We start from the raw sequence: 53,797 nt of genomic DNA, 5'->3' as shown, positions 1-53,797 counted from the left end.
GAGTGGGGTTGGAATGGAGATTTTGCAACATCCTTCCCTCAGGAATGGGGATTTTGCAGTATCCTTCCCCCAGGAGTGGGGTGGAAATGGAGATTTTGGAATAGCCTTCTCCCCAGGAGTGGGGAGGGAATATGGATTTTGCAGTATCCTTCCTCCAGGAGTGGGGTGGAAATGGAGATTTTACAATAGCCTTCTCCCCAGGAGTGGGGAGGGAATGACGATTTTGCAGTATCCTTCCCCTGCCACGCCCACCAAGCCACACACCACGCCCACAGAACCGGTAATAAAAAAAATTGGATTTCACCACTGCCCCCCACCCACCCATCCCCATCCCCATCGGCATCCAGCGCTTTGCCTTGATCCTCGACTTCCCACCGAGCCCGGCTTGCCATCGGGATATTTCAAGTCCCCGGACTTATTTTTTTGTCCTCCGCTGGAAAACCCTTGGGAAGAGAAGGGGAGGGGAGGGGAGGGGAGAGGGAGGAGAAGAACTTTCTCCCGGCAAGTTGGTGAGAAAAAGAGAAAGTGAGAAGCCGGAAGCTCCCCCCACTCCCCCACTCCCCCCTCCCTCTCCCATCCCGCCTCCTCGCAAGCCTGTTGGGCAAAGTAGCTCCAAAGAAGCCTGACTCCGGGGCGGGGAGGGAGGGGGGGACGGGACGCGGGCGGAGTGGCGGGGGAGGGAGGGAGGGAGGGAGGGGGAGGAGGAGAGGCGGTGTGTCTGTCGTGGTGGGTCGGGGGGAGAAAGCGGCAAGTACAGTCCCTGGGCAGGACTGGGCGCACGACCGCAAGAGGAGACCGGAGCGGAGCTGAGCCAGGCTGGGCGCAAAACGAGCCGACTGCGCGCCAGGGAAAGGACGGCGCAAGGCAAGGCGGGTTCCCGTCTGGCTCCCAGGCAGGGAATCATCAGGATCAGGATCAGGCGGGCTGCAACGCGGCGCGGTCCACCTTCCCTCCCCGTTTCCTTACCGCCTGTCTCCCAATTTGGGGAGGGGACGGGGGGCATCGCTGTTCCGACCATCTTGCTCTCCGCGGGGGCGGAGGGGGAAGCTCTCCGGCCGTTTGGCAAGCCGCGGTCGGCCCGGAAGGCGCCTCTGTGCCGGGTGGGAGGAGGAGAAGCAAGAGACCCCCCCCACTTTCCCCGACCGGCCCCCGGAGCGACGGTCGAGACTGTGGGGAGCCCGACAGCGGGGCGGAAGGTAACTGCGGAGTGAGGAGGGGGGTCGTTCGGGGGAGGGGGAAAAAAAGGGGGGGGAGGCTCGGTCCCCGTTTGGGGAAAGCGGGGCTTCGGTCCCCCCGCGCGCTCCCTTCCAACTTCCTTTGGCACCGCGTGGCGCGGTTTTGCGGACCGCTGGCTGGAGGGTTTTGCTCCGCTTTGCAGCCGATTTTCTTTCTCTCACTTCTGGGACGGGTGGGTGGGTGGATCGGGTGGTTTCCAGCCCTGCGTCCCCTCCCCCCCCCGGCCTCATATATATATTTGGATACCTGGATTGGGGCTGAAAGGCGAAAAGGGAAGCAGTGTGCTCCCCCCCCCCCGTATTTGGGTAGACCAGGTTGCTTCGATAGAAAACCCACTTTTTATATATGTAAATATATATTAGCAACCTGGTCTAGCCAAATATTTGGGAGGGAGCACACTGCTTCCCTTTTCTCCTTTCAGCCCCAATCCAGGAGCCCTCAGGCAGTCGCTTTCACCACAAACTATTTTGCCTTCAATTTACTGACAGTCTCCCGTTATTTCTTTGTCAGTAAATTGAACACAAAATTCCTCTATATATATCCATCTCCCCCCCCCACCGCCCGCTTTAAAATTGTCTTTGAGGAACAGATGCGCCACAAGTGTGGAGCACAAGCTCTGCTTTCCTTCCAGCCGTTTCCGCCCAGAGAGCCCTTTCAAAAGGATGGCCGGGCAAGGACCCCCACGGGCCAAAACAAACCTCACCAGCCCCCCCTGCCCCCACTTCCAGGGCTATCTGGGGCATGATGTGTGGGAGTAAGGAAGCCCCGAGGTGACCTTTTAATTTTGAAAGGTCTCTGGCCGAGATGGAGCAGGAGAGCCAACCATGTGCCTGGGGAACATCGGTGTGACTTTGACTTTGCATTGCACACCTCTTTGGAATTTGCTGTCCTGCAAGGAACCTTGTGATGTCGGCTCAAAAAAGTCTTCCCCCCCCCACTCCCCAATCTTTGCAAAGATTGGAATTGTGGTCCTAGCCAGTTGCAACCCGCCTTGTCTTGGTTTTTTTCAGATGACCCAAGAACAAGCTGGGAAGGTACAGTTTTACTTCTTCATCTTTTCTTCTGGGAGACGAAACCCAGGAGCCAAGAAAATGATGGGCAAGGAAGAACATCAAACAAGAAGGAATTAATGTGATGGATGAACTCCTTTGCTGATGGTAAGTTGTTTTTTTTTAAAGCATTTTCTCTCCCCCCCCCCAGAACATGCACTGAGGTGGGGGGAATAGGATTGTTGGCTTGGGTGCTGTTTGTGTGCTGACCAATTAACCTCTCAACAGTGGAGGTCTTTTAAGAAGAGTCTGGACAGCCACTTGTCTGGAACGGTATAAGGAGTCCTGCTTGAGCAGGGGGTTGGACTAGAAGACCTCCAAGATCCCTTCCAATGCCCCGTTTTTCTGTTCTTTTTAACTTCCCAGTGGCATCTGAGCAAAGCCTTTCACTTGTGATTGAGAAGATGGCCTGTCCTTTCTTAGATGTGACTGTGTTTCCCACAACCACCATAAATTGAGACACTTGAAAATACAGTAGTGGGAAGCAAGCCAATCTGGGAATGGGGGGGCTTAGTATAACCCTGGTGTGGGGTGCTGTGCCTTGATTTCAGCTGAGACTCGGAAAAAAAATGAAATGCACTTAATTTGGGGTAAACCTACAGGATAAATTGCAGAACAAAAAGATGAAAGAGAAAGGGAATTGGGATTTCCGTTGGCCCCGGCGTCTCCGTTGCTAAGTTGACAAATTAAAAGCACATCCTTTGCATTCTTGCATGCTTTTTTGGTCCGTTGACTCAAGACGGTGAAGAGAGCTGAAGACAAAACACGGAGCTGCCCTATCTTCCTTCTGCAAGATTTGTTGTCTTGCGCTGTTCTCTAGAGTTTTCAGGAAGAGGGAGTGAAACTCCTAAATCCATCAAAAACCTGCTGCTTTTCCTCTTTTGACGGAGAATTGGAAAAGCGGTAACGGTGGACTTCAAATTCATAAACCCAGATGTTTGGCTCCAGGACAGATTCTGTTGTTTTTAAAGGACTTTTATGAGTCTGGTGGGAGCTCAGAAGTGCTTCTAACAGTTGATGGTTTTAGAGGAGTAGGAGGAAGGGGAGGTTGTGTCTTGGGCAAGGATATTAAAGGAGAAAGCAACGTGAGTAGAAGGCGTTTGGCCAGCAGCCAGTCCTGGGTGATCAAAGGAACTTCAGTGTGGGGAGAGAGGCTTTACAATCTCTAAGAGAGAATAGATGTGCTGGGTGAAGGTTCAAGAGTGTCTTGAGTAGTAACTGAGTAAAATTAGCTGCACATGTGACCCTCCCTCCTCCCCTTCTGTATTTTTAGAACAGTTTTATGAATAAGAATAAAACAGAATAAGTCGGTGTCTGTTTTTGCCCAACTTGGAGACATAGCTCAAAATATACATGTTTCATATGAACTCAACCAATACGGCTTCTAAAATTAACACCCACCATCTGGGCTGATAGATTGCCTTGATTCAAAAGGTAGTCTACTCAACAAACCGTGGCCTTCTGTAAAGTAGTGGATCTAGTATTATCAATACCAGATAAAACGCAGATAGTTCTTGACGTACAACGGTTCGTTTAGTGGACAGTTCAATTTACAAAGGCACTGAAAAAAGTGATTTATGACCGTTTTTCACACTTATGTCCACTGCAGTATCCCTATGGTTACATGATCAAAATTCAGATGCCTGGCAAGTTTTTTTTTTATTTATTTATTTACATTTATATCCCGCCCTTCTCCGAAGACTCAGGGCGGCTTACAGTGTATAAGGCAATAGTCTCATTCTATTTGTATATTTACAAAGTCAACTTATTGCCCCCCCCAACAATCTGGGTCCTCATTTTACCTACCTTATAAAGGATGGAAGGCTGAGTCAACCTTGGGCCGGGCTTGAACCTGCAGTAATTGCAGGCTATTGTGTTCTAATAATAGGCTCCTTACAGCCTGAGCTATTCCGGCCCCTCATATTTATGAAAGTGACTCATATTTATGAAAGTTGCGGTGTCTTGGGGTCAGGTGATCCCCTTTTGAGACCTTCTGACAAGCAAAGTCAATGGGGAAGCTGGATTCACTTAACAAACATTTTGCAAACTTGTCAGCTGCAGTGATTCACTTAACAACTGTGACAAGAAAGATTGCAAAATGGGGATAGCTCACTTAACAATTGTCTCACTTAGCAAAAGAAATTTTGGACTCAATTGTGGTCGTAAATCGAGGAGTACATGTACTACAGTAGATGAACTTAGATGATATTTAAAACAGTTTATTTGTATCCAGGAAGAGCCAAGCTAGAGGAATGGCTTATCAGTGTTCCTCAGCCCCACATATGCAGGGGTGAGATTCTACCGGTTTGGACCGGTTCAGGCGAACCGGTAGCTCCAACGATCAGCTGGGAGCAAACTGGTTCACTACGACGATCAGGTGGGTCCGCCCCTGCGCTTTACTGACCTATATCTTCTCAGCTGATTCGCACGGCACAGCAGATTGCCGCGCCTCAGCTGTGTTACTCCCCAGCAGTAACACGGAAGTTAAGTTTTTGTAAAACTGCGTACGTGCGCGATCACCGGACCGGTTGTTAAACTGGCAGGATCCCTCCACTGTACACATGTATGGGTTGTTTGGTGGAATGTGTAGTCCAGCCCATCAGAATTGTGTAAAATTAGCGAATGTGTGAAGAGTTTTTTAAAGAACTGAACAGTGGATAAGGAGATAGTAAACTCAACCCCTTCCCCACCCGACCTTTGCACTGGCTGTTGTCTTCCATCCTAACCTTGCCTACAGCAAGGAGGTTGTCCTCATAGAAGGATGATCTTTCACTCCCCTTTGGGACTGTGGTGTTGATACTGTTATAAGCACCACCTCACCCCCTTGTCTATAGCATTGTGCTAAACTGCAGGACCGATCTCCATTATTTGGGTTTAATTGAAATTATTTTTTTTTTCAGTTGCCTAATTGCTTCTTAGAGTAAGCATCACTGAGCATATCCTTCATATTTCAATCTTAAATCATAGAGTAAGCATCACTGGGGAACATATCCTTCAGATTTCAATCAGCCCTGTTGATGTTTATTTATAAGCAAGAGTCAGTAATGTATAGAGCTGCTGCTTTGCTGAACCAGAGGGATGGAGCTCGGGTTTCATGGGCATAATATCGCCCAGGTTTCTTACCTGGCAGCCTTTAATTAACCCCTAACCTGATTAAGGCTGCCGGGTGTTAACAGAATTGCTTGGATTAAGATTTTCTCCAAAGGAAGTATCATGTCGGTGAGAACTAGCAAATTTATGGGGTTTACTCTCTCCCCCCAAAAGGAAAACAGACATTAATTTTGAGTTACACAAATACAATGCAAATGTTATACAAACTTGGCTCATTGGTAAATTCTTTTTTTTTCTTTTTGGTAAACATTTTATTTTATTTTATACACAAACAAACATACAATACATAATCAATCCCTCAGTGTATCATCTAGGTAAGTCTTTTGTGATGTCTTCTTCTTCTTACTTCTCCATTCTTCAACATTTCTTAATATTTTCCATTCATTTATTATAACATTCTCCCCACATTATTCATTTATTATAACATTTCTCTAACCAATAGTAGAATTGTCCCCATATCTTAAAATATTCCGATTCCTCTCTTTCTTTAATGATCAGTCATTTCTGCACAATCTAAATATTTTTTAATTACTTCCTCTTCTGAGGGGAGATCCTCGGTAAATTCTGAAGTTAATCAACTGGCTGAGAGTACCACTGTAGCAACCTGCTGTAAAATAAGACACCTCTTGACTTCACTAGAGCTTTTTCAGATTTGATTGCTTGATTGACAATGTGCCATCAACTCATGGTCAACTCTTAAGAGACAACATGGATAGATTTTTCTTCACGGCAATCTTTCCCTAACCTGGTCTTCCAGAGGTTCACTCATTGCTACTGAAACTTGTGTTGTGGTCTGTCAGCAGTCTACGGAGCTGGCAACGGAGTCAGACAGTGATGAGGCTGAGGTGAGGCCAGGGCCATTGGGAGTGAGGTGCAGACTCCAGAGCCTCCAGTGCCTGATAGTAATGAGGCAGAGGAACAGGAGGAGCCTGTTGCTAATGCATGCATGAGAAGAGCTGCCAGAAGGCAAGAGCAGCTCAAAACAGGGAGGACAACTAGGGAGTAGGGCCAAGAGATGATTGGCCCCACCCATAAGGCTTAAAACAGACCAGCACTGGTGTTTCAGCTTTGCCGGAAAACAATGTTGTAGCTTCGTCTTCTACTTCGTCTTCTGCTTCGTCTCTTTGTTTTTGTGGCTTCTGGACATTTGTCAGGAAGGGCCTTTGGCAGTTTGCCTAATTGGACTAAGGTTTGTTAGATAACTGAAGAATTTGTGTTGGGAGGCATTTGTTTTACTTTGAGTTGAACGACGCTGGGAATGAAATAATTCCCAGCTGTTTGAATAAAGTTTGTTTTTCCACGGACTAAGTTTATTACTACCTACTTGGGCCTGGGTCATAACAACTTGAGTCTTTTCCACCTGGCTTCCAGTCATCTTCTCCTTCTCTTTCCTTCCATCTTCCCCAGCATTAGAATCTTCTCCAGAGAGCTAGGTCTTCACATAATGTGTCCAAAGTAGGAAAATTTAAGCCTGGTCATTTGTGTCCTTGAGTGAGAATTCTCATATGTTTGATAATCCGTTGTTTCTTTTCTTTGGTGTCTAACGTATTCTCGTGAATCTTCTCCAACTCAAAAGATCAAACATGGCAACACTCTTTCTCTCTTGCTTCTTCAAAGTCCAACTTTCACTTCTATAGAGTGTCCTAGGGCTAGAGATCTCCAACCTTGGCAACTTGAAGCCTGGAGGACTTCAACTCCCAGAATTCCTCAGCCAGCAGGCTGGGAATTCTGGGAGTTGAAGTCCTCCAGGCTTCAAGTTGTCAAGGTTGGAGGCCCCTGATCTAGGGAATGCCATGACTTGCACGATTCTGATCTTTGCATGTATAAACCCATCCCAGCACTTGATACCTTTTCCAAAACCTTATGACTGTTCTATCAAGTCTTGTCTTAGGCACATTTCTTGATAGTTGATCCTTTACTATTGATTGTTGACTTTAAAAGGCGGAAGATATTTACCGCTTTAATATAATTATCAATTCCAGGGCTAGTTGTTGTACATATCACTAATCTAGTCTTCTTTCTATTTAAGTTTTATCCCATTTTTTCTGCCTCCTTGACTTTTATTACTAGAGCTATTATTATTATTATTACTATTATTATTATTATTATTGTCTTTGCAATTTTGGCTATTAGCTAAATATAAAATTGCTTATTTTAGTATAGCTTTTATTTTATTTTATTAATACGTTTATTTGTTTGTTTATGATCTTTTGAATGATGTTTTTAATAAGGAATCTATCCAGCAATTCTCAGTATGCTTATGCATTAATATTTTGATCCAGTAAGTGAACTATTTTTGTTTTTGTTTCTTTTCCCAGACTTGGAAGAATCTGTTAAACAAACCAAATATAGTTTCTCTCTTCCATTCTATTCCCAGACATATTAATGTAAAAATAACTGATGATGGATCAACCTTTCTTTTTCCATAAATTTATCCTGGCAGGTTCTTTGTGATCCAGTTGTTCTGTGTATAATTGAACATAGGAAGAATTTGCTTTTAAGCATCACTTCCCTCCAAGCCACAGAACTGTGTTTTGAGAGGCCTCTCATTTTGATGTTTGCATTGTAATAAAAGTGTGGAATAGGAGTGCAGAAAACTGTTACAAAATCACTTGAGAAACTATCTAGAAATGAGACCATGAGTCTAGCCCAGTCTTTCCCAGAAAGACTTCCCCAGTTGTTGTACAACTCCCAGAATTTCTAAGTGGATTAGCCAGAAGTCACATTAGGAGGACAGTAAGTTGGGGAAAATTATATATGTAGCTGGAAGATTTTGTGGAGTTGTTGTGTAGCTTCCCACCTGTGGGACTTTGGGAAGGGATTTATCTGCCAGATAACAATCACAAAATTAATATCATTAGGATATGAATAGAATAGAATAGAATAGAATAGAATAGAATAGAATAGAATAGAATAGAATAGAATAGAATAGAATAGAATAGGTAAGGGAGAGTAGAGTAGAGATGGGATGGGATGGGATGGGATGGAATGGAATGGAATGGAATGGAATGGAATGGAATGGAATAGAATAGAATAGAATAGAATAGAATAGAATAGAATAGAATAGAATAGAATAGAATAGAATAGAATAGAATAGAATAGAATAGAATAGAATTACAGAGTTGGAAGGGACTTGGAGGTGTTCTAGTCCAATCCCCTGCTTAGGCAGGAAACCCTACACCACTTCAGACAAAGGGTTATCCAACATCTTCTTAAAAACTTCCAGCGTTGGAGCATTCACAACTTCTGGAGGCAAGTTGTTCCACTGATTAATTGTTCTCACTGTCAGGAAATTTCTCCTTAGTTCTAAGTTGCTTCTCTCCCTGATCAATTTCCACCCATTGTTTCTTGTCCTGCCTTCAGGTGCTTTGGAGAATAGTTTGACTCCCTCTTCTTTGTGGCAACCCCTGAGATATTGGAACACTGCTATCATGTCTCCCCTAGTCCTTCTTTTCATTAAACTAGACATACCCAGTTCCTGCAACCGTTCTTCATATGTTTTAGCCTTCAGTCCCATAATCATCTTTGTTGCTCTTCTCTGCACTCTTTCTACAGTCTCCACATCTTTTTTACATTGTGACGACCAAAACTGAATGCAGTATTCCAAGTGTGGCCTTACCAAGGCATTATAAAGTGGTATTAATATATATCAGTAGGATGTTGGTCCCATTGTTGTCTCCCAGTAACAATTCCAACACGTTCTTCCAATATATTAGACCTTTCAAAATTGTCTGTCACAGATTTATCCTTTTAAGATGTTCCAAAGAACTGCTTAGTCATTTCATATGTAATTTACCCATTAGCCGGTCAAAGAAGTCATGAGTATTATGAAATTTCTCCTTTGGTCTGAAGATGCATTGTGAGAGGACCAGTCTTGTTTCTCCAGCCTTGTTAGAAACCGGATCCCTCTGAATTGAAAGTAAGGGGGTACAGTTGGTAGCCAATCTGTTTTATGACCACCTGCTTAGGGGAGATGGTAGCTTCATTATCCGGTGGAAGAGCAGAGTTTAATTAGCCATGTGTCAGTCTGGGGAAATGAAAGCAGCTCAGTAATTAGCAATCCGCACAAGTGTGCGGTGTCTGCCATGCCTTTCATGGAAAGGAGGTTGGGAGGATTTTGCTCCATGTTAATTGCATATGCTTTGATAAATTTTTACTGTGGCCTGAAGCCAGACAGACAAACAAACAAACATACAGAGAAGGGGGGGAAAAAAACACCACCAAGCCAAGTTTATAAGATTAGACCTTGATCTTTGGGAAGTATCTTCTGTCGCATTCTTGAAGCTAAGTAGCAAATGTTAGAGACGTTTATTTAATGACCTGCAAGTTTTTGTAGGCTAATAGGACAGCCACGTACGTAGCAATCATCTGACTGCCCTGGTATTGTTGCTAGAAAAAGGAAAAAAATTAAACGTGGATGTCAACCCAGATAAAAACTGCAGTGTAATAGCTTGCGAGCAATAATTTTATTTCTTCCAGGCAGCAAGTTGGAATAAACCTATATTAAAGTAACTTCTTCTTGTGATAACAGAGGGGGAGGGCTTTGAAATGGGTGCTTGTAAACATCCAGCAATATTTACAGTAAATCCAGCAGTATTCAAGGTAGGCAGATGTGTAAAGGTGAGATGACACCACTCCAGGAAAATTGGGGTCCTGCAAAAACGAAAAAAACAAAACAAAAACTGAGCAGAATTGAATTTCATTTCTGGATCCAGGAGATGTTATGTCATATGTAATGAGTAAGAAATTGATTACCGTAGCTTCTGTTTCTTTTCCAACTGAAGCAGTTTTAGCATTTTTTTTTAGAAACACTCATTTTTACAAGCAACTTTCTATTAGATATACATTTCTGTGTAGGTCTTTGGGGCACAGCAGATGGCAACCCATGCAGGATGTTGGGTCCTCACCAATATCATGGTGTACATACTTGCCTTAGATATGGGGATGCAAGTATGTAATGGCAGCATTAGCTTGAAAACATTGTTGTCATTGCGTTGTTTTGGAATCAATAACCAGTGCATCTTATATATAGGTAAAGTATGAATGGGAATTGCATAACCAGTGTTCAGAAAGGTGAAATCTGAAAGAAAAGTTTTTACGGTCTGCATTCAGGCTTGGGAAGAAATTATTTCAATTGTCTTAAAATGTGATGGATGGATGGGTGGATGGAAGGAAGGAAGGAGAGAGAAAGAGAGAAGGAAGGCAGAAAGAGGGGGAAGGAAGGAGAAAGAGAGGGAAAGGAAGGAGAAAGTGAGAAGGAAGGAAGGAGAAAGAGAAAGAGAGAAGGAAGGCAGAAAGAGGGGGAAAGGAAGGAGAAAGGGAGAAGGAAGGCAGAAAGGGTAAGTGTCGTGTCCCACTCCTCCGCTGACGGCCGGGTCAGGGAAATCCGAATCAGGCTTGCCTCTGCAGCTCTGCCCAAAGTCCTAGCCAAGTCCTCAGAGCAGGCAGGAGACCAGAAAGTGACTTCAGCAAGATAAGTTCGACTTTGCCTGACTCAGAGACTGCCAGAAAGCAGATCCTTTATATAGGCCATGGGGTGTGGCTCCATGACTCAGCACTCATTAAGGCCTGTCCCTCCCTTCCTTCTGTTGCCTCCGCCTATCCAGTCTTCTGATGCGAGGGTCACTCCAATCAGCAGCTGTTGGAAATAAACTTTCCTCAGGCTCACATGCTGTGGAGGAGGGGGAGGGGTCTAGCTGCTCCGTTTGCCTGGGCATGGAGCCAGGGCTGGGGCCGGGGGATGCTCCCTCCTCTGCAGCCTGCTTGGGCATGGAGCCAGGGCTGGGACCGGGAGGTGCCCCCTCCTCTTCAGCTTGTCTGGGCATGGAGCCAGGACTGGGGCCGGGAGGCATACATTCCTCCGTGTTCGGGAGCAGATAAGAAGGCCCCGGCTGCTGTGAGAGCGGACAAGACACAACAGGAAGGAAGAAGAAAGTGAGAAGGAAGGAAGGAAAGAGAAAGAGAGAAGGAAGGCAGAAAGGGGGAAAGGAAGGAGAAAGTGAGAAGGAAGGAAGAAAGGAGAAAGAGAAGAAAGGCAGAAAGAGGGGGAAGGAAGGAGAAAGAGAGGGAAAGGAAGGAAAGAGAAAGAGAGAAGGAAGGCAGAAAGAGGGGAAAGGAAGGAGAAAGTGAGAAGGAAGGAGAAAGTGAGAAGGAAGGAAGGAGAAAGAGAGAAGGAAGGCAGAAAGAGGGGAAGGAAGGAGAAAGGGAGAAGGAAGGCAGAAAGGGAAGTGTCGTGTCCCACTCCTCTGCTGACGGCCGGGTCAGGGAAATTCGAATCAGGCTTGCCTCTGCAGCTCTGCCCAAAGTCCTAGCAAAGTCCTCAGAGCAGGCAGGAGACCAGAAAGTGACTTCAGCAAGATAAGTTCGACTTTGCCTGACTCAGAGACTGCCAGAAAGCAGATCCTTTATATAGGCCATGGGGTGTGGCTCCATGACTCAGCACTCATTAAGGCCTGCCCTCCCTTCCTTCTGTTGCCTCCGCCTATCCAGTCTTCTGATGCGAGGGTCACTCCAATCAGCAGCTGTTGGAAATAAACTTTCCTCAGGCTCACATGCTGTGGAGGAGGGGGAGGGGTCTAGCTGCTCCGTTTGCCTGGGCATGGAGCCAGGGCTGGGGCCGGGGGATGCTCCCTCCTCTGCAGCCTGCTTGGGCATGGAGCCAGGGCTGGGACCGGGAGGTGCCCCCTCCTCTTCAGCTTGTCTGGGCATGGAGCCAAGACTGGGGCTGGGAGGCATACATTCCTCCGTGTTCGGGAGCAGATAAGAAGGCCCTGGCTGCTGTGAGAGCGGACAAGACACAACAGGAAGGAAGAAGAAAGTGAGAAGGAAGGAAGGAAGGAAGGAAAGAGAAAGAGAGAAGGAAGGCAGAAAGGGGGGGAAGGAAGGAGAAAGAGAGGGAAAGGAAGGAGAAAGTGAGAAGGAAGGAAGGAGAAAGAGAAAGAGAGAAGGAAGGCAGAAAGAGGGGGAAAGGAAGGAGAAAGGGAGAAGGAAGGCAGAAAGGGTAAGTGTCGTGTCCCACTCCTCCGCTGACGGCCGGGTCAGGGAAATCCGAATCAGGCTTGCCTCTGCAGCTCTGCCCAAAGTCCTAGCAAAGTCCTCAGAGCAGGCAGGAGACCAGAAAGTGACTTCAGCAAGATAAGTTCGACTTTGCCTGACTCAGAGACTGCCAGAAAGCAGATCCTTTATATAGGCCATGGGGTGTGGCTCCATGACTCAGCACTCATTAAGGCCTGTCCTCCTTCCTTCTGTTGCCTCCGCCTATCCAGTCTTCTGATGCGAGGGTCACTCCAATCAGCAGCTGTTGGAAATAAACTTTCCTCAGGCTCACATGCTGTGGAGGAGGGGGAGGGGTCTAGCTGCTCCGTTTGCCTGGGCATGGAGCCAGGGCTGGGGCCGGGGGATGCTCCCTCCTCTGCAGCCTGCTTGGGCATGGAGCCAGGGCTGGGACCGGGAGGTGCCCCCTCCTCTTCAGCTTGTCTGGGCATGGAGCCAGGACTGGGGCTGGGAGGCATACATTCCTCCGTGTTCGGGAGCAGATAAGAAGGCCCTGGCTGCTGTGAGAGCGGACAAGACACAACAGGAAGGAAGAAGAAAGTGAGAAGGAAGGAAGGAAAGAGAAAGAGAGAAGGAAGGCAGAAAGAGGGGGGAAGGAAGGAGAAAGTGAGAAGGAAGGAAGAAAGGAGAAAGAGAAGAAAGGCAGAAAGAGGGGGAAGGAAGGAAAGAGAAGGAAGGAAAGAGAGAAGGAAGGCAGAAAGGGGAAGGAAGAAGAAAGTGAGAAGGAAGAAAGGAAGGAAAGAGAAAGAGAGAAGGAAGGCAGAAAGGGGGAAAGGAAGGAGAAAGTGAGAAGGAAGGAAGGAAAGAGAAAGAGAGAAGGAAGGCAGAAAGGAGGGAAAGGAAGGAGAAAGTGAGAAGGAAGAAGAAAGGAGAAAGGGAAGAAAGGCAGAAAGGGGGAAAGGAAGGAGAAAGTGAGAAGGAAGGAAGGAAAGAGAAAGAGAGAAGGAAGGCAGAAAGGGGGGAAAGGAAGGAGAAAGTGAGAAGGAAGGAAAGAAGGAAGGAAATACACGAACCCCACTGAGATCAGAGGGCCTTTCTTTCTAAAGGTATATTTTAAGAAGCATCTCTCCCTCTGGCCTGCAATCCTCAAAACACAATGGTGGAACCAGAGGTGCCCCGTCTTCAGATTGGCTGCGAGATTTGTTGTCTTAGGAAGACAGGAACCCGACAATGTAATTCCCCCAGTCGTCAGCTTGGATTTGCAATGGGGTCCTTTCTGGTATTCAGAAGTCCAGCGACAGAATTAGACAGGAGGAGGAGTCATCTCGAGGGTTTGCTGAGGGGCCTCTAGAAGGAGTGGAGATCTCTTCAGTCGGAGGTCTTCTTGGTCTCCAACAGCCAAACTGGTGTGTAATCTATAGCAGCCCTGAAGCTGGCATAGAACGATTCCCCCCCGTACAGCTTCTAATGAAAGGGAATTCTATTTTTAAAAACCACATGCACACATATGTTCGGGGAGGCACACACAAAAGTCACACAGGAACATTTCCTTGGCTTCGGCTCTGCGAGCAGGAATCTGGCAAGGCTCCAGAAAATTTCAGCGTTATTCCATTTGCAGGCTCCAGAAGCTGAGCCCAGGAGATACTGTAGCTAGGTAGGTCTTCAGCGGGTGGACCTGGACTCAGAAAGAGGTCAAACTCTGAAATGAAGATGGGTCACAGCGGATCACATTTTCACCAAGAGGAAGAACAGACGGAGGTAAGGCTGGATGGAGGAAAACTAAGCATCGATTAAACTGGGTCCTTATGTAGATCAGCCTTCCTCAAGTTTGATTGCTTCCAGATGAGGCAGTTACAATATAGTAGGAAATGCGCTGGGTATTGTAAGGAATGGTAGTTGCAAAACATCTGGAGAGCCCTGCCTTGAGAAAGGCAGCCCTGGGAAAGCAGAAACTGAGATGCTGGTGGGGTGGGGGACTTGGCAGCTTTATACGAGCAGAAAGAAAGGTTAAGAATTGGGTTGGTGATGGGACTTGGGTTTTTCTGTTTGGTTTCTGACTCAAGCTGCGAGTTCTCCAGCTGCTTGCCTTTGGCATGACTGTGCAGCTCCATTGCCAGGATTGCCAAGCGTGTAACTGATGTTGTAAAGACCAGGGCATTCTACCAGCTATTTGAAATGCATTTCTGTACAGATAGTCCTCGGCTCTTACGACGTCTCACTTAGCAACTGTTGGAAGTCATCACAGACCCCACCCACCCACCCACCCCAAAAATAAAAGTACCTGCAACTTGGATAAAGTGGCTTAGTGGCTAAGATGCTGAGCTTGTTGATCGAAAGGTCGGCAGTTCAGCGGTTCGAATCCCTAGTGCCGCGTAACGGGATGAGCTCCCATTCCTTGTCCCAACTTCTGCCAACCTAGCAGTTCGAAAGCACGTAAAAAATGCAAGTAGAAAAAATAGGGACCACCTTTGGCGGGAAGGTAACAGTGTTCCGTGCGCCTTTGGCATTGAGTCATGCCGGCCACATGACCACGGAGACGTCTTCTGACAGTGCTGGCTCTTCGGCTTTGAAACGGAGATGAGCACTGCCCCCTATAGTCGGGAACGACTAGCACATATGTGTGAGGGGAACCTTTACCTTTACCTTACAACTTGGATAGTTGTGATAGTTGCCCTTCTGGTCACGTGATCACATTTTGGACATTCAAAAACCAGCTCACATTTATGGTTGTACATCCCATGATGATGGCACTGCAATTTCCATTTTTATTTTTTGCTAGAAACCAACATTTATTTCTGATTTCTAGCAAAAAAGATGCTCATTCCGGACAAGGCATTTACTTAACAACCGTGGAGATGATTTAATAACTGCCCGCAAAAAATTGCTGTAGAATCGGGTTGGTTACGTGATGACCCACTTAATGACTGGAATGACTTAACTATTATAAGCTTACTACTGGAATCATTAGTCATAAGTTGACGGCTAACTTTATGTACAAGTTTCCAGAATGGTGTTACTTAAAAACCTTGCAGAAGGTGTCAAAGATGGAAAGCAAAGGGATCAGAGCCCAGGTATTTCCAGAACCCTAAGGCAGTCTTTCTTTCGTCTCCCACCCGATTCTTCCAGTCCATCTCTGACTGAGAGCTGAGTGCAGTTGTGTGATGACTTGTGTCGTGTCCCACTCCTCCGCTGACGGCCGGGTCGGGGAAGTCCGTATCAGGCGTGCCTCTGCAGCTCTGCCAAAGTCCTAGCAAAGTTCTCAAGGCAGGCAGGAGACCAGGAAGTGACTTCAGCAATCCAAGGTAGACTTTGCCTGACTCAGAGAATGCCAGAAAGCAGATCCTTTATATAGGCCATGGGGTGTGGCTCCATGACTCAGCACTTATCCAGGCCTGCCCCTCCCTTCCTTTTGCTGACGCCGCCTATCAATTCTCCTGAAGCGAGGATCTCTCCAGGCTCCAGCTGTTGGTAATTCACATTCCTCAGGCTCACATGCTGTGGGGGAGGGGGAGGGGTCTAGTTGCTCCGTTTGCCTGGGCATGGAGCCAGGGCTGGGGGCTGGAGGCATGTCAGACCCTTCATCTTGCTCGGCCTGTCTGGACATGGTGCCAGGGCTGGGGCCTGGAGGCATGCCAGGACATTCCTCAGCATTCGGCAGGAGATAAGAGGGACCCGGCTGCGGGGAAAGCGAGCGAGACACAACAACTTGTGGCTGGAATCCAACTCCATAAAGAAAATAGTGTCACTGTTGTGGTCCATCAGCAGCCTACGGAGCTGGCAATGGAGTCGGACTGGCTGAGGTAAGGCCAGGGCCATCGGGAAGTGAGATGCGGACTTCAGAGCCTCAAGAGACTGATAGTAGTGAAGCAGAGGAACAGGAGGAACCTGTTCTTAATGCACGCATGAGAAGAGCTGCCAGAAGGCAAGAGCAGCTCAAACAGGGAGGACAACTCGGGAGTAGGGCCAAGAGATTATTGGCCCTTCCCATAAGGCTTAAAATAGACCAGCACCGGCGTTTGAGCTTTGCCAGAAAACAACATTATAGCTGCGTCTTCTGCTTCATATACATCTTTGTTTTTGTGGCTTCTGGACGTTCGTCAAGAAGGGCCTTTGGCAGTTTGCCTAATTGGACTAAGGTTTGTGAGATAACTGAGGAATTTGTGTTGGGAGGCATTTGTTTTACTTTGAGTTGAAGGATGCTAGGAATGAAGTAATTCCCAGCTGTTCGAATAAAGTTTGTTTTTCCACGGACTAAGTTTATTACTACCTACTTGGGCCTGGGTCACAACAATCAACAACAATGCTTCAGTACAGAAATGCCAGAGAGCAAGGGCTGGATCTGAACACGCTACCAGTGTTCCTATTCTACAGTTGTCACCGTTGGAGCAGATGCATTCTTGTTCATTATGCACTATTAAGCACATGCCATAGAGATGACCATCTTTGGTCCAGTGTGTTTCTGAACCTTGGCAACGTTAAGCTGTGTGAACGTCATCTCCCAGAATTCCCCAGCCAGCTTCCAAAAGTTGTTCTGCAGCGTCTGTGAAGGAGGAGGAGGAGGAGGAGGAGGAAGAAGAAGAAGACAAGACAAGACCAGAGACACTGGATCTATGAGATACAACTGCATGTTTTGTTTTATGATTGGTTCCTGGGCAGGGATTTCATTTTACGATTCTGGTAGGTTCGCTTTGCACAATAACAGAGCTATACAGGGTTTGGGATTTAAAACACAACATGTGAATTGGAGCACGTAGAGTCTGTTGGGGACACCTTCAACTGAATATTTCAGCAGCTGCTTTAGGAAAAGACCTAATTGCCTTAAAGCTCAAACAGTGGCATCTGTAAAAGGCCAAGGGGGATTAAAAAGGGTTCTATTGTGTGATGTCACCTCTCCTTCTCAATGTGTATGGTGACACCACAGACATGCCCAGAACAGATGGAGATTATATCAAGCTAGCATCTCCTCAAATCTGGGCAAAGATCTCTTAGAAGCAAACCATCCCATGGACATCCATGGAGAAAGGCATGGCAAATCGCAATAGCACTTAGACTTATATACCACTTTATAGTGCTTGACAGCCCTGTTAGTCTTATATACCACTTTATAGTGTTTGACAGCTCTCTTAGACTAATATGCCATTTTATAGTGCTTGACAGCCCTCTTAGACTTATATACTACTTTATAGTGCTTGACAGCCCTCTCTAAGTGGCTTACAGATTCAGCAGATTGCCCCCAACTGTCTAGGTCCTCATTTTACCGACCTTGAAAGGATGGAAGGCCAAGTCAACTTTGAACTGCTGGCAGTCAGCAGAATTAGCCTGCAATACTGCATTCCAACCACTGCGCCACCATGGCTCCCATCCATGAATCAGATGTCAGGACGCAAGTCGATAATGGCAACCTTTGTGTCATGGTGACAGACACGTGGTCTTCATTTTAGCATCACTCTTTGTCACTAACCTCATCCTCCATTGTTCTTTCAGGGTTGCATTTAAAAGTATAGAAGGCAGCAGTTAAGCTCTGTGTTCCAAGTCTAGGAGGTATTGGAAATATGTATATTTTTTCCTCCAGTAGTGCTCAAGTTTGTAATGTCACAGGCATTTACAGTGCAGTGCAAAAGATGTAACTTTTTCAGTATTGGCCCACTTTGATTCAATTTGTGGTCACGAGACCACAATTGAAATGAATTGGGCCCATACTGATCGCTTGCCCTGGAATTAAAATGCTTGTCACGCTACAATCTTATGATCAATATTGGCCCCGTCTTCCTGGAAGTCCCTTGTGCATTTTAAGATGATTCAGACTTTTTAATTTTAAATATGCTTTCAGTTAAGAGAGGATGGACTGGTTTTTAAACTGTTAAATGTTCTATAAACAGATTCTTGATGTGATTCATCAAGATTTTGGAACGGATTACAAATGGTTTGCAGTTTGGACTTTTGTTTATTTAAGGAGTGTAATGGATGATAGACAGTTGATATCAATCCATGGATGAAAAGCATATGTAAGTGGAATGGGGCAATTTTTATCCTCCCCGCCCCCTCACATCAGTGGGGTGGAGGCTTCAGATTTTTCTGGGAAAGTGCCAGGGACAGACAACTTGCCAAAAAAACAGCCCCTCCCTTCTCCTGGCAGAGGGAAAAGCAATATTATCCACTGGCTTCATTTAAAAAACAACAACCATGATATTGATTATAAGCTTTCTGGACAAAACTTGGACAGGACAACAGCCTTAACTCAAAATCCTTAAGATGTAAAGAGAAACTCTTTTCATAATTGGATTGCTGCTTTTAATTCTTGCTCAGGGATAGGAAAATCCAGCCTCAAAGCAGGTTAACCTTGCTTAAGTCCTCCCTTCTGCTTAAAGCAGCAGTGCTATTCAGCAGGTTCTGACAGGTTCTGGAGAACCGGTAGTGGAAATTTTGAGTAGTTCGGAAAACCAGCAAATACCAGCTCTGGCTGGCCCCAGGAGTGAGGATGGAATGGGGATTTTGCAGTATCCTTCCCCTGGAGTCGGGTGGGAATGGGGATTTTGGAGTATTCTTCCCCTGCCACGCCATACCACGCCCACCACACCACACCCACAGAACCGGTAGTAAAAAAAAAAATGAATTCCACCACTGTCCTAAAGGGCATGAGCGTGTCTCAAGCCAGGAGTGATTCTTAACATCTGAGTGTACCTTTGGATATTAATTTTATTTCTTTACCCTCCTGTAGGCTGCAGAATTTTGAAATGTGTCACTTGTAGGATGTACCTGTGTTCACAAAAAGATGTGCACCGTGCCAATTAAAAGCATGGGGTCTGCATTCACACAATAGTTGAAGTATGGTTAGTTTGACACATACTCAAGTGTTCTTTTATTTACCTATTGTGTGTGAAACCAACTGATGCAATAAAGTTATGGTTTGATGTACAGTATAGATCAGGGGTCTCCAACCTTGGTAACTTTAAGACTTGTGGACTTCAGCTCCCAGAAATCCTCAGCCAGCTTTGCTGGCTGAGGAATTCTGGGAGTTGAAGTCCACAAGTCTTAAAGTTGCCAAGGTTGGAGACTCCTGGTATAGATAATCCTCAATTTACAACCGTTCACTTACTGACTGTTCAAAGTTACAAGGGCACTGAACAAAGTGATCCATGGCCATTTTTCACACTTAACTACCATTGCAGCATCCCCATAGTCATGTGATCAAAATTCAGACAGCTTGGCAACTCATTCATATTTATGACAGTTGCAGTGTCCTGGGGTCACATGGTCCCAGGTTTTGCGACCTTCTGACAAGCAAAGTCAGTGGGAAAGCCCACCCAATTCACTTAACAACTGTGTTGCTAATTTAACAAGTGCAGCGATTCCCTTACCAATTGTGGCAAGAAAGGGGCAAAATTTACTTAACGACAGTCTCACTTAGCAACGCGGTGTGGCTCAGGCTGTAAGAAGCCTGTTATTAAAACACAGCTGCCTGCAATTACTGCAGGTTCTAGTCCCACCAGGTCCAAGGTTGACTCAGCCTTCCATCCTTTATAAGGTAGGTAAAATGAGGACCCAGATTGTTGGGGGGGGGCAATAAGCTGACTTGTAAATATACAAATAGAATGAGACTATTGCCTTATACACTGTAAGCCACCCTGAGTCTTCGGAGAAGGGCGGGATATAAATGTAAACAAAAAAAAAACCCAGAAATTTTGGGCTCGGTTGTGGTAGGGTAAGTCGAGGACTACCTGTATTGCAAACCGAAAATGGGCGAATTCAGCCATCTCATTAAAGGCATGGAGTGGTCACTACTTAACAGAAGGGCCACAATGGAGTTTTAAAGGAGGGGCGACGGATCCTGTTGAAAGCCACATCAGTGTGTAAATGTAGCAGTGAGATTTTCTCAGGATGGTAAAACGGGGCATTGACGAGAGTAAAAAAAGATGACTTCACTGGAGATACGCAGGGACTGTTCGCTAGGCAGGGCAAGAAGCAATGGATGGAAACTAATCAAAGAGAGAAGCAACTAAACGAGAAATTTCCTAAAATTAATTAGGAAAGAAATTTCCTAACAATTAATCAGCGGAACAACTAGCCTCCAGAAGTTGTGGGTGCTCCGAGTTGTGGAAGTTTTTAAGAAGAGATTGGACAAGTATTTGTCTAAAATGGTATAGGGTTTCCTGTCTGAGCAGGGGGTTGGACTAGAAGACCTCCAAGGTCCCTTCCAACTCTTGCTATTCTGTTAAAAGCAGGAGCAGCAAGCTCTCATTCAAAAGCACCTGAGAACGTTGCCTCCCTGATTTGCTGCAATATAATGAGAAAGTAAAGCACAATCAAACTGGCAAGATTCTGTCTACCGGCAGTCCTTCACTTCCGACTGGTCACTTAGCAACCGTTCAAAGTTACGACAGACCCTCCCAAAAGGCACTTACGGTCTGGTCCTGAAGTTCTGACGGCCACTTCTACACCACCCCCACTTTGCAATCATACATTTTGGGTGCTCAACAGCTGACGACATTTACAGCTGTTGGCACTGTCCCTTGGCCATGGTTTATGACATTTTTGCTGAAAGCTGGCGTTTACTTTCGGTTTTCAGCAAAAAACACCTCAGAGTGAACAGTGGATTTGCTTATCGACCAGATTCGCTTAACAAACATGGTGATTCACGCCACAAAAACAAAGATCATACATTTGGATCAGTCCCGTAACGGCAACTTTATGACCGTCACAATTTACATTCGTGATGTGCAGACTCCATAGGACCGTGATGGCGAACCTATGGCACGCGTGCCACAGGCGGCATGCATAGCCATATCAGTGGGCATGCGAGCTCAGCTCCGGACGCACATGTGCACGCCAGCCAGCTAATTTTCGGGCCTTCTGGGCCCACCAGAAGTAGATAAACAGGCTGTTTCCTGCCTCCGGAGGCCATCGGGAGGTCGGGGTGGGGAAGCCCGTTTTTCTCTCACACCTGGCTCCAGAGCCATTCTAAGAGTCTGGGTGAAAATGGCCTTCCCCCCACCCCGGAGGTCCTCCAGAGGCTGAAAAATGGCCTGTTTCTGGCCTCCTGAGGCCCTTTGGGGGTGGGGAAGCCATTTTGGCACACACACACAGAGAGACTCCTAGAAAGGAGCCAAGTGCGAGAGAGAAATGGGCCTACCGGGCCATCGCGTGCCAGGAGTGTGGGGGGTGTCGCGCATGCATGCGCGGGGGTGGGATGCATAGAATTATGGGTGTGGGCACAGGTGTGCTTGACCCCCCCCTCCCCCTCATGGCATGTGATGGCAAAAAGGTTAGCCATCACCGCCCTAGGACTACTACTGTAGTTGCCAATCTGAATAAAAGTAGATTTAGTCTTCCATAAAGTTCTTTTCCTATCTGGTCTATCTTGTGGGGCTGACCGGTGTGTTAGATGGGATTGGGGGCAGGCTGGAGGAGGTGTCCTGCAACTCATGAATTTCTCCTCAACGTGTTCCAAAAAAGGGCAATTTAGGAGAGCAGAAGTGATGCATTTTTTTTAAAAATTGTTAAGTGTGTCTCCTGTCTTGTATTTAGACTAGTTTTCTCATTTTCTTTCTGTGTATGATCTACTGCTTCGGCAAATGTCTTTTTAATGGGGCTTATAAATATCAAGTTCAACTTGGGAAACATCCAAAATTGCACCAGAGCATTTCTCTGCAAAACTTGAAATTAATACATGAAATTGACAGCTTCATCCTGGGTGTACTTTGGAGCGAATTGAATAGGATTTAGCTCCTCGTGTTCTTAGGATTATTGCTTAAAGTAGATAAGATATACGGGTTAAGAATCATCTTAATAGCAGGAGCAACACTGAATTTCAAGAGAAGGAGGAAGGTTTACCAAACTTAGCTTGGAAGCAGCCAAGTTTGCTGCTGCATTTTGTTGGGGGGAAAATGTGCGATGTGGGTCCCTGCATTGCTGAATGTTTGGAATGGAATATTGCCATGAAAATGAAACTATATTATATAAAGGCAAAAAAAAAATGCAATTCGCCTGGTATGACCTTTAAAAACCTACATGGCTTAGCTTCAACACTATCTTCTCCCACCAGTTTTGTCTTAACTTGACATGAAAGTCCCTGGAGAAACTTTTAATAGTCTGCTACCCACCCACCCCTTAACTGCAATAAAGGGGATGGAGAAATGGTGCTGCTGCTTTTTAGTTACAGTGCAAATTTCTAGAACATCATCCTTCAAGTTATGATCAACTCCCACTTATTAATACGTTCTGAAAACAGAAGAGAGCTGGAATTTTGATGATTGCCATTGATTTCCTTTATTGCTTGGGATTAATGTTTAGCTTCCCCCGCACACCCCGGTTATATATAATATATAATATATTATATAATATATTATGTATATTATATATATTCTTTTTCAAGTTTGACCTTTACTTTATTAATATAATGCTGTACCATATGCATTAATGAGAATAGAAAAAGAATATATGTAGCTCCGGGCTAAAGTATAGAAAGATTTTACCTAATGGGATAATGAAATGTGAGCAAACAAACAACCAGGCTCAGAGAGTGGGTGATTATATGCCACCAAGAGTTGTTTCATTGTGTTGGGCAACAAATTTAATACATGGACATACCTGAAACCCATGAAAACAATCAAGAAAGGTCCAGTTTCAAGACTGCATTTTACTTCTTTTTATTTAAAATATTTGTAGACAGACCTTCTTTTATAAAATCTGTCGTGTCCCACTCCTCCGCTGACGGCCGGGTCAGGGAAATCCGAATCAGGCTTGCTTCTGCAGCTCTGCCCAAAGTCCTAGCAAAGTCCTCAGATCAGGCAGGAGACCAGTAAGTGACTTCAGCAAGATAAGTTCGACTTTGCCTGACTCAGAGACTGCCAGAAAGCAGATCCTTTATATAGGCCATGGGGTGTGGCTCCATGACTCAGCACTCATTAAGGCCTGCCCCTCCCTTCCTTCTGTTGCCTCCGCCTATCCAGTCTTCGGATGCGAGGGTCACTCCAGTCTGCAGCTGTTGGAAATAAACTTTCCTCAGGCTCACATGCTGTGGAGGAGGGGGAGGGGTCTAGCTGCTCCGTTTGCCTGGGCATGGAGCCAGGGCTGGGGCCGGGGGATGCTCCCTCCTCTGCAGCCTGCTTGGGCATGGAGCCAGGGCTGGGACCGGGAGGTGCCCCCACCTCTTCAGCTTGTCTGGGCATGGAGCCAGGACTGGGGCCGGGAGGCATACATTCCTCCGTGTTCAGGAGCAGATAAGAAGGCCCCGGCTGCTGTGAGAGCGGACAAGACACAACACAACCTTTCCCAAAGTGGTTTATAAAAAAAAAATAAGATCACAAACAGGAAAGAACAAGTAGGGGGGAAAAAGAGAAAACGTTACCGGTAGTAAAAGTACAGTTATGTTAAAATCCTGCATGATTTAATAGCAATGAAATGAACCACGTTTTGAATGAAATGGATTTGGGTTCAATAGAGGAGAAAATATATAGCTCAGGGCTGAATTGTGAGGTCCTTTAGTGCTCTTTGAGCTTAGCTGTTTTCTTGCGGACATTTCATTACCGAACTAGGTAACATCTTCAGTGCTAGACGGCAATGGGGTTTGCTGTCTTGTTTATATGCAGTAGCTTAGTCTGTCAGTTGGTGGAGATGTTGCTGAGAGCAATCAAACGATGAACAATAGGCTAATCAAGAAGCTACCAAGAAGAAAAGATGGATGCCACAATGTTGTTTACTACTTTGAGAACTTGAGATATGTTTGCTAGTGTTACCGTCAAAGCAGGGGTGAAATCCAGCAGGTTCTGACAGGTTCTGGAGAACCGGTAGCGGAAACTTTGAGTAGTTTGGAGAACCAGCAAATACCACCTCTGGCTTGCCCCAGAGTCGGGTGGGAATAGAGATTTTGCAGTATCCTTCCACTGCCATGCCCAGCAAGCCACACCACGCCCACCAAGCCACGGCCACCGAACCGGTAGTAAAAAAAATTGGATTTCACCACTGTGTTAAAGGAATAAGCACAAGACATTGGAAGCCTATGTCCATTTAAAAGGTTTTGAACTGGTGCAAATTTATAAGAGCTGGCGCAGGCCAATCAAGGTAGACCCAGCTTCCGTTGTGCACAAAGCACAACCTGGCTTTATTAGAAATCATCTCTGCTTCTGCCATCTTTATTTTCTTGGAGCATCTGCTTCCTCCAAAATAGAAAATTACGCTTTAATTTGGGGGGTGGGGAAATATACTGCTTTTAACATTTTATGCTTCGTTCACACACACCTATCCCAAAAAAGGTGCTGTTGATCTGATAGTAACCCTGTAATCTCTAAATGTTGCTGATTATCCACCATTAAGTAGCACTGGGAGCATTATTATTATTTTTATTTATTATTATTTATTCAATTTTTATACCGCCCTTCTCCCGAAGGACTCAGGGCGGTGTACAGCCAAGATAAAAACAAAACAATACAAAAATATACAATTTAAAATACAAATTAAAAAACTTATTATAAAGGTGGCCATATAAAACTAAAAACCCCATTAAAATTAGTAATAAATTTAAAACCAATAAAATTTAGGCCAGCCCCGCGCGAATAAATAGATGTGTTTTCAATTCGCGGCGGAAGGTCCAAAGGTCAGGTATTTGGCGTAAACCCGGGGGAAGTTCGTTCCAGAGGGTGGGAGCCCCCACAGAGAAAGATCTTCCCCTGGGGGCCGCCAGCCGACATTGCTTGGCGGACGGCACCCTGAGAAGTCCCTCTCTGTGAGAGCGCACGGGTCGGTGGGAGGCATAAGGTAACAGCAGGCGGTCCCGTAAGTACCCAGGCCCTAAGCCATGGAGCGCTTTAAAGGTTGTAACCAAAACCTTAAAGTGCACCCGAAAGGCCACAGGCAGCCAGTGCAGTCTGCGCAGGAGCGGTGTTACACGGGAGCTACACGGAGCTCCCTCTATCACCCGCGCAGCTGCATTCTGGACTAACTGCAGCCTCCGGGTGCACCTCAAGGGGAGCCCCATGTAGAGAGCATTACAATAATTACATTGTAATACAGCAAAGACAAATAAGGGTGAATTAGAGATTTGTGCTGAAATGGACAATCTTGGATGTTGGTTGATTTCTAGACAGAAGCTGGTGGCTTGTACCTGCTGAAGGAAAGGAGCAATCTTTTACCCTTCCCAGACCTTGCATGCAGAAAGTTAGCCTGGCAGGGGGAAAAAAGTTAGATCCAAATTATTTTCCCATTAGGCTGGTTCTTCATGTACTTGGCTTCCTCTGTATTTTCACAGCAAAATGTGTCACTCCCGCTACAGATATAGACGGCATCATGAAGCATTTTAGTCATTTTAAAGTTGACTCCTAAGCCTGAGTATTAATGCTAAACAGAAAAGCAGAAGCTGCGCTGAGCAAGCATTAAAAAAAACAAAACAGAAAAAGATCTTGTAAGCAAAGAATCCAGTAACCGAGGACAATCTGCACTATGTAATGCAGATATATATGAAGGGGGCCCTTGTGAGTCACATGCAGGGAAAGCAGTGTTGTTTGGCTGTTCCTTCTCCCCCCCTCCACCCCCCCCCCTCCAATGTTTAATCTTAAAACACAAGAATAATGCAGCAATGCAGAGGAGGAATTTTCCAGACAGACTAGCGAAGAAGAAAAAAAAAGGATATTCTGGTGACCCCAAAAAGCTGTTGCCAAAGACTTCTACAAATAAAGTTTCCTGTTTTGGGAGGCAAATGATGTGACATGGGAGTATGGATCTGGAAGTTAGTTTAGCGCCTCCCCCCCCCAATTGCTTAGCCTGGTTACTTTGGGGGCAGAGTGAATAACCAAGTTGGAAAGGACTTTGGAGATCTTTTAGCTCAACCCTTGGCTCAAGCAGGAGACTCTATGCCAGCGGTTCTCAACCTGTGGGTTGGGACCCCGTTGGAGGTCGAATGACAATTTGCCAGGGGTCGCCTAAGACCATCGGAAATATGGGAAGTATACTTGCGAGTCGAAGAATCACGCTCCAATGGTTGACTCCACAAGCCAGCTGCAGGCTCTTCAAATCGCTAGCCGAATTCGGCTTCAGGCGCGATGAATTAAAAAAGAGAGAAATCTTTGCTCTGATGTCTCCCTCTCAAGCCAGCTGCAATCACTCCCAATCGCTAGCCTAATCTGGCTTCAGACGCGATAAACATAATAGGGGAGGAGTCTCCGCTTTAATGCCTCAAGGCAATCGCAAGTAGTTCAAATTGCTAGCTTCAGGCGCGATAAATTCGAAACGAAAATAATTTTATAGTTGGGGTCGCCACATCGTGGGGAATTGTATTAAAGGGGTCACAGCGCTATAAAGGTTGAGAACCACTGCTCTATGCCATTTCAGACAAATGGCTGCCCAATTTCTTCTTAAAAGCCTCCAGTGATGGAGCACCCACAACTTCCGAAGGCAAGCCGTTCCATTGTTCTCACCACCAGGAAATTTCTCCTTAGTTCTTAGGTTGATTCTCTCCTTGATTCATTTCCATCCATTGCTTCTTGTCCTGCCTTCAGGTGCTTTGGAGAATAGGTTAACGCCTGTTCTTTGTGGCAGCCCGTTAAAGTAGAGACTCCTTGAAGACCTGCAGGGCTATTTTTTTTATATGTTTGTCGGAGGGCTGGTGGTGGGAGGAATTTGGCTAAACGTGCTGAAAGTACAGTGTTTCACCAATGAAAGACCTGAGAATATCACTCTAGCCCAGTATTTCTCAATCTCATCCATTTGAAAATGTGCGGACTTCAACTCCCAGAATTCCCCAGCCAGCCACGTTAATATATTGCTGGCTAGCTTCCTGTAGTCCTTTAGAAGTTGGGAAGCTGAGTTATGTCCTCCAATAAATTCTACCATTGCTTACACTTGATTGACACAATGGGGTTAAAATTCCCAGGAGGGGAATTCCTGGAGTTGAACGCTAACACATCTTCAAGTGGCCAAGGTTGAGAAACACAGCTCTAACCAATGGGAGGCATGTTATCAGGGGTGGAATTCTACTGGTTTGGACCGGTTCGTATGAACCAGTAGCTCTGATGATCAGCTGGGAATGAACTGGTTCCCTCCAACATTCAGCTGGGCCCGCTTGCCTGCCCCTGTGTTTTACTTACCTTTATCTTTGCAGCTGATTAGCACGGCAGAGCAGATTGCTGCACCTCAGCTGTTTTAATTCCCTAGCACTAACGCGAAAGGCGATTTTTTTTGTTGAACTGCGCACACACACGCAACGTGCATCTGGTGCGGGCACGTGCAAAGCGCGCACACGCAAAGCATGCGATTACCGAACCAGTTGTTAAACTGGAAGGATCCCACCACCGCATGTTACACATTGCTACCTCTCTTTAGCGTTGCGCCCGGTGATTAGTAGGCTTATAGGCACATAAATCTGATCCATGCAGAGTTGAATTCCAACAGCTTGGGTGAAATTTTGTGGTCTTCATGTATCAATAGAAGGGCTCAGATCGCCTTCTGTGCCCCTGCCCCAAAACTCTCCAGTCACAACTACAGAATGTCAGTGCCGACATTTTCCATCCTTTTGCAGTGGGAAAGTCAGTAGTTTCCCAGGAGTGTTTAATCTAAAAATAGTCCTAATAACAGAGTTATAAAAAATTCACGTTCCCTTCCCAGTGGAAAAAGGAAAAATCCCAGCTGTATGCCCATGCAAGCTATGGCGTTATCCACTCTACACTGCTGCCCCTCAGCTCTCAGCTCTCCAGAAAGGACCCAAGTATAGCCATTGTCCAGCTTGGTTCAACTGTTAAAAGTAGTTTCAGAGAGTGATTACAGGGAGTCCTTGTCTTATAACCATTCGTTTAGTGACCGTTCAAAGTTAAAACGGTCATCTGATCTCATTGGACACTTGGCAACTGGCTTGTACTTATGACAGTTGCACTGTCTCTTGTGACCTTCTGACAGGCAAAGTCAATGGGGAAGCCAGATTTGCTTTACAATCAAATTACTAACTTAACAGCTGCAGTGATTCACTTATCAACCACAGCAAGAAAGTTAATTATTTATTATTTTTATTATTTACATTTATATCCCGCCCTTCTCCGAAGACTCAGGGCGGCTTACAGTGTGTAAGGCAATAGTCTCATTCTATTTGTATATTTACAAAGTCAACTTTTATTGCCCCCAACAATCTGGGTCCTCATTTTACCTACCTTAATAAAGGATGGAAGGCTGAGTCAACCTTGAACCTGGTGGGACTAGAACCTGCAGTAATTGCAGGCAGCTGTGTTTTAATAACAGGCTTCTTACAGCCTGAGCCACACCTCCATTTAATAAAATGGAGCAAAATGTTAACAATTGTCTTTCTAGTCCAGACATTGTAGTAGGCTGCAGGAGGGTTTACCTATATGTGGCCTCGCATATTATCTGATCCAGTGGTGAAATCCTCCGAGGTTTGCCACCAGTTCACTGCCTGTGCACATGTAGTGCGCGCCAAATGCACGCTTCGCGTGGAAAAAGGAGGCTTAAGAAGGTAAGTAGAACAGCAAGGGGGGAGAACAGCTGTGCCACATGATTTATATTTGCTAGAAAGCAGGATTTCTTGCTTTCTAGTGAATATAAATCGTGCAGCACAGCTGATCGTTGGAAATACTGGTTTGGATGAACCAGTAGTTTGTATTACTACAGGTTCGCCCGAACCGGTAGCATTTCACCCCCTGCTTTGATCCCAGCCAGTTGTGTCTTATGCAGCAAGTCACAAACCATGACTTGGTGGAATTTCTGTACCTTGCTTATCTGAACATAGTTTGAAGAAAAGGAAAATAAAGGCTAGCTTTCTTCTGGCACCAAGAATGACCTTCTTTTGGGGAACATTTAATGTTTGGAATAATATTTTGCCAGCCTAAGGAGCTTGCCAAGAAGGCTGATTTTGTGATTTGAGTGGGATGTGTGTGGCTGTCGTTTGAGCAGAGGCTAGTCAGTACTTAATGCGGGATGCGCGAGTTCTTCACTCGGAGCAAGAAATTAGGTCTTATAATAGCATAAAACTGGCAGCGTTGGAAGCAGTCAGGAAACGGTTTCCAGAGATTGCTAGAAGCTGATTAATCCAGTTCCTGATTTGGAACATTTCATGCAAACAACATGGGTCTGTCCCATTAATAGCTCTCCTAATTAGCACCAGTTATAAGATCATGAGCTTTAGGGAATTTGCAACTTTATTGCAGCAAGTCTTTGACCTATCCATTTTTTGCAACGAGTGGGTTTGAAGAGCGTGGAAACATGATGTTGTGTTAAACCCGGTGCATCTGGTACAAGGGCGGATGCAATGCCTGGTCAGTTGATCAATTCATCATGTCCCATTTTGCAAAAATTAAAACTACGTCTGTTTCCCATGCCTGTCTCTGAAAACACGTTTGTGCTCCAGGAGAAATTAATGGCAGGCATACAGTAAATTTAAAAAATAAGAAGCCACTAGCCATCCTGACGGGGGGATTAAAAATAAAAATGAATAAATCCTGACCTGATTTTTTTTTTTTTTTGTTTTTTTTTAAAGAAGGAACCCAAATGACCTAAAAGCTTTCGCAGATTTTTAGTCAGGCAATTGCCGTAAAAAAAATTGGAAGAAACAAGAAAAGTTCAACCTTACACCAGAAATGTCAGCTGGGGGGGCGGTGGGCAGAGAATGGGAGTCTCTATTTCATGATTATTGAGGGCCTCTGTGGCTCAGACTGGTAAGACAGTCTGTTATTAACAGCAGCTGCTTGCAATTACTGCAAGTTCAAGCCCCACCAGGCCCAAGGTTGACTCAGCCTTCCATCCTTTATAAGGTAGGTAAAATGAGGACCCAGATTGTTGGGGGCAATAAAAGTTGACTTTGTATATAATATACAAATGGATGAAGACTATTGCTTGACATAGTGTAAGCCGCCCTGAGTCTTCGGAGAAGGGTGGGATATAAATGCAAATTAAAAAAATAAATAAACAGAACACAGACTTCAGGTAGTCCTTGCTGTGCAACCATTCATGTTAGTGACAATTCAAAGCTACAGTGGCACTGAAAAAGTGACGTATTACTGGTTTTCCACTTACGACTGTTACAGCATGGTCACATGATCAAAATTCAGGCACTTGGCAATTGGCAGGTATTCATGACAATTGTGCTGTCCTGGAAGGTGTGATCACCATTGCTAACCTCCCCAGCCCACTTCTGACAAGCAAAGTCAATGGGGAAGCTAGATTCGCTGAATGACCACATGATTCACCGTAACAACCGCAGTGATTCACTTAACAGCTGTGGCAAAGGAAAGTTCATAAAATGAGGCACAATTCAGTTAACAGTGGCCTTGCTCAGCAACATACATTTTGAGCTCAACTGTTGTCATACGTCAAGGACTACCTGTAATTTTTAGCTTCCCTTCTGGATATAGAGCTCCTATATCAGAGGTGTCAAACTTAATTTCATTGAGGGCCGCATCAAGGTTGTGTTTGACCTCAGGAGGGCAGGAATGAAATGCTCCCAGTTCTTACCGGATCTCGCGATCCGGTAGTGATCATGGCCAGTGGTTCGGCGATCTGGTAGCGGTCACTGAACCCCGGTGGCACCCAGGTGTCATTACTTCTTGGTTTTAACCGGGAAGTAATGTGTTTTTTACCTTCTGTGCATGCGTAGAAGGTTTTGCGTGCACAGGCGGCGTGCACAGGCGGCCTGTGGACTTCCGAGCTGGTAAGGAAGGTAAGTAGATTTCATCCCTGGGCCAGGGGCGTGGCCGGGATGGGCATGGCCGGGATGGGTGTGGCCAGGGGGGCGTGACCAGATTGATGTCACTCATCAAGGTTGTTTTCGGCCGTGACAGCCTCCTGCAACCCTCTACCAGCAAAAACTGAGACCGGGGAGGCCACATGAGGCCCGCCATGGCTCCATTTTCAGCAGTGACAGCCTCCCTGGGTTCCATTTTTGCTGGCAGAGGGCTGCAGGAGAGGGCTGCAGGAGGTCTTGACGGCCGAAAACGGAGCCTGGGAGGGCCATGCGCGGTCCTCCCAAGCTCTGTTTTTGCTGGCAGAGGCACTACGGGCCGATCCTTCCAATGTTTCCAGGGTGGCCAGATCTAAGCATCTCGTGGGCCGGATCTGGCTTGCGGGCCTTGAGTTTGACACCCCTGTCCTATATAGTAATGAAAGCTTCTTGGGATAATGTTTCCAATGTTTCCCTAATGCTCCAGCTCTTGACTACAGTGCAAAATTGTGTTAGTACAAAAATTGGAGGCTGCCACTAACTGAGTGGCATTAAGAAGGAAGTTGACAAAGTCATGGTTGATAAATCTGTACAGGTGTCTGACCCGGCAGGGTGTTGGCATTGTGAGATCAGCAACATTTGGCTGAGTTCCTTTTCTGAACTGTTAATTGCTTGAACAGACATGGATTCCTGATACTTCCAAGTCAACCGGAATTCTCAATAGTGCTTGCACTCATCCTATTCATATATAGATAGATGATTGATTGACTGATAGTCTACATATACAAATCTGTACAGACGTAGCATGTTTTATTAGTAGAGAAAGATTTCCAAAGTTCCATTATCTGAACTTTTAAAAAAACCCTGCGGAATTCTTAAATATTAAAATCACAGGCAAGCAGCTTTCAGTATATTTTGGGATGTCACTAATGTTTCCATTTCTGTAGCATTTGTCATTCTGAATTGTCACTAATCTGACTCTCCCTGCTCTTTGAATTAAAATGCCAAGGGGTAGCACAGAACAGTTTATAGGGATGGACAGAATTCACAGTTGAATCATAAGTTGACCTTGGAAGCAAGTGCCATAAGTAACTTTTTATTTAGAAAGGTCAAATATCTCCTGCCAAAATATAGACTTAATCAGTCCATTTCAGTAATAGTCCCAGAACTTTTTTTTAAACAAAAAACCAGACACATGGTTATGAAAGGTTATGTAACTTTTTTTGAGAATTCTAATAATAACATTATGATTTTGAACTCTGCATATAGCAGCTTTCTCTGGCTCTGAGTTAAGTTCTGTCTTGCTCTGCTTTTTTTAGTTGTATTTAATTCCAGATAAATGAATATTAGCAATCGTTGTCATGTTAAATCTGCCTCAAAGTCGGAGCCACTTAAAAAAAAAATATCTACGTGATTTTCCTGAATTGTTTTCTCTTCAAATCTGTCTCTCTATCTTGTGTCTTCCTGAGTCCGCTGGAATGTCATTGTCCAGATTTCCTAGGGAATTACAATCCCAATGCATGTGAAGGGCATCCGGTGAGATATTAATTCTTATAGAATCCCCAAATGGTTTGGTTGCATTCCTTTTAAAATTAGGATCTGTATAAACTTCATTATCATACTTGGCAACCTCTACCAAGCAAGTTACGCTAGTCTTATCCAGGTAGCGCTTGCTTTTGGGGGGAGGGACTGAATAGGTCAGCCAGATCTCCCTTGATGAAAAGTCATTGGATTTCCAGGTGAGGTCTAAAATGGGTACCATGATGACCTACTTCCAAGAGGCATTTGAAACCATCTTGAGCTCTGTAGGTTAAAGGATCACAACCTGAATGCTGGACTTGCAGACATTCTTAAAGAGGTAGAACTGAAGACCCCTGTTCCATTCGCAAACGTGATCTAGGGGAGTCCAGGTGAGGTCTTCTCTTTGGGTAGACCTTCAGTTCAGGAGTGCTATTCAGCAGGTTCTGACAGGTTCTGGAGAACCAGTAGCGGAAATTTTGAGTAGTTCAGAGAACTGCCAAATACCACCGCTGGCTGACCCCAGAGTGGGATGGGAATGGAGATTTTGCAATATCCTTCCCCTGCCACGCCCACCAAGCCACACCCACAGGACTGGTAGTAAAATAAAATTGAATTCCACCACTGCTTCAGTTTCTCTAGGACTGGCCTTCATTACTTCTAAACCAGCCCACTGAATCTGTCCTAATTTTTAAAAAGTGGGTGTGATGCAGAGGTGGGTTTCAGCAGGTTCTGACCAGTTCTGGAGAACCGGTAGCAGAAATTCTGAGTAGTTCAGAGAACCGGTAGAAAAAATTCTGACTGGCCCAGCCCCCATCTATTCTCTGTCTCCCAAGTCCCAGCTGATCGGGAGGAAATGGGGATTTTGCAGTAACCTTCCCCTGGAATGGGGTGGGAATGGAGATTTTACAGTATCATTCCCCTGCCACACCCACCAAGCCATCCCATGCCCACCAAGCCATGCCCACAGAACCCGTAGTAAAACATTTTGAATCCCACCACTGGTACAAGGCAGGAGCTCAAGGTGAGTTGCAGTCTGCTTATATTGCTAGAAACATGAGCCTCCAAGTAAGCCTTAAGTAAGATGAGTTACGTTTTGGTAAGGCATCGTGCGATATTTCTAGTTCTCTTTTCATGAGGCGAAGAACCAAAGCTGCTCAAGTGGTTATTTAGGAACAGTGACTGACTAGATTATTTTCATAGTATGAAACTCTTAAACTGACATCTTAGAACTTTGAGTGTTAGGATTTTTTTATTTTTTTTAGCTGAGAGTTTTGAATTCTTGAATAGTTGAAGAAAGACAGCTCATTCCCAAAATTCTTCTGCGCGATGTTGATGCCTGCGTTAGAGACATTGTAGTAGACAAGAGAAACAATCAAGAGGTTGGACCAAGGCTGATAAGCAAAAATAAGGGTCATGTTATTTTATTGCCATAATGGCTGAGAAGGTATAAAACATTAGCATGAATCACGTTGAAACAGAGGCAGCACCGCGTAACAGTTTGCAATGCCATCATAACTTTTTGCAGAAATGATAAAAAAAATTTCATCTGCCAGCAGGACGTATAGCAAATTAACACACTACAGGTAGTTCTCAACATATGACCACAGTGGAGCTCAAAATTTCTGTTGCTAACAAGGCATCTGTTAAGTGAGTTTTGCCCCGTTTTGTGACCTTTCTTGCCACCGTTGTTAAGTGAACCACTGCAGATGGTTAAGTTAGTAACAAGGTTTGTAAAGCAAATCTGGATTCCCCATTGATTTTATTAATACTGGTAGCAGTAGCATTTAGACTTATATACCGTTTCACAATGCTTTTTTTTTTTATTTGAATTTATATCCCGCCCTTCTCCGAAGACTCAGGGCAGCTTACATTGTATAAGGCAATAGTCTCATCCTATTTGTATATTTATATACAAAGTCAACTTATTGCCCCCCCAACAATCTGGGTCCTCATTTTACCTACCTTATAAAGGATGGAAGGCTGAGTCAACCTTGGGCCTGGTGGGATTCGAGCCTGCAGTAATTGTAATTGCAGGCAGCTGTGTGTTAATAACAGGCTGCATTAGCTTGGTGAGCCACTTTCCAGCCCTCTCCAAGCAATTTACAGAGTCAGGATATTGCCTGTCTATGAAATATCTGGTACATGTGTGTACAGTAGTGGCCAAAATTGTGGAAACCTTTTGGGAAAAGTGTATTTTTGAGGTTTGATGGCTAATAACACCACTTTTTTTTTTTTTTTGGAGTTTCAAGACAATCCTATTCCACTGCTGGAATGGCCTGGGAATAGCCCAGACCTTAACCCAATTGAAAATCTATGGAGCCGACTAAAGAAACTTGTTAGTCAGAAGCGACCCAGCAATAAAACCCAGTTAATAGAAGCCATCATTCAATCTTGGTTTCACATTATAACAGCTGCAGAACTCAAAGACTTGGTTCACTCTATGGGAAGACGTTGTAAGGCTGTAATTCATGCTAAGGGTTGCCCAAGTAAGTATTAACTGACATGGTGATCATTTTTGTATATCTCATTTTTTCTACATTTCACTTTTCTTCTTTATACTGTAACTGATACTGTAATAGCAAATCCTTCATAAAAATTATTGCATTACATTCTTCATTAAATTAAATTTCCATTGATATATAATTTTATGGTACTACTCCAAAACAAAGTGGTGTTATTAGATAGTTTTAAAAAATACACTTTTCCCAAAAGGTTTCCACAATTTTGGCCACTACTGTAGAGCTATAGTTACCTCTGAATTTATTTATATCTTTAGGGATTACATGATGTTGGTGGATTCATGTTTTTGAACTTTTAAAAATCCCTTCCTCTTTCTTCCTATAATTCCTCCCGGTGTCAGAATTTGACAGTTTGGGACAGGAACACATTTGTCATTCTAAAGCTTGTTCACTTAATGTCTTTTCCCAGAGACAGATAATACCTTAAAATGATTAAATGAAAACAAAGAATTTATGTTGGGTTTACTTGCATGCTCAATACATTGTCGTATTAGCTTTAAATCATGTTTCTAGCAATGTGGCAGTCTGCAACTCACCTTGAGCTCCTGCGTGGTATCACCAGACCCACTTTTAAAAAAATTAGGACAGATATAAAGGGCTGAGATAATGGAAAAACGGCAAGACTGGCCCATTGCTTTGGTCTCCAAAGGCTGCAGAGAGCATGTGGAAGGCCACAAAGACAACACACACACTAGTAAATGGGCTTTTGGGGACATGGTTTCACACCTTTATAACGTATGCAAGGGTCTTACTATTGGAATAAATTCATTACCAAATCTAGAAAGCAATTTCCCCCTCTAGGCTAGCTGAGCTGGCCAAGAAGGGTTAGGTTAGGATCAGGATTCGAAACTCGGGTTTCAATCTAGCTTTTGTTTTTAATTCACAAAAGGGTTTGGTTGTTTTTTTTGTTTTTTTTTTATTCAAAAAGTTTTACAAATTTTTTTCCCCCTTTCCCCCCCTCCTCCCCCCTCCCTTCGCAACCCCCCTCCCCCCCCCCCGACTTCCCGGAACGAGCACAAGGTATAGTTAAAAATAAAACAAACATTTGCTAAAAAATTTTCGTCCCAACTTAATTATACCCCTACAATCATCAATTCCTAACTTCCCCCAAAAGCAATCAAAAATAATACATCATAATCATTCAAAAACAGTCTGATAACTCTTAGTCTGATATCTACGTTGAATATAGTCAATCCATTTTTTCCATTCCTTTAAGTATCTTTCTTGCGTATTGTCTTTCAAAAAGGCTGATATCTTCGCCATCTCAGCCAAATTGGCAACTTTCAATATCCATTCTTCTATTGTTGGTACTTCTTTTTTCTTCCAATATTGTCCTATTAGTAATCTTGCTGCAGTTATTAGATTTAAAATCAATTTAGTCTCAATTACTGTACAATCCGTAATAATTCCCAACAAGAAAAATTGCGGCAGGAACTTTATCTTCTTTTTCAAAACATTTTGTAAAATCCACCAAATTTTTATCCAAAAGGGTTTGGTTGTTGATTAGAGCTGAGCTATCCCTTTTCTCTGATCCGAAGCTTTTTGTGACGAAGTTATTGTGTTATGCAAAGAACACGTGCCTCTAGTATCTTGTCAACGTACTTGAAGTTCTACGTTGTACAAGATGAGACCCTCTCTGTGTATAAACCCATCTTGGGTCAGTAGTAGAGCTTAGAGTTGGATCTGTCGGTTGAGCAGGAAAGCTTAGGACCATGATGAGGTGGCACGCAGTGCCTTCTCTAATAGCACACGAGCCGTTGCCACAGTTCAGCTGTGCTGCACAAGTGCGTGCGCCTCCTGCCAGCCAGCTGGTCTTCGGGTTTCTGTCATGCATGTGCAGGGGGATGGGCCGCATGCAGGGAGCAGCACACGCATTGCATTTTGGGGGTTTGGATGCACTTTGGGCACTCGGTCCAGTAAAGGTTAGCCATCATTGACTTAGGAGGTCTTTATCAGCCCTTTTTTCCCCTTGTTTTTAAACTTTGTCTATATATATTTTATTTATAAGCATTTTTGAATACAGTGTATGAATGCAGGGTATGTCAGTTACACAAACAAAGACCAGAATAAAAAAAAAGATATTAACACATAAATTCATAACAGTAACTAGTAACAGTAACTATAATATGATAAAACTTGTAGTAGATTTAATTGTAATAGTATAACCCAATAGTTTAAACTGGGTTCTCTTATATCTATTTACATTTTGTAGATTATCATACTTATAGTTGAAAACCGTCTCTATTTTAATACAGACATTCATAGTCTTTTTTCCCTCTAATTCCTACCTATTTTCTCTAGCCACTCACAAAAACTGTTCCACATCCGGTAGTATTCCGAGTTTTCTTTATCTTTAATTTTAAAAGCTAACCTATCCATTTCTGCACATTCTAAAATTTTCCGAATCACTTCTCTGTCTGGCGGAGTGTTTTCATTTTCCCAGTATTTAGCCAACGTAATCCTTGCCGCTGTTAGTATATGTATTTATAATCCCTTCGTGATGAATCACAGCCTTCCAATTACATTCATACTGTCCGGGATGGAATAAGGTCTCATGCCTTATTTAGGCAAGGGATTGGACTAAAAGCCCTCAGAAACCTATCAGTCTATGTCAGGGGTATCAAACTTGATTTCATTGAGGGATGCATCAGGGTTGTGTTTGACCTCAGGGCCCAGTGTGGGCATGGCCAGCTTGGCGTTGCTTGTGTCCAGGACGCCTGTGGTGGCCCGAGGGCTCTGCCAGTAAAAACGGGCTCCCGAGCTCTGTTTTTGGGTGCGACAACTTCCTGCAACCCTCTGCCAGTGAAAACGGAGCTCGGGAGGGCCTTGGAGCTCCATTATTCACTGGCAGAGGCACTGCGGGCTGCTCCTTTGCTATTTATAGATCTAAGCACCCTGCGGGCCAGATCTGGCCCCCAGAACTTGAGTTTGACACCCCTGATCTATGTTGTATGTTCTACCTCCTGGTTGATTAACCCTTTTTCTTCTCTCTCTCTCTCTCTCTCTTCTTAAGATGACTTATAGACAACCCAAGAGGAACTGACCATATAACTGAAGTTGCCGAAGCCATGAAGACCCACAACACGCCAGAGAAGAAAACATCAGGCTCTTCCGCGCCTTCTCGGTGGCACAGGGGCAGGTTTCGGCGCAAGCCCTCCCCGCAGACGGTGGTGAAGGGACAGCTTCGGATGCGCTCACCCTCAGGAGTCTTCGTGATGGTGGGGATCTCGGTGGTCTTGGTGGGAATGACCATTGCCGTGATCGGATATTGGCCTCACCGTACAAAGTCCGGCAGCGGCAGGCCAGGGAGCTCCAATGTCACCGGAGACATCAGGAAGGAAATGAAGGTTTCTCCCCAAGCTCGCTCCATCATCCACAGTGAGAAATTGAAGCTCATTGGGCCGGTCGTCATGGGCGTGGGTCTCTTTATCTTCATCTGCGCTAATACGATGCTGTACGAAAACCGAGACATGGAGACTCGCTTGTTGATGCAGCAGGAGCTCTATTCCATGGGCCTGAATTTCCCGCAGGACCCGGAACCCGCCAGCGATTACTTTCAAAGGAGAAGGACCACCTCCTCCACCCTCAGGGACAACGCTGAATGTGTAGAAGGCTACTACGAGGTGGACCTTTCTTCCAGCGGCTTCCAGTCTTGTTCCAGCCCCGTGAAGAAATGGGTCAACAGCTGCAATTCCAGCAGGCTCCAAACCACGGCCCAATTCTTTCATCACAAGAGCATCTCACCCTCACTGTCTCTCTTGAGCATCCGTTCGGACTCCGGCAATGCCGTGCCGGAGAACGGAGCCTTCTCCTTCGCTCGCGGAGCAGAATCCGTTCTCTCTACAGCTGTCAACGCCCTGCCTTTGCCTCTCATTAAGCTGAACAACTGTCTGCTCGAAAAGCAGAGCGTTTCTCGGGTGGGTGTCCACGAGTTGAAAAGCAGTTGTAGGTTGCCAGAGGAGAAGGAGGAGGTACGGAGACTGTCGTGGGCTTTCCTGCCTGGATGCAACCGCGTTCTGCCCAGGGACGACACCCTTAGAGGCAGCCACGTAGTTATCGATATGGATAGCACGCCCCACTCAGGCACCTTGGTGGATAACTTTCATGAATGCACAAAGAGAGAGTTCCCAAATTCGGGCCATTCGAAATCCTTGGATCTCGGCCAGCCAAGAACGGCATTGGTGGCACCCAGCATAGACAGGAAACACAGGAGCTGGCCTAGGCTTGATCACATTGACCTACTCAACTATGCAAAACTGGAAAGCCAAGGCGAGTCTTCTGACAGGCTTTTGGGAGCCTCAAAAGAGCTTTTTAGGGGGGGAGCATTTCCTTATCCCAGGAAATTCCTATGAAAACAGGTCCTATCATTTGATCCGGCACCCCAAGGAAACGGTGTTGTCTTGGCTACGTCAGATTTTAGGCATTGCCCAAGAGTGAGGCTGGGGGCAGGCAGGCTGATCAGTATTTGCCATGAAGATTGCAACGCTGGCTGTTTAATTCATCAGCCAAGGTCTGTTGCCGACGGAGACATAGTTTGGATGGCTTTCTTCCCAAGGGGCTCATGCGGGTTTTTTTGCCTTAACTAAAAATCTGATCGTGGAAAAAAATATTGCTCTGGATGGACTTACACATTCCAGGTTGCGTACGTCTGTGTAGGAACACAAACCCCGTTTGTGGGTCGGGTCAGTGAGCCTGAAGTTCCATGTCACGCAACTGAGCTGCTCACCATGCATTTGTAAGGGCTGCAAGGGGAAAGTGAGCAAATAGCCCGATTTCGGAAATGCTAAAGTGATGCCTCCTAAAATCACAAAGACCTGGTTTTCAAAAAAAAAAATAATAATCATGAAGTCGCACTTTTATACAGGGATGCAGGTTTCTCATTTCGTCGAAGCTCAGCTACAGTTCCTGCCTGAGGTCTTTTAATGCTCGGTTAGGAATAGCGGTTTATCTTTTTTCTTTTAAAGACAGTTTAAATACACTTGTATTGCTGATCTCATAATTTGGAAGCCCGTGGTTTCTAAAGTAAAAAAACAACAACAATCCTACAAATTAATCGGTGTTTCTTCTTTATGTGCTTTATTTTTAGGGAATCAATGAGTGTGTAAAATGTCTACAAAGGTTCTCAGTCATCCAGGTTTTTTTTTTAATTTGCATTTATATTCCGCCCTTCTCCGAAGACTCAGGGCGGCTTACACTATGTTAGCAATAGTCTTCATCCATTTGTATATTATATACAAAGTCAACTTATTGCCCCCAACAATCTGGGTCCTCATTTTACCTACCTTATAAAGGATGGAAGACTGAGTCAACCTTGGGCCTGATGGGACTAGAACCTGCAGTAATTGCAAGCAGCTGTGTTAATAACAGACTGTCTTAGCAGCCTGAGCCACCAGAGGCCCTAAGGTGCTTTTTCCAAAAGCAACTGGATATTCTATGAGGGGTTTTCCCACCCCCTTTGAAAATGTTTTGCTTCTCATCAATGAACTGAAGAAGCTTCTTAGATGAGAAGCGAAATGTTTTCAAAGGGGGTGAAAAAAGGCCAGATTCCTTTTGGAAAAAGCACCTTTGGGAATGTGTAAAAAACCCTTCAAAGTAGTCCATGTCAGTCTCCAAATTTTACTGGCATTCTACTTTATTGATAAGAATGTAACATCTTGAAAACTTAGCAAATCTTCTCTCCCCTTCTTATAACAAAGAGAATCGAGAATGGGAAATATTGAGTTTCTTCCTCACCCCATTCTCACTTTTGGGACTAAACTGTTGTTTATTGATCAATTGTTGAATATATCTTCCTCAAGGCCACTTCCATTGGCCACTACAACAGGATTATTTAAAGCTTGTCTCATACTATTTCAGGTTAAAGTAATTAGTGATGCCATATGTTTATGGGGTTTCTCAGCCATCCAGGTCATGGTTGTCCCAAAGGTGCTTTCTTAAGCGGCAACTGGACTTTCTTTGTTTTTCCTTCTCATCCAAAAAGCTTCTTCAGAACTGAACTGAACTGAAGAAGCATTTTGAATGAGAAGGAAACGTCTTCGAGGAAAAACAAAGAAAACCCAGTTGCCTCTTGAAAAAACACCTTTGGGAGAGTGATGCCATAATCATTTTCAATTGATCCCATCTCCTTACATTTCCTCTTCTGTTAATCTTTTAATTTCAGGATGGATGGCAGTCCATAAATAGATGGGATAAAGCACTAAAATGATCTGAAGAGAACCAAAGCTTTGAAAGATTAAAATAGCAGTAGCCATCACACACGAAGAGACGCATAAGAGGGAGGTATTTAAATAAGGACCAGTTGGACACAGCTAGAAGAGGATGCTTAAATCTTGAATGCCAGAGTAAAAATAAAAGCAAACAAGGGTGGCAGAGGAAGGCTTTCCAAAGTTAGACCATCGTGTTAAGAGAAGAATCTCTAGAGAAGAATCCATGAGATGATCAGGGCCATCCCACAACATCTAATGTTAGGTTGTTGTTATTAGTTGTGAAGTCGGGTCCGACCCATCACGATCCCATGGACAACGTTCCTCCAGGCCTTCCTGTCCTCTACCATCCTCTGGAGCAGGGGTCTCCAACCTTGGTCCCTATAAGACTTGTGGATTTCAACTCCCAGAGTCCCTCAGCCAGCAAAGCTGGCTGAGGAACTCTGGGAGTTGAAGTCCACAAGTCTTAAAAGGGACCAAGGTTGGAGACCCCTGCTCTGGAGTCCATTTAAGCTCACATCGACTGCTTCGGTGACTCCATCCAGCCACCTCATTCTTTGCCGTCCCCTTCTTCTTTTGCCCTCAATCTTTCCCAGCATTCGGCTCTTCTCCAGTGAGTCCTTCCTTCTCATTAGGTGGCCAGAGTATTTGAGTTTCATCTTCAGGATCTGGCCTTCTACAGAGCAGTCAGGGTTGATCTCCTCTAGGACTGACCAGTTTGATCGCCTTGCAGTCCAAGGGACTCGCAGGAGTCTTCTCCAGCACCAGAGTTCAATTCTTTGGCGCTCAGCCTAATGTTAGGATAGGTATGTGAAAGAGTTATAGTTCCTTAAATAAGTATCAGAGTCCTAAATTGTTAAAAGAGAGGCAAATTGTTGTAGTAATTAAGGCACAAGGCTAGAAACTGTGAGTTCTAGTCTTCTCTTAGGCACAAAACCAGCTGGGAGACCTTAGGCCAGTCACTTTCTCTTAGCCTTAGGAAGGAGGCAATGGCAAACCATTTTTTGAAAACCTTGCCAAGAAAATGGCAGGGATTTTTCCAAGCAATTGCTAGAAAGTCAAGACTGAGTTGAAGGTACGAAAAGCCCTCCAAAAATCCATTGGTTAAAGCAGGCATGTCCAACCCAAGGCCCAGAGGCCACCTGCGGCCCTGAATAGCTAATGATGCAGCCCTAGAAGATCATACACATTGAACACTATTATGTGATTTATATACATTCACTATATTATAGAAAGGCAGTTCTCAACTTGCCAATCATTTGTTTAGTGACTGTTCAAAGTTACGACGGCACTGGAAAAAAATGATGACCATTTTTCACACAGCCCTTGTAACATCCCCGTAGTCCAGGGGTGTCAAACTCAAGGCCCACAGGCCAGATGCGACCCATAGGGTGTTTAAATACAGCCCTCAGGCCCACCCTGGAAACAGCAAAGGACCAGCCCGTGGTGCCTTTGTCAGTGAAAAGAGAGCTCAGGAGGGCGACATGCTGTCCTCCTGGTTCCGTTTTTGGCCGCTACGACCTCCTGCAACCCTCTGCCAACGAAAATGGAGTTAAGAGAAGCTGTGTGTGGCCTGGCCAAGCTCCGTTTTCAGCTGCGATAGCCTCCTGCAACCCTCTGCCACTGAAAACGGAGTTCAGGGAGGCTGTGTGCGGCCTTGCCAGGCTCTGTTTTCGGCTGCGATGGCCTCCTGCAGCCCTCTGCCAGTGAAAACGGAGTTCAGGGAGGCTGTGTGCGGCCTTGCCAGGCTCTGTTTTCAGCTGCGATAGCCTCCTGCAACCCGCTGCCACTGAAAACAGAGTTCAGGGAGGCTGTGTGCGGCCTTGCCAGGCTCTGTTTTCGGCTGCGATGGCCTCCTGCAGCCCTCTGCCAGTGAAAACGGAACTCGGGAGGGCTACAATGCAGAGGGCTGCAGGAGATCACCATGGATGAAAACGGAGCTTCTATGAGTGACGTCGAGCTGGCCACACACCCCTGCCACCCCCAAGTTGAAACACAACCCTGATGCTGCGGCCTTCAATGAAATCGAGTTTGACACCCCTGCTGTAGTCACAGGATCAAAATTGAGACGTTTAGCAACTGGCATGCAGTTATGACCGACACAGGGATCACACCGTGATTTTTAGGCCAGCAGCTCTGCTCCTGACTTCTGAGGAATGTTGGTGGGCAGGAAACTGAAAGGAGGGAATGGTGCATACGCTGCCTTGGAGGAACGCTAGACTATAAATCTAACGAATAAATAAATATTAAAGTTAGATTTGCAGAAAAACATCACAGCCGCGTTATTTTGGGAGAGGGAAGGAATAAAAACTTCTATGGCCAAAAACAGGCCTCGGTCTGCAGCAGTTTCCCAGAATTGAGTGCAGTTGTTGAATGCAGATCATCTTCTGCACCGGGAAGGAGGCCAGCTGTTTTTTTCATTGAGGGAGCCTCATCTGAAGAACGGGCTGGGGGAGTCGGGGAGAACCTCCGGGCCTTAGATGCACATGAATGTTTGTAAAGAGATTTATACTAGTGATCCATTTGATTGGGCATTTGGGTGTGAATGTTTTCCTTTAGCACCACAAGTTAACGGCAGGGAGGGAGGGAAGGAAGGAAGGAAGGAAGGAAGCAAGGAGGGAGGGAGGGAGGGAGGGAAGGAGGAAGGGGACGGAAGGAGGAAGGGGATGGAACAAAGAACGAAGGAAGGAAAGAGGGAGGGAGAAAGGAAGGAAGGGAAGGAAGGGGAGGGAGGGAAGAAGGAAGCAAAAGGAGGGAGGGAGGGAGGAAAGGAAGAAAGGGAGGGAGAGGAGGGAAAGAGGAAGGGGGAGGAAGCGAAGAACGAAGGAAGGGAGGGAGGGAGGAAAGGAAGAAAAAGTAAAGAAGGAAGGGATGGAAGAAAAAGGAGGGAGGGAGGGAGGAAAGGAAGAAAAAGGAAAGGAAGGAGGGAGGGAGGGATGGAAGAAAGGAAGGAGGGAGGGAAGAAGGAAAGGAAGGAGGAAGGGGAGGGAAAGAGGAAGGGGAAAGGAATGAAGAACGAAGAAAAGGGAGGAAGAAAGGAGGGAGAGAAGAAGGGAGGGAGGGAGGGAGGAAGGAAAGGAAAAAGGAAAAGAAGAAGGGAGGATGGAAGAAAGGAAGGAGGGAGGGAGGGAAGGAAGAAAGAAAGGAGGGAGGGAGGAAGAGGAGGGAAAAAAGGGGAGGGAGCAAAGAACCAAGGAAAGAGGGAGGAAGGAAGGAAGGAAATTCCAAGGGGATGGAAAGACTCAGGAAATTTGAGAGTTCCTTCTTACCAATCTTATCCAACAGCCATTTCCAGATGGGAAAAGATGAAATTATTTGGACCAGAGGCCTTTCCAGATGCTGCTGCGCTTGCTGTGGTATCAGCCATATCAGGAATCAGGTTATTATAGAGCGAAACTTAAGACCAAGCAAATAAATAAAACTCTTGCTTTTTCTTCACTTTACTTTTTTTCTTCTTCTGGAATTGAATTCTGAATGCTTCTCACTACATTCCTTTTGCATTTTTCCAGATTCTTTGCCATGTCCTCAGCTAACCATCATCAGGGATGTATAAAAAATTTAAACCTTTTGTTTCGAGCCTTAGAAAGAAAGAAAGAAAGAAAGAAAGAAAGAAAGAAAGAAAGAAAGAAAGAAAGAAAGAAAGAAAGAAAGAAAGAAAGAGATGCTATTCCCCCCTCCCCACCCCCATCTTTGCCCTGTTCACTGCTCTTTCGTGGGAAAATACTGCAAGCTAAAACTTGACCACGCAATTTAATTTACGTGGGAGTAGAGATGCCAGAACTCTGAATATATTCCCTTCAATGACATAAATCGGTTATACGTTGCCCCCTTCCCCAGCAAACGAGTCACCACATGTAACCTTTAATTCATGGGTTAACATCCTTTTTGCCAAAGTTCATACCAAACTTTTTGGAGAGGGAAAAAAGCCCAACCTTTCCAGCAGCCTCTTACTACACAGTGGGAGGAAAAAAAATCTCTGCAGGGGGAAACAGATAGTCAGAAAGAGAGATTAAAAACGGAGGGCCAGACAACAAGGAAGTGAGTTTTTCTGTTTAACCTCATCCACTTTGCACAGGTTCTTCCTGCTGGGGTATAGGTAGTCCTCAAATTACTACGATTTGTTTAGCAACCGATCAAAGTTACAACGGCGCTGGAAAAAGTGATCTGCAATTGGTCCTCATACTTAACGACCATCAGAGCATCCCCAGAATCATGATCGGAATTCAGGGACTTGACAACCCTCAAGTACTGGAAGGCTGCTGTCACATCAGCCCTAGCCCTTCTCTTCGTTAGATTAGACATACCTTGTTCCTTCCCTCAATCATTCATTATATGGTTTAGCCTCCAGATCCCTTATCATCTTTATTCCTCTTGTCTGCCCTCTTATACCTCTTTGTATACACTGGAGAAAATTCAGAGTGGGATGGGATGGGATAGGACAGGATGTATTGCAACGCAACGCAATGCAATGCAACGCAACACAATGCAATTGTAATAGCACTTAGACTTACAGTAGTGGCCAAAATTGTGGAAACTGGGAAAAGTGTATTTTTGAGGTTTGATGGCTAATAACACCACTAATTTTTTGGAGTTTCAAGATAATCCTATTCCACTGCTGGAATGGCCTGGGAATAGCCCAGGGCTTTAACCCAATTGAAAATCTATGGAGCTGACTAAAGAAACTTGTTAGTCAGAAGCGACCCAGCAATAAAACCCAGTTAATCGTTCAATCTTGATTTCACATTATAAAAGCTGCAGAACTCAAAGACTTGGTTCACTCTATGGAAGATGTTGTAAGGCCATAATTCATGCTAAAGGTTACCCAACTAAGTATTAACTGATATGGTGATAATTTTTGTATATATCATTTTACTTTTCTTCTTCATAACTGCTATTTCTAATAGCAAATCCTTCATAAAAGTTACTGTATTACATTCTTGATTAAATTATATTTCCATTGATATATAATTTTATGGTACTACTTCAAAAAAAAGTGGTGTTATTAGCTAGCTTTAGAAAAGACACTTTTCCCAAAAGGTTTCCACAATTTTGGCCACTACTGTATATGCTGCTTCACAGTGCTTTCCAGCCCTCTCTAAGCGGTTTACAGAGTCAGCCTATTGCCCCCAACAATCTAGGTCCTCATTTTACCCATCATGGAAGGCTGAGTCAACCTTGAGCCGGTGAGAATCGAACTCCTGGCAATGGGCAGAGTTAGCCTGCAATACTGCATTCTAACCACTGTGCCACCACGGCTGTTGCAATGCAATGGCTGATATCTGGAACAGAAATAATCCACACAGCAACATCTATTGCATAGATGTTCTTTATCTTCCACTCTCCACCAATATACCTTGCCCAAATTTTCTGATTTAAAAACGAATGGAAAGTATGATGACTTCCTGAGTATTCCCTTCCCAACCAGAAACCAAAGTGATTTCTTTCCCATAAAACTTCTCCTTCCACTCTTGCATCCATAGTATAAGGCTGGGTTAGCAGGGCTGGTGTATGAATTCTGCTTCAGGCAGAAAGCTGTTTCTTTTTCATCCCACATCAAAGGTTGAAGGAACCCTCAGCGCTCCATAGCTGGCTTAACCCACTGGACAGACTGCCAGTGAATTCCCGGGCTCCACATCATTCAGAATCAATAATGAAGTCAAACCAAGTGGGGCCGTCAAAACATCGGCATCTGCTGGAATGTTAGCCGAGGAATGAAATCGTTGAGATCAGGCTAAGCCTCCTACTTCACTCCAATGACCGTTGTGTGTCCTGGAATGTGGAGGGGGGACAGGGGGGAAGGTCAGCAATCTCAATTGCTCCACCATCTGTGTTTTGGGAAAGGGTATTAAAAGGATCTGGTTGTGCCGTCGTTTCTGAGTGGCAAAGTGCTCTTGCTTATTTACAGTTGTGTTGGTGCCATGTGCTAAGCATTGGTTAAGTGAACCATCGGATAGGAGACGAGAGGAGAGGAGAGGAGACAAAGGGCCGGAATAGCTCAGGCTGGTAAAGCCTGTTATTAAGAACACAAAGCCTGCAATTACTGCAGGTTCAAGCCCGGCCCAAGGTTGACTCAGCCTTCCATCCTTTATAAGGTAGGTAAAATGAGGACCCAGATTGTTGGGGGGGCAATAAGTTGACTTTGTAAAAATATACAAATAGAATGAGACTATTGCCTTATACACTGTAAGCCGCCCTGAGTCTTCGGAGAAGGGCGGGGTATAAATGTAAAAACAAAACAAAACAAAAAAAACGAGGAGAATAGAATAGAATAGAATAGAATAGAATAGAATAGAATAGAATAGAATAGAATAGAATAGTTGGAAGGGACCTTGGAGGTCTTCTAGTCCAGGGGTCTCCAACCCTGGCAACTTTAAGACTTGTGAACTTCAACTCCCAGAAGTTCACTTTGCTGGCTGAGGAACTCTGGGAATTGAAGTCCACAAGTCTCAAAGTTGCCAAGGTTGGAGACCCCTGTTTTAGTCCAAAACCCTGCTCAAGCAGGAGAACTTATACAATCACAGACAAGTGACTGTCAAATCTCTTCTTAAAAACTTCCAGTGTTGAGAATTCAAAACTTCTGGAGGCAAGTGGTTCCACTGGTTAATTGTTCTAACTGTCAGGAAATTTCTCCTTAGTTCTAAGTTGCTTCTCTCCTTGATTAGTTTCCACCTGTTGCTTCTTGTCCTGCCCTCAGGTGCTTTGGAGAATAAGCTTGACTCCCTCTTCTTTGTGGCAGCCCCTGAGATATTGAAACACTGCTATCACGTCTCCCCTACTAGTTAGTCAGTCAAATGTGATGGGTTTGCACAAGATCCTTCAAGGTAAATTACCCACCTGCCCTGCAACATGACTGGGTAAAATCTAACGGGTTGTTCTGTCCTCCCTCGCCTCCGTCTGAGTGATGGCTTAATTAGCCGGCACTATCAGCTCTGGCAGCAGAATAGCCAGCGTCTGCCAAGAGCCTCCGTTATCTTACACGATGCTGGTGAGTCACCCAGAAACAAACGTCAGCTCTTAATCAGTGGATTTGCCTGTTACAAAGAGACACAGCAGCTCTCACTGCCTTTTATATCCTGTGGGGTGTGGCTCCATGACTCAGCACTTCCTAGGCCTGCCCCACCCTTGCTTCTGTTGTTCCCTCCTCCTGCCTACGAAACCTAGGGTTCAACCAAGGCTGATTGCTGTCAGCTGGGTCTGCAGGCGTGGCCTGGGGGGGGAAAGTCAGGGGACAGAGGCCTCATTATCTCTTCCACCTGGCCTATTTCTGGCTCCTAGAGCTGAGCCAGGGAAGCCGGTGCTCCCGAGGTAAGTCCTGACGGCCCTTCCCCCTCACTGTCCAAGTCACTTTCTGGCAGCAGGCCTGGCTCCAAGTCACTTTCTGGCAGGAGGGCCGGCTCGGGGGGCGCAGACACAACACAAGTGTATTTCAAATGCAGTATATTGCGCACTCTCTTTGTGACGGGGTGGTGGTGTCTAAGGGATACAAACAAAATATTGAAATGGTGTCCACAACAGTGTGATTTAAGCCCTACCTTTTTTTTACATGTGCACTACACATACAAGGCAAGCAGGGTCTCAATAATACTATCTTAAATTTTGTGGCCATGCCCTAAGGGCAGCATTTCAGAACCTTGGCAGCTTTCAGATGTGTGGACTTCAACTCCTTGCTGGCTGGGGAATTCTGGACCTTGAAGCTGATACATCTGAAAGCTGCCAAGTTTAAGAAATATTGCCCTTAGGGCATGACACTGCTTTTCATATGAGGCGCGTAATCATGCCAGGTATAGATTCTGCTACATCTGTTTTCTGGAAGAAATTAATGTATGAATTGATTTAGAATGGTGGCAAACATGAAACACATACCAGAAAATGAATTCTGCTATTGCAGTCTGTCTAAATAGCAGGTTAAGGACACCGCGAAAATGAATTTTCTGCCGGATTTCTGGATCCAAGCCATGGGTAATTTCTATGTATGTCTGCTCACGGTAGTGCAGGCTACTTCTGCTGCCTGCCGGCTGCCTGCAATTTGGCAGTTCAAATCTTACCAGGCTCAAGGTTGAGTCAGCCTTCCATCCTTCCGAGGTGGGTAAAATGAGGACCCAGATTGTTGGGAGGCAATAGACTGACTCTGTAAACTGCTCAGAGAGGGCTGTAAAGCACTGTGAAGCGGTATATAAGTCTAAGTGCTATTGCTACTCATTATTCCTAACATGGCCACTGGCCATGCTGGTGAGGGAGTATGGGAGTTGTAATTTAACTATGGGATAAGATCCCAAAGGTTCTTTTTCAGGAGGCAACTGGACTTTCTGGTTTTTCTTTGAAAGATCAGTCTTTTTAGAAATTGCTAACTTGCAGAAAAAGAAAACCAACAATAAAAGGATAACCTTTTCAAGGGAGGAAATCTCACAAGGTTGTGTGTTAGGACTGATGCTTTTCAACTTGGTCCTACTAGATCCTAGTTTAAGGGTAAGTAGTAAGCTGGCCGAATTCATGGATGGTGATGAGATCCAATGGCAATTGTGAAGAGCTCCAGAAAATTCTCTTTAAAATATCTGACTTTTATCAAACAAATGGTAAATCTGGTTCCATTCAAGGAAGTGTAAAGTGATGCACATTGGAGCAGAAATATATAAGTATGCGGTGCATCGTCGTCATCAGAACTACTGCACACAGCTCCCGTTGCTACATTTAGGAAAAAGGTGCAACAGAGCATGAGAAAAAGTAGAAGAGGGCAACCCACATAACGAGGGACTCAAACGGAGCACAATGGGGGGCTCATTAGCTTAGAAAACAGGTGGTGGTGCTGGGGACATACAATAGGAAGGTTTTAAAAAAAACAACCATGCAGGGAATGGGAAATGATCAGACGTTCTTTTCCTGGTTTGAAAACACAAGTGGTCAGCTAAGGAGGCAGTCCAAAGAAGATGCTTCTTCATGCAATCCATAGTTAGTTGATGCGTGAGAGATGAGGGTGGACATTGACTTAGCTTTGTAAGTTGTTGTTGTTGTTGTTAGTTGCAAAGTCATGTCTGACCCATCGCGACCCCATGGACAATGTTCCTCCAGGCCTTCCTGTCCTCTACCATCCTTTGGAGTCCATTTAAACTCATGCCTACTGCTTCAGTGACTCCATCCAGCCACCTCATTCTCTGTCGTCCCATTTTTCTTTTGCCCTCAGTCTTCCCCAGCATTGGGCTCTTCTCCAGCGAGTCCTTCCTTCTCCTTAGGTGGCCAAAGTATTTCAGTTTCATCTTCAGAATCTGGCCTTCTAAAGAGCAGTCAGGGTTGATCTCCTCTAGGACTGACTGGTTTGTTCACCTTGCAGTCCAAGGGACTCACAGGAGTCTTCTCCAGCACCAGAGTTCAAAGGCCTTGATTCTTTGGCGCTCAGCCTTTCTTATGGTCCAACCTTCACAGCCATACATTGCAACTGGGAAAACCATAGCCTTGACTATACACACTTTTGTTGGCAGGGTGATGTCTCTGCTTTTTAGTACGCTGTCTAGATTTGCCATAGCTTTCTTCCCCAGGAGCAAGCGTCTTTTAATTTCTTGGCTGCAGTCCCTATCTGCGGTGATCTTGGAGCCCAGGAAAATAAAATCTATCACTACCTCCATTTCTTCCTCATCTATCTGCCAGGAATTGAGAGGGCCAGATGCCATGATTTTAGTTTTCTTAATGTTGAGTTTCAAGCCAACTTTTGCACTCTCCTCCTTCACCTGCATCAAGAGGCTCTTTAGTTCTTCTTCGCTTTCTGCCGTTAGAGTGGTATCATCTGCATATCTGAGGTTGTTATTTCTCCCGGCAATCTTAATTCCAATATTTGATTCATCTAGCCCCGCCTTTCTTTGTAAGTAGACTAGATAAATTCATAGGGAATAGGTCTATTGAGAGCTGTGAGTAAAGACAGATTTCCACACTGGTGGCAGCTTTTGCCCAAATACCAATTGAAGAGGTGGTCAAAGAGGGTAAGCATGCTGGAGATACCTGCCCTTAGCTTCTGTGAGAAACAATCATCTGGACTTGGGGGAGTTATGGCAAGATCCAGAGGTGCTCTTTTTATGCTCTTGAGTCATCTGGAGGGTCCTGGGCTAGGGATGGCTGTATTATTGAGACAGGTGAGAGTTTATCTCCACCATCACCATCCCAGTTAGCCCTTTTCTGTCTTCCGCCAATTAGATCCTCAGGTTATGGTTCCCATTTTATAAAAAGGAACCGCTGGTTCTCGTAGGGCATTTCCAGACTATCAAAACAAAGGAGGGAATGGTTGCTTTGATGGTATTATAAAATGTAATGCGGTCTATTACATGATAACTGGAAGGTGTATATCCCAGAGGTATTATCAAAGGAAGTCTTTGAGTCAGGTTTCTAGGATAGCGTTTCTGAAACTCAGCAAGCTGTGTGGACTTTAACTCCCTGAATTCCCCAGCCAGCATTTAACTATACAAGCCACCCCCAACCCCCCACATTTTTTTTCTTCCATCCAGTGATGTCTGATTCTCAAAGACTGCCTGGACGAGCCCCTGAAATTTTGTTGGCCAGGTTTTCCAGAAGTGGTTTGTCATTGCCTCCTTCCTAGGGCTGAGAGAAAATGACTGGCCTAAGATTAGCCAGTTGGCTTTGTGCCTAAAGCAGGACAAGAACTGATAAGTTTTCTAGACTGATGCTTTCTTTAATCCTAACACCAAACTGGCTGTCATCCAACTCTAGTCCGAAACTAAAATCCAAAATATAATGGAAGGATGGCTGGGGAATTCTGGGAGTTGAAGTCCTCCAGGCTTTGAGCTGCCAAGGTTGGAGACCCCTGCTATAATGTGTCAACCCATCCAGCACATTAGAACTGTATGTGAACCCAAAGCCAATTGTAGGTACCAATTATTAAGCAAATCACAGCTTAATGACATAGTTCTACTAATATCATAGTTTGATCTTTTACAGTATTTCCCTCAAATGTGAGTATAAGTAAGGCCCACTATTAATCAATCTTTGTGTAAGCGAATTAGTTGGTGTTTTTTTTTTAAATCCTAACACTGCTTGACACAGATATGGGTCTTATTTCATCACTGCAGCTAGATATGAAATTACAATCTGGGTGGAATATATGGGAACAGACATTTATTAATTGTAATATTTCAAAGTCAGTGATGTGGACCAAACACCAGAAATTGCATAGAATCAGGAAACTGGGTATTGTACAATCTATTCAATCAAGTACTTGAAGATTCCATTTCTTATGGTGTATGTGTGTGTGTATGTGTGTGTGTGTGTGTAAGAATTCTCCATAGCAACTTTACTTTGAGGCAATGAAATTTCATCGAGCTCTTAAAATGTAATTTCCTAACGTTGAAGCTTATTAGAACCGACGTTAAGATGTTTTGGCTCTTCAATTCTTACTTGCTAAATTTTATAGTGCAGCAGTTTTGAATAATCCTGGTACAATGCCATGCATTTTAGCATAACTATTTGCATTTCTTCCCGATACATGTTATCCATTCCTTTGTACACAAGTGAATATTCCTCTTTTTGAAAAGAGAGTTTTGTAAATGCCAAAAAGGTATATATAAAAAAAATAGAGACAAATTCTAGGGGCTGAAATTCCAATATATCTGGGAGTCATATGGTTACTTTCAAAGTTTGGAACAGGCTCCCTCTGCTGATGCCACAGCGTAAAACATTTGCCTGTTTGAGCCCTGACTTGCAGACAACCAAACTGGAACATCGAAGAGGCTGATAGAGCACATTCCATGAACGAGCCACTCAACCTAGTCACTGCTCAATACAGCAGACACAGATTTTGTACTGTTCCCTGGTTATGGAAGAACTTGATTACAAAAAGCAGCTTTCCATTCTGAAGAATGCAGGAGAGCAAATGTTATTTGCAACTAGAGATAAGTCCAAATGAGCATTGTTTAAGCTTCACACAACTGCACATCAACTTGATAGGATCAATCCCTGAGAAGTTATCCTGGGGGTTCTCATGGTCATTCTCAGAATCAATTGAGCACGAAGGAGTGGGCCCGCAGGTGTGATGGTTCCCCTTCTCTAACATAGGACTTTTCCTGCGATTCTGCAATTTCCTGGGCATTAAGGACAGCAGAGTTTGCGTGGAGGAGAGGGCTGAGAACGTACTTGAAGCAAGATGACAAAAGATTCTCACAGTCACAAGACAGATTGCTTGGAGGTTTCAGTGCTCACTATTGCTCTTTCTACGGGGTCGCCATCAAAGGTTATATTCTCAACATGATAAAACATAATTTACCAAGATGGGTTCATACAACATGAAGTAACAGTTTGACTCACCGTAGTGTGTGAGCTCAACCAATGTTGTGGTTTTTAAAAGTATACAGTAAAGTCATGGTTTAACACAGCGGTCACCAACTGGTGGTTCATGGACCACTGGTGGCCCATGAGAAAATTTTGGTGGTCCGCAGAAAAATTATTTGTATTTTTTAATTGCACTAAATCAGGGGTCCTCAAACTACGGCCCCTGGGCCGGATACATGCAATGAATGGTTG

The 53,797-nt window shown here is 44.9% G+C and overlaps 1 protein-coding gene across 3 annotated transcripts; it reads left to right on the top strand.

Annotated features, from left to right (window-relative positions):
- Positions 1-726: 726 nt before the first annotated feature.
- Positions 727-47,053, top strand: TMEM200B (transmembrane protein 200B). Of its 3 annotated transcripts, none has more exons than XM_058195293.1 (5): positions 727-1,196; positions 2,247-2,393; positions 38,103-39,347; positions 44,567-44,660; positions 46,841-47,053. In XM_058195293.1, exons 2-5 carry the CDS (start codon positions 2,375-2,377, stop codon positions 46,983-46,985), a joined length of 1,503 nt encoding a protein of 500 aa, XP_058051276.1. In that variant the 5' UTR covers positions 727-1,196; positions 2,247-2,374; the 3' UTR covers positions 46,986-47,053. The 3 variants fall into 3 exon arrangements, with proteins under 3 accessions (XP_058051276.1, XP_058051277.1, XP_058051278.1); XM_058195294.1 differs by having other exon boundaries at positions 38,092-39,347; positions 46,841-47,026; XM_058195295.1 differs by lacking the exons at positions 44,567-44,660; positions 46,841-47,053 and having other exon boundaries at positions 38,103-41,602.
- The last annotated feature ends 6,744 nt before the right edge of the window (positions 47,054-53,797 follow it).

The sequence above is a fragment of the Ahaetulla prasina genome, chromosome 10 (assembly GCF_028640845.1).
Source record: "Ahaetulla prasina isolate Xishuangbanna chromosome 10, ASM2864084v1, whole genome shotgun sequence".
NCBI lineage: Eukaryota > Metazoa > Chordata > Lepidosauria > Squamata > Colubridae > Ahaetulla > Ahaetulla prasina.
This window is presented reverse-complemented; position numbering and strand designations above follow the sequence as displayed.

What these genes read in the sequence shown, in the direction of transcription:
- TMEM200B (XM_058195293.1), top strand. An exon ending in TGCAAAACTGGAAAGCCAAG is followed by an intron (nt 39,348 to 44,566) that starts GCGAGTCTTCTG and finishes CTTATCCAACAG; the next exon opens with CCATTTCCAGATGGGAAAAG. An exon ending in TCAGCCATATCAGGAATCAG is followed by an intron (nt 44,661 to 46,840) that starts GTTATTATAGAG and finishes CCCACATCAAAG; the next exon opens with GTTGAAGGAACCCTCAGCGC.